This window comes from Lissotriton vulgaris, chromosome 1_1 (assembly GCF_964263255.1).
Source record: "Lissotriton vulgaris chromosome 1_1, aLisVul1.2, whole genome shotgun sequence".
In the NCBI taxonomy this organism is placed as follows: Eukaryota; Metazoa; Chordata; class Amphibia; order Caudata; family Salamandridae; genus Lissotriton; species Lissotriton vulgaris.
Window position 1 is genome coordinate 945,273,756 of NC_141685.1, and position 72,089 is coordinate 945,345,844.

The window sequence follows — 72,089 nt, forward strand, 5'->3', positions numbered from 1 at the left end:
TTGCTGATGCTGTGGGACAAGGGTGCGTGGTGTGAGTTGTAGTGCTGGCTAACTGTACATATGCCCCCATGGTGATGTTGGTGGCTACGTTTGGGGTGAATGGTAGTGGGTGAATGTTGAATCTGTGAGACATGTTTTTTGATGTGTGGTGCAGATGAACGGTATTTGTCCTAGGTGGTGTGGCTTTGTAGTTGTGCAAGACAGTAATATATCAGTGTGGTGTTAGTCATTTGTACCTACCAGCCTCCACTCCCCCAGCTACTCCTGTGAGACTCTCTGGATGCAGTATGGCAAGCACCTTCTCCTCCCGAATGTTTTTGGTGGAATTTGGGGGCCACCAACAGTTCTGTCAGCCATCTCCCGAATCTTGCTTCTCCTCTCTTTGACAACCTTCTTCAGATCATGCCACCGCTTCATGATCTCCTTTTTGGATCACGGGGTGGTCCCTACTGCATTGACCCTTTGGACTATCCTTTGTCACATCTGTGTCCTTGTAGCTAAATGGTGTCTCTTGGACCAGGTTACCAAACAGTTGTGGTTCCACTCTGACTTTCTCATTTACCATGACTGTCATTTCACTCTCTGTGAATTTTGGCATTTTATGTGTGGACATGGTGTGTGGTGTGCAAAGTGTTTGTGGTGCAGGGGTGTGAGTGGCGGGTGTGGTGGTGGTGTGTGTGGTGTGTTATGTGCTGGGGGTTGGGGGTGCTGGTGTGATGGTGATGGTGGTGGTGATATATGTGTGCTGTGTTATTTTGTCTCTCCTCTCAGATCTGGTGAATGCCCTTTTCTTCTGGAGTGTTGCTAAGGATTATGGTCAGGGAAGGGTCTGGTTTTATACTTAGCTATGTGGGTGTGTCCAAATGGGGTATTCCTGTCAGGTGTGTTGTGTGTGTTGTCCTGGGAATTGTACTTTTTAGCATGTGTTTGTGTCATTCGGATGTGATTTTGTGCATTTGGGGTGCATTGCTACTTTGATTTGTGCAATGTTTGGCCTTCTTGAGGGGTTTTTGCATTGTCTGCCATGTTTTCCACGGATCATCCGCTGCAGTGGCTATGCTGCAGCTCTTCTACTGGTTCTGCCATTCATTCCAGTTTGCGATCACGGCGGTCGGAAACAGCGGAACATACCGCTGGACCATCGGGGATATCCTAATTTCCCGTGCGGTGTCTTTGCTATGCTTGCAGCGGGTTGCTGTTTTTCCGCTGCGTTCCTGAACGCTGCGGTCAGATTTTGGACATCCCCGCCCACTACGGGTGTTTTTTCTTTCCGCTGCGTTCGGTCTTTTTGGGCGGATGATCCTAATTTGACCGCCGGTTTTTCCATGGTCCCGGCGGGCGGTTGTTTTCCACTTCCATGGCAGTCAGGGTGATTTTCCGACTGCCTTCCTAATGAGCCCCATAGTTTGTCCAATTTTATAAATGTCTTAAAAGTAATGCAAAATGAATCAATTAATAAATATAATTAACTAAAACATACTTAAAAATACCTAAATAACCTTAAAATTTATAAATAATTAATGTAAGTTAAAAAAAATAAACATACATTTTTATTTTTTAATACATATGTATATTAACTTAATATTAATAAAAAATATTCAATATTTTTAGCGTAGGATATTGGGAGGGTAAAATGTACTATTCCTACTCGAGGGAGTGCAACAGTAGGGAAAGCGTTGGATAGCGGGAGAGTGAAAATTACTATTTCCACTCCAGTGAGTGCAACAGTAGGGAAAGCGTTGGATAGCGGGAGGGTAAAAATTACTATTCCCACTCCAGTGAGTGCAACAGTAAGGAAAGCGTTGGATAGCGGGAGGGTAAAAAGTACTATTCCCACTCCAATGAGTGAAACATTAGGGAAAGCGTTGGATAGCATAAGGGTAAAAATGATTATTAATAACAAATTATTACCAATGAATAAAAAGTAATTACCAATTAATAATTAATTAACAATAAATTAATTATCATTACCATAAATTAAAATAAATGATTACTTAATAACAATTAAATTACTTCCCACCCTTTTCCCGTATAAACCCACAACCCACTACAGAACTAAAACGCAAAATTAAATTACAAAGAATTAATATTTCCAAAAAATTAATGTTTAATTTGCTATAAATAAATTACTTTCCACCCTATTTCCCTATAAACCCACAACCTATTATGGAATTAAATTACACAAAAATTAAATATTATAAAATTCATTACTTTAAATAAGTTCAAACATACATTACAAAAATAATACATACTTTTAACACATATGCTAACGCTTAAAACATAATTTTTTTTATATTTTTAACAACTATATTATGACTGACGATATTACTAACTTCGATATTATGAAAATGGATATTTCTTACCTGCATTTCAATATTCTGCACTACTATATTTTTGCAATTCAATATTCTGTCCATTCTATATAAAAAAAACTTTATATTTTGTCCAGTCGATATTTTTTTCCGATATTGTGACTGTTCACCAATATACACACATGCTATCAACAGAAGAAGGGTTCCAGTGAGGGGGATCCAGTCACTTTCTCTTTTGGTAGACGTTTATTTCAGGAAAGTGGCATTTTTTTACTGCTTTAGTAAAAATAAGTCACCAGCAATAAAAAATGTCACACTAGAGCAGAAGAAAAGCAAACGTTAAGTGTGTGATGTGAAGTTCAGTGTGACAAAGTAAAATACTCTGTTATCCAGACTCCAAATTTAGTGATGTTCACCAGCCAAAGGCCAACCGACATCCCCATTTGTTGACTGAAAGCACCGTCAATTACTTAAAAATGTGATGGGTAGCACTGTCAAAATGAGGGTACTGCCTGCCAAACTTTTTTAAACAATTGTTTTATTTTTTTTAACAGAAAAATCCCAAAGCAGGATTTGTTTTTGAATGAACAAGAACCAATGACTCTCACACCATGAAAGTTTTCTTCAGTGGTGTAGAGTTCATTTAAACGTTTTTACTGTCCCTTACTGACGTAAGGAAAAGTAAAAACTGGCAATTTAACTGCCCACAGGCCAAATCTCCAATGGCTCTTATTTTGTCGAGCCGTTGGAGGAGTATATCAGTGATGGATACATACTTGAGAACCGTTTGACTGTAAATCAAACAGGTAGACCCACAGTTTGGTGGAGAGAGTACTGCGTCTCAGCTGCAAAAAAGAACCCTCTCTGCCTGTGGAGTCATGGGGCCCTAGGCCCACATACTCATAAGAATTGCGACACAGACACCAGATGTACAGTGGGTTAGTGAGCCTAGAGCACGTGCGCTCGGCTCCTTTTATTAACTGTGTCACGTGATGTCATGACATCAGTGGTGGGTGGGTGTTAAGTGTAGGCTTACATTTCTTAACCCTTGACTGTGTCAGCTAGGACACTACATTCCTCCCAAACTTTAATGAAAATTAAGGAAAAGACAAAAGTCCGAACCTGTGGGGGAAAGTACATAAATATACAGTAATTACAAATTTACACTGAGTCTCTTCAGCTGCTTGCTTGATGGTGATGAAAATTGCTGCTGAAATTTTAGTTCATCTTGGCTTGACGTCTTGATTCTCGGTGGGCGTGCGCTTCTGGACTTACACCGCGGAATTGTGTTGGTCAGTCCACTGAGATCTTGCTTTTGAGGGTGAGGCCAAACAGGATAACCAGATGTTAGACTAGGACGATAATGTCTTCTGCTGGTCCGTCGGTTTCTTCACTGTCAGCAGCTTGGCTTCACATTGCAAGGATAGTGTTTGAAGGACATTCTTCTCACTAGGATGCCCCTCTCGCGGGTATTCTCCTGCCACGAGATATACCGGAGTCCCTTTGCGTCAGGTTTCCACTAGGCCGGGTATTATTCCACAGCGTTGCTCCAACTCCACAGTCTGCGTGTGAATGGAGGAGACGATGAGGGCACTACCTCACAAAGTCCGTAGCTCCACCTGAAGGGTAGTTGTTGACTCCTTCCTTTGCGCACAAGTTCCTCTTCTCCCCGGGACGTGCAGGTGAGATGGCGATGGATCCATCTCTCGTGACAGGACCCTCTGCCACCGGTGTCCCTGAGGCCTTTGCCCCTTGGATCTCCACGGGCTGGTGGGGATTGGTCAGTTCTCCTTGTTCAGGCCATCTGAGCTCCCTCCGCTTCCAGACTTCCGTTCAATCCCAAAGGTGGGTGTTGCCAATGGTCCGGCCTGTGCTCTCCTACCGTCCACGGGTCGTCGGAGTCTTGTGAATGGGTAGCTGTTTTGTTCTTGGTTCTCTAAGTGTTCTCCTAGACGTGTGGGTCACTGTACACAATGTTGTGGTGTGTCACCTCTTCTTCTTTCAAGTGTGTAGACTTATCACACCTCTCCTCACTTTTTCCAGATGTTGTTCTTGGTGTCGTGCCACATGACTTCTTCCTTCATTCTTTTCTCAATGGCGTTGTGCCACTTATTCTCTCTTCTCCTTTTCGCGACACGGTGTGGTCACCTTTCTTCCTTTGTCTTGCTGACCAGGCTTCTTCAAGCAGCGTGCACTCCGCCTGTTTCCGTCTGGTCTTGTCCTGTCATTAGGACACGGTCTTCTCTCCACTCTTCGGTGACTGGAACGGTCATTACAATCTTTTCTCTTGCCTCCTATTACTACTTTTCTTGTAAGTGTTGCGTCCGTCTCTCCGGGTCTTCTTTCTGACATTCTCCTGATCTCTCAGTTCACGGACGTCTTACGGTAGGACATCTTCATCCTGACATCTTGGCAGAATACTTTCGCTGCGCCTTCGTGGCGAGTCAGTATTCCGGCGACCTGTTGGCAGGTCGGTTAACTTCTTCTCCTTCACGGGCGGTCATCTTGGTGATCGGCTTTTGTTTGGGCGCCCCTTTGGCTTGTCGGATCAACCTTTTCTTCTTGGGCGACCTGCTTTGCTACCAGATGAGGTGGACAGCTTTCCCTTCGTGAGTCTTCTCGCTATCCGCGATCGTTGGGATCGCTATTCGTTCTGCTGCAGTGCTTTTGCGTTGGCGCAGTTTTGCCTGCGCTCGTCGTGTGCTCTGGTGTTTCCGGAGGGTTACTTCACCACTCCATGGACCTTCTCCGGTGGGTGCACTTCTCGTGCTCGCTTCCGGTGAGGCTCTTTAGCTTCTTGGGGCGTTGACCGTGCTTGGTTGCTTCGCCTCCTTTTGGCTGCGGGGTAACTTCGTGTTACTCTTCCGTTGCACGTCAGTGTGCATTGCAGTGGCAAGTTCTGGCTTAACTTGGTACCGTCGTGATACGTCTTCAGTGTAGCTTTGTTCCTTGCACTTTTAGTTTCTTTGGCGTTGTCGCTCTTCCACTTGCGTGTCGCACTTTTCTTCTTCACACTTGGGTACTTGCCTCGCACGTCTTCTGGTGCTTTGGGTGTGGCTTCCTGTCTGTTAGGCGCTGTCCTGTACTGTCCGCGTCCGGGGTACAGTCGCGCTCTTCCATCGGTTGCCTTTGGATCTTGCTGCTTACGGTAGGCAGTTCTGACTCTCCCTCGATGTCCAGCGTGAGGTTGTCTTCTTCTGCGTTTGAACACCTGTGGCCACCGGTGTCGCTTCTGCAGTGGTGATGGGTCTCTGTCGCTGTAGGCTTGTTCTCCCTGTAGGCTGTCCCTTGTGCTTACTTGTGCTTGTTTGGTTCTTGGGCCTTCTTTTGGTGCACTGCTCACCACAGTCCACTAGATGGCAGTGTAGGCTGTTGGTTTTCTTTCAGTAGCAGCCTCCTCTTGGTAACTTTCTTTCCTTCCTGAAATTTTCTTTTGCTGCACCAGCTTGCAGGACCTGCTTCTTGCACATGCCGGAGGGAGGGGTGCTGGAGCCACTGCTGATTCAGGTATGTCTCAACTAATTATACTTATTAGCTTGGTGGCAGTAGGGCAGAAAAACACCTCAAAGGAGCTGCAGATGGAGGAGGGATCTTATCCGTGGCTGGCAGCATGCATAGCTGCATTTGCAGTTCGTTTTATTTGACGGTGCTGGCCATTTGCAGATTTCCATTTCTCCTACCGGGGCCAAACCGGCAGCCATGCTGTGCTTTTCTTCTCCCTCCCTGCCTGCAGTAGCTTGACATAGTCCTCGCGCAGGCAGGGGGGCTGGCTTCGATTTTCCCGTCATGCTCGCGGTCTCCCGGTGTGTGTGCCTTCTGACCGGCCACGGACTGCAAGCGGTCTTTTCCCTGCCTGCAGCAGCTCTTCTCTTTACTTGCTGCGCAGGTTGGGGGAACGTCGGTGCTGGTGCCTCTTTTATCTGGCGGGCTGAGTCACGGGCAGCCACTCGTCCCCGCATGTACTTACTCTTTCCTTTACTGCTACCGCTTCACTCTCTCCTGCGGTGCTGGCGGGGACAGGGTGTCGGCGCTTTAATGCGGGTGGGCTCCGCTGTGCTGTGCAGATGCAAAGGGCTTTCGCTTTTTCCTCTCCCTGCCCGCGGCAGCTCCTTTGCACACGCTCCTCGGGTCAGGGGAGAGAGGACGTTTCCAGCAGGCCGTGGGTGGGCTCCGCTGGCGCTGCTCATTAAAGTTTATTTTGGCAAGGCGCCATGTCATGCGGGTGGGCTCCGCTTCGTGCGCTTACATGAGGGGGGTCGCTTCTGGCATCCGCGACCCCCTGGGCCATTCACATCACCCGGGCTCACCTCAGGCCTACGGGCCACTTCTTCACCTGCGGCCGTGGCGAGTGGGCTCCGCCCGGTCAGCACTCCGCTCCGGTGGGGATCCCTGCTGCTGCGGCCGGCTCGGGTGGGCTCCGGTCGGTCCGCTTGGGGCACAGTTGCGGCTGGTGCAGGTGGGCACTGCCCGGTCCGCTTTTCGGCGATGATTCAGCCCGGGGCACGGCACACGCCCCACAGGCCTCTCGGTGGCCAGCGCCACCCCGTCAGGGGGTGCCCTTCACACGGGCAGCATTCTCCTCCCTTTTAGCAGTGGCTGCGTCGCGTGGAGTTAGATCCCACCCTCGTCGCCATTGTGGAGTCGTGGGGCCCTAGGCCCACATACTCATAAGAATTGCGACACAGACACCAGATGTACAGTGGGTTAGTGAGCCTAGAGCACGTACGCTCGGCTCCTTTTATTAACTGTGTCACGTGATGTCGTGACATCAGTGGTGGGTGGGTGTTAAGTGTAGGCTTACATTTCTTAACCCTTGACTGTGTCAGCTAGGACACTACACTGCCAAACTTTAAATCAGACCCTACATTTTACACCAGCTGCACTTTTAACACCAGTGTTAATTACCACTGGGAGTATTTACCATCCTAGGTAGAATCATACCCCCCTCTGTATTAAAAAATGTCAACACCGCTTTCATTATCTGTAAATGAGAGATTTGCTCCTTATTTCTCTTGTTCCAGCAGGTGCTTTAAGCTTCCCCTAGGACAGCTGGCTCGATAAAATTTGATATCCTTGTAGTTGATGTGAGAAATCGTAATGGAAAAGCGAAATATAGGCATCTAATAGGCAGCACTGTCTTAAATGAAGGAATGCAGAAATAATGAAACTGATGCAAACAACTTATTATGCCATTTTCCGTGGTTTGTGTAACCTCAGGGTTAAGTACAAACTCTTTTGTGAATCTTGAAATTTCTGCAAATGTTTAACATGTTTAGGCAGATTCAAAATCTCCATATTCTAGGCCTACGTCCAATGATGCAGGTCTCATTAAAAAGCATGAATGCAAGAAATCACAATGTTGCACCCTTCTCTTGGTCTGTGAAATCATCACATACAAAGCGGATCTTCATTACAGCCCTTCCAACTGTCTCAACTGATTACGTATCCCACCCATGTAGGTGGACATACCCTGGACCCCTTCTTTACGAATCTCGCAGAGGCAAGGGTCTCTACCCCTTCCCCTCTGGCCTGGACGGACCATTTCTTGGTGACAATCCAGTGCCCACTGTATGAGCACCCTCTTAAATCCACGGTCCGAGTTGTCCCCAGACGACATTGGAATAAACTAAAACTCGAGGATTTCCATCGCCTTTTGTCTGAGGACCCGTTGGGCCCGTTAGACACTGTGGAAATGGGCTATGACCGTTTCTATGAATGGGTCACCAGGGCCCTTGATTCCCTTATTCCGGTGGCCTTGAGCAAATGCGGATCAAGGGACCCTAGTCCTTGGTATGATAAATCTTTGTGTGTGCTTAAAAGTATTACACCAGTAAAAAAGCCATGTATCTGGCCACCGTCAAATCCTACCATCGGGCTGTCTGCAGAGCTCGTGCGGCATTCTATGCTTTGGAATTCCGCAACAGCACTAATCCATCTAAAACCATTTTCAAGACTCTCAAAGACCTGGTGGCAAAAAAGGCCTCTGTGAATGAAACTTGTTCCACTTCACATTGCGAAACCTTGGCGTCTTTTTTTCTTGAAAAAGTCCAAGCCATCTACAGAGCCTTTCCCACGGCTATGCCTTATAGCGGAGGGCCTCTTAGCCCTCCAGTGCAGGATGTCTTACACTCTCTTCCCTGCCTAACATCTGAAAGCTTTAAGAAATTGGCTCAGCAAGTTAAGTCCGGGTCTCCGGCAGACCCTCTAAGGCCGGCTTTGTTTAGAGATTCGGCATCTCTCGACCTCTTGCCGATCTGTTCCTTGATTAATACCTCGCTTGCATCTGGTTTGGTTCCCGCCAAGTGGAAACAGGCAGTGGTCACTCCCATTTTGAAGAAGCCGTCTCTGGACAACAGCAAACCTGAGAACTATCGTCCGATATCGCTCCTTCCCTGGCCGGCAAAAGTAGGGGAGGCGCATGTGAACATTGCTCTTTCAGACCATCTCATGCGGGCCAACATCTTGGATGCAACGCAGAACGGATTCCGAGCTGGGCACAGCACGGAGACAGCCCTCCTCTTCATGGTGGAACACCTGCGCACCGTGCTAGATGCGGGTCAAACTGCGGCGCTTGTTTTATTAGATCTTAGCGCCGCCTTTGACACCGTCTCGCACAGGATCCTTCTGCAGCGCCTGGAGGAAGCTGGCGTCGTTGGCTCTGCTCTCCAGTGGTTCCGCTCCTTTCTTGCCGACTGATTTTTTTGCGTGGCTGTCCCGCCCCATCAGTCTAAATCTTACCCTCTGGATCGTGGGGTCCCTCAGGGATCTTTGCTGAGCCCCACGTTGTTCAACCTTTACGTGAGGCCGCTGGCTGAGGTCGACAAGCGGTGGGGAATGACTATGGTGTCATACGCTGACGACACTCAGCTGGCGGTCAAGCTCAGCGGGGATTCATGTTTGGATGCCCCAAGATTCCAGAATGGACTTCGGGCGGTTGCCAGCTGGATGAATTTTAACTGTCTCCAGTTGAACGCAAAAAAGAAGGAAATTATGATCTTCGGCAAGCAAGCGGAACTCTGGGGCGATATGTGGTGGCCTTCAGAGCTTGGTCCCACTCCGACTCCGGTCTCAGAGATAAAACACCTCGGGTGTGGTTAGACCCTGCCCTTAGCTTTGCCTGCCACACAAAGAGAACTGCTGCTTGCTGCTTCGGTATCCTGCGCGGCTTAAGACCTGTGTTAAAAGATGTTGACGCCCCGACCAGGCAGCTGGTGGTGCAGGCGACAGTGATTTCTCGGCTCGATTATGCCAGCTCCCTCTTGGTAGGGATAAACCAGGCGGAAATCACTCGTCTACAACGTGTGCAAAATGCGGCCACTAGAGCAGTCGTGGGCTTACCCAGGTTCTGCTCCGCTGCCAACACCTTGCGCTCTCTTCATTGGCTGCCGATTAAGCAGAGGATTCAATTTAAAGTGCTCTGTTTGTCTCACAAGATCCTCAAGGGCTCTCCTGCTCAGATTCTTTTGAATCTCTTGTCTCCCTATGTTGTACTAGTGAAGTAGTGTGGCTCACTGGTTAGAGGCGGCAGACCCGAGAGCAGAGGACGGCCCGGGACCAGGGTTCGATTCCCAGCGCGGCAGGTTTCTGGACCAGGGTCAGCGGACTGGATAATTCTCTCGCCTCGGTGCCCACTCTGATCAGCGATCACACTCGGCAACTCTGGGCATTAGCTTGCCTCATCTTCACTAACGGCCCCACCAGACCGCCGGGGATGCCTGGTCTCACCCTGGAGATACCCATTAAGGGACCTTCTCTCAGGGAAGCCAGGAAGGGTTTCGCAGCGGTCGAAGCGCCTTGGGACCCTACGGGTAAGTAGTGCGCCATATAAATGCCAATACATTTACATTTACAATACATGTTCCAGCCCGCGCTCTACGTTCTTCGGACCTTGAACTTGCAGTAGTCCCCCGGTTCAAATCCTACCATCGCGCTGTCTGCAGAGCTCGTGCGGCATTCTATGCTTTGAAATTCCGCAACAGCACTAATCCATCTAAAACCATTTTCAAGGCTCTCAAAGACCTGGTGGCAAAAAAGGCCTCTGTGAATGAAACTTGTTCCACTTCACATTGCGAAACCTTGGCGGCTTTTTTTCTTGAAAAAGTCCAAGCCATCTACTGAGCCTTTCCCACGGCTAAGCCTTATAGCGGAGGGCCTCTTAGCCCTCCAGTGCAGGATGTCTTACACTCTCTTCCCTGCCTAACATCTGAAAGCTTTAAGAAATTGGCTCAGCAAGTTAAGTCCGGGTCTCCGGCAGACCCTCTAAGGCCGGCTTTGTTTAGAGATTCGGCATCTCTCGACCTCTTGCCGATCTGTTCCTTGATTAATACCTCGCTTGCATCTGGTTTGGTTCCCGCAAAGTGGAAACAGGCAGTGGTCACGCCCATTTTGAAGAAGCCGTCTCTTGACAACAGCAAACCTGAGAACTATCGTCCGATATCGCTCCTTCCCTGGCCGGCAAAAGTAGCGGAGGCGCATGTGAACATTGCTCTTTCAGACCATCTCATGCGGGCCAACATCTTGGACGCCACGCAGAACGGATTCCGAGCTGGGCACAGCACGGAGACAGCCCTCCTCTTCATGGTGGAACACCTGCGCACCGTGCTAGATGCGGGTCAAACTGCGGCGCTTATTTTATTAGATCTTAGCGCCGCCTTTGACACCGTCTCGCACAGGATCCTTCTGCAGCGCCTGGAGGAAGCTGGCGTCGTTGGCTCTGCTCTCCAGTGGTTCCGCTCCTTTCTTGCCGACTGATCTTTTTGCGTGGCTGTCCCGCCCCATCAGTTTAAATCTTACCCTCTGGATCTTGGGGTCCCTCAGGGATCTTCGCTGAGCCCCACGTTGTTCAACCTTTACGTGAGGCCGCTGGCTGAGGTCATCAAGCGGTGGGGAATGACTATTGTGTCATACGCTGACGACACTCAGCTGGCGGTCAAGCTCAGCGGGGATTCATGTTTGGATGCCCCAAGATTCCAGAATGGACTTCGGGCGGTTGCCAGCTGGATGAATTTCAACTGTCTCCAGTTGAACGCAAAAAAGACGGAAATTATGATCTTCGGCAAGCAAGCGGAACTCTGGGGCGATATGTGGTGGCCTTCAGAGCTTGGTCCCACTCCGACTCCGGTCTCGGAGATAAAAAACCTCGGGGTGTGGTTAGCCCCTGCCCTTAGCTTTGTCTGCCACACAAAGAGAACTGTTGCTTGCTGCTTCGGTATCCTGCGCGGCTTAAGACCTGTGTTAAAAAATGTTGATGCCTCGACCAGGCAGCTGGTGGTGCAGGCGACGGTGATTTCTCGGCTCGATTATGCTAGCTCCCTCTTGGTAGGGATAAACCAGGCGGAAATCACTCGTCTACAACGTGTGCAAAATGCGGCCACTAGAGCAGTCGTGGGCTTATCCAGGTTCTGCTCCGCTGCCAACACCTTGTGCTCTCTTCATTGGCTGCCGATTAAGCAGAGGATTCAATTTAAAGTGCTCTGTTTGTCTCACAAGATCCTCAAGGGCTCTCCTGCTCAGATTCTTTTGAATCTCTTGTCTCCCTATGTTCCAGCCCGCGCTCTATGTTCTTCGGACCTTGAACTTGCAGTAGTCCCCCGGTTCAAGCGTAGCCGTGCTGGCGGCCGCTCATTTCGAGTACGTGCCTCGGCCTTGTGGAATTCCCTTCCTTTAGAGATACGTGCTCTGGATGATCTGTTCTTATTTTGTAGGGCCGCTAAGACCTTTCTATTTCCTTAAATTCGTCTTCCCGTTAGTTTGCCCTTTTTAAGCTGTTATGTTGTTACCTTGTCGGGCGCCAGGACGCTCCTTTGCTGGAGCAGCTGTGCGCGTAATAAATGCTCATAACATAACATAACATAACAATTTTTATTGATCTCTAGCGAAGTGCATATTTCCCATTGAAATGCAGGCATACAGAAAGGGTGTTTGGCTGTGTTACCACATAAAAAAATACCTATTCGATTTGCCAGTGCTTGTTTATGGTCTGGATCCATGAGTATTGTGTTATCACAGATACAATTTAGAGATCTGAGCAATTGCTTCATGAACAAACTATAGGGTAGATTTCAAACATTTTTCTCTGGGTTAGCACAAACTGTTTCATTGGGAATTTTCTTTCTAGCGCAACACTTGTTTTGCACTAGAAAGCACCCTAAAAGCTGTGCAAAGCACTGCTTTGCGTTACTTAGCTCCAAATGGATGTTACATGGATGGTACATAGGCATTCCGATGCAACCACCCATGCCTTTTGACTCAAAACCCTATCTACAAAGTAATGTAGACATGGTTTAGCCCCAAAAGTTAACACCACTTCAAAGGAGGCGCTAACAGGAGAAATGTTTTTATTTCTCCTTTCTTTTCCAATTTTTCATGCGCACTGCACTGTGCAGCACACATACAAAGTGGGAAAAGCTTTTAAACTTGAAGGCATGGTATTTTGTACAGGAAGGTTATCCTTCTTGTACAAAAACTTTGCAAAACTCACGCACACGCACTAGCGCTAATGTGTGTGCGTGTTGATCTGCAGCTGAAATCCGCAATAGGGAGAGAGCCATATTTCTATAGATGTGGTGCTCTCGTGCTCCCTCCCTGTGATGCAGAGCAGCCTCTTTGGATGCTGCTCTGCGCTGGGTTGCTAGCATGTTTGGGAAAGCTGGCCCTGTTGGGCTTATTTACAAGCCCCTTGCGCCGTCATTACATCACTTTTTTCCACATTAAAAGTGACGCACCGACGGTGCATGGGGCTTGTAATTAAGCCCCTATGGGGCAGATTTACATGCCCCTTACGCCACTTTTGCGTCATTTTTACCATGTGAAAAATGACGCAAAAGTGGCATAAAGGGCTTGTAAATCTGTACTTATGTTTCTAGTGGGCGTTTGGTTGAAGAGCAGAATTTGAAGAAAGGGGCTACCTAACCAATGCATGCTTCTGTGAAAGGGAAATCCATGCAACGCCCTTATGATCCTGAAAGTAGCTTTCTGTACACTCACTCAAATTCCATTAAGGGAACATTTCTAGGAATAAAACACAAATATCTCTCATAAACTATGAAGAATAATAACTCTCTGTCTGGCCACTAGATGGCAGCCCATACACACTTAATGAAACTACTTCATGTTTGCTTGAAGACATCTGCCTAAAACGGCTCCAAAACTCCATTAGGAAAATAATGGGCCCAGTTCATCAACTGCATTTTGAAGTATCAAAGTAGTACTATTGTATTTATATTTACTAATTACAAAATGCAACTCACAGACCTACGGAGGAGGGGGGGGGTACCTCCACCTCTCCTATATTTTATGTACAGAGATGTCTGCCATAGTGGGGGATATCTTAACACGCATAAGTATAGTTTTTTTGTCGTAATTGTGGCTGTGACCCGAAAGAGTGGAGTAAAAATGGGGCATAATTACTACCAAATGGGTGGGGCTTAGGGAAATTTAAGGAGTAGGTTAGGGAGAGTCATGCTGTTACAAAATAAATACCCTGAAAAGACTAAGACAAATACTAATCACAAAATACAGGGGCATATTATCAAGCCTGTGCGCTAAAATTATCGCCGCTTTATCGCCCGAAAACGGCCGATAAAGCGGCGATAATGGGCTTGATAATATGCTCTGTGGAATTCCAATCGAAGCCCATGTTAGATGTCTTCACATCTAACATGGGATTCGATTGGAATTCCATAGAGCATATTATCAAGCCCATTATCGCCGCTTTATCGTCCGTTTTCGGGCGATAAAGCGGCGATAATTTTAGCGCACAGGCTTGATAATATGCCCCAAAGTTCTAAATTTACTATAACCCTAATAGTGTCAATCTGCAGCCCAGCCTTGGAATAGGTCAAGCACCACACATGGCCAACCACTGGTACTGCAACATATTCACATAGAAAATAATGGAATCGTGGAATTAATTCTTCTATTTACTAAAAAGAAAATAGGGTTAAAATGACATTATAGTTAGGTAAATATGATCTAAAAATAAATCTGTGAAATGTACCAAGTATAGTTGTCTCAAGTAACTGTAACTCGTACTGTAAAGCAGTGTTGTCATAAAATATGTCAATTTAAATGCCATCAGGGATGCTATCAATGCAGTCATTGAACAAATCACAAGTGAAATTATATGTGAGGGTATAACCAGTGCATGGTGGTGTGTGGGTTATGATTAGTTTAGGATACAAGTTATAGTTACTTGAAATAACTATAATTGGTGAATTTGACAGTTTTTCTTACTTTAAAATGGAAATTTTGTAACTGGAATTTTGACCTAACAATAAGGTCACTTTAACCTTTGTTTTTTTCTGTGCGATTCTAGTTTTAAAAAAATATATATAAATGAATTTAAATATATAAAATGCAAGGATGTTGACTTTGTTAAGGGATGACTACATCAATCTACAAGACAAAGCTATTTGCTTTATCAAAAAGTTACCACTTAAATAATACAACTTTAACATATTAAGAATATTTATATCTATTAGATTCCATTAAAAAAATATATAAATATATATATCATCAACAAAGTACAGTATAATGCACATAAATAAACATTTAAAAACATATTTAATTTTAATTTATTTGTAATTTAAACTAATCCCATATAAGAGAAAACATATCATGAAAATGGAATAGAAACATCTGCTCATTTATACACCATGGATAGGAACATTGACCATCAAACATAAATAAATATCTTAATAACGAATTGGTTTTCACAATAACACTAAACAAGTTAGAGTTTATTTTACAGTTCTTGGCACACATATTACAGTCATCAGCCCAACAACTGGCAGTGACCGCACTCCCAAGCTATACACCACAATCTCCATCTTTATGAATGCTTAAAAGCATCATAAGCTTTTCCTGGGGACATGTTCTATAAACCCCAGGAAACATAGAGTTAACATTTTAAGTATTTATGGGGGGCTGTGCACACCCTGCATCCCACAACACTAAAAAAGCACACTAGCGGTGCCCCTGTCCAGACAGAGGTACTAGCATGTTGCAAAAGATATGCACATTCGCCCCTGACAGCATTATAGGGCGCTCCTTGGTAGGAATAGGGAATAATAAATGAGTGACTTGTGTCGCTCATTTATCATTCAATGTTTTATTTTGTATTATTATTGTGGGTGTTCCAGACCAATCCAGGTCACCCATTGCTTTTTGTTTTTAATGGAGGCTGAGGACGAAGGCCCCTGCGGTCCTGCTGGATCCCCTGCCAGGTACCTTTTCAGCATCTATTCTAGGTGCGGGGCAGGAGCTGGTAATTATTTTGAATTTTTTTAAATATATTTTTGTGAAGTGGGTGTACCGCCCCCCTCCCTGACCCCTTTCTGGCCCTGGGAATCTCACCCCCTGGGGGAATTATTTCTTTTTATGGGGATGGAGGTGTGCGGGTCAACCTTCCTGAGATATGAAAGGCCCCAGAGACCCCCTACTCTGGGGCTGACATTCATTCAAAGGGGCGGGGGCATGTGGCCACACTGTGCGATCCAATACTTGCCTTGAAGACCCCACCCCCAAGCCTTTGGTGAGTGTCCTGGTCCCACCGTAGGCCACTAACAAGTTATACAACCTTGGGGACTACCGGGGAAGACCCATAGCGCCCACAGCCTCATCGACACTCCTGCGTGCTCCCATTCTGGGCCCAACTTGAGCTGGCTATGCTCCCACAGGGCAGGAGCAGGTCTTTTTCTGTGCTTACACTGAGCGGCAGCAATCTATGTTTCGCAAGAATGTGGACAGTAAAGAAAAGTTGTGCGCCCACCCAGCGGTTGCAGTTCCCTCTGAGTGGGAGCAGACAAGTCTTCTCTAACCGTGATCTCATAGCCAGGAAAAAGTGTCATCAAAGTGGGCTCCCCGGGTTACAGCCATTGTGAATAACTTTGAGGTTGTGGTCTCCGGGTTCTTTTGAGGCTTGGGGAAGGGGGATTCACTCCCCTTTAAATTAAATTTAGGCCTTGGTGATGGGTTCTCCACAGCCTAATAAAGGCCAGGAAAGGGTGCATCACACAACCTCCTCCACCTGATAAAGGCAGTGGTGGGGTGGCAGGCACCCCCTTCCTTTTTAAGTAAATGCGGCCTTGGAAGTTTCGATCCCCATAGCCAGAAGAAGACCCACCCAAAAATATCAACTCACCAACCCCCAAAAGATATTTTTGTTTTACTTAGGAGTCCATGCATTTTTTTATTCTAAAAAATACTGCGAGTTTGCGGCTTTACAGCTCCACAGAAATAATGTCAAAATATATGTGTGGCTCGGGGGAGGTGGATTGGCTAATCCCTTTGGGACCCCACTACCAGTACTGGGGAGGTGGGGAAGTGTGTCCCTACCCTGCCCACTCATCATTTGTTAACCTTATTTGTAGGCCAGGGGATTTAGTCCTGAGTCCTAAAACTGCTACTGCCACATCTTTATTGATGTGGTGGCAGCTTGCAGCATGATATCTACATACATTTTTAACCTAATGTCACAAAAGCTATTGAACTGATTTACACCAAGTCACAAAAAGCACGCTTTCTGGACCAATATCTATTTTTCCGCCATATTTGGTGTAATTCCGTTCAGCCATTTTTGCAGTATCACTGTTCAAATTTCCTAAGGAATATTCCATGGGGAAAAATATTCATGGGGAAAATGTGTTTCAGGGCTATTCTTTTTCCCTGCTTGAGAAATCACCCTGAAGCTTTCCAGGAAGGAGCTGAGGAGATGAACATTTTTTGGAAGCTTTTGTTAAGATTAGTAAACTATAACTACCTTATTTCAACCAGAAGGAAGGAGCTAGAAATGTTTCAGGGTAAACCCAGGGAAATATCCTTTAATAAATGGCTACTTTAGACATAATTAAAACAGAGTTTGAGTCTTGGAGTTGAGTCGCAGTGTCTAAAAAAGACCCTAGCTAAGTCAACATGTTACACAGAAGTTACTCAACTCCTCATTTCCCTTGATCCTGATCCTGAAAAAGTGAAAGTCCAATGTGCATGCTGTATGTTGGAAATTGCCACTTGGATGGCTAATAATTGTTTCAACTCAACAGTCCAAACCTGAGATTGTGCTATTTGGCAAAGCTCAAGAGCTATGATAAGCAGACTGGTGGCCCTCCTATCTTGGCCCAGCCCCCTTCCCTAAGCAAGTGATAAAAAAAATGTGGAGTAGAAATCGATTGCATGCTCTCCATTAGAGATCAAGTTAACTCCACAATTTGATTTGTTTTCCCACAATGAGGCTCCTAAAGAAAGCATTTCCATGGCTCCCTTCCACCACCAAGAAAACCTTCATCCAGGCTCTTTAGACAGCTTCCTGGACTATGGGAATGCTTTACTGGTAGCCGCAAACAACACTTTGCTAGTCAAACTGCAAATTGTGCAGAATACAACTGCACAAAAATTGCATTGACTGCCTATCAGAAGGCCGGCAGTCTCCAGGCTCTGCTGTCTGATAGACAAGGCATAGTACCAATCACTACCTGTCCTTCTTCATTCAAAACCCAGGCATTACCAGCCTCCTAGACAGCTATGGTCTTCAAATATAGCTTTTCTGCAGACTCCTCAAATCTGTACTGTCAGATTCGGAGTCAGGTCCTTCTCATACTTGGCCCTTTCTCACTGGAACAAACTGCTGCTTCACATTTGTACCTTCCCTGATTTCCAGACCATTAAGAAGATTTAAAAGACATGGATGTTTTAAACCACCACCCTTCCCTTTACCGCAAGCGCGGAGATGCTTCTTCAGGAGTGAGGCCTGCTATATGCCAAGAACAATACATAAATAAACTAGGGAAGCAGTATGATGCCGGTTAGACCAGCTACAACTGCCTTGCCAGTGGCGGTCGGACAGCCATGGTCTTGTCAGAAGCTGTCACACAAACCACCGGATTACAATGCATGTGATTAGACAGAAATCCCACCACAGCGTCCTTCCAAATTGCAAATTACAACCAGGTGTGTTTTAGAAAGTACGAATGGAGTCAATCGGAGAGTGGAACAGCGGGAAAAACCACCCACCCTATTATGATGCACGTTTCGGATGAGGCAACATTGGCGGTCCAACCACCTCTTCACAGCTGGCAGACAGGGAGGCACATAATGCCGGACACTGCCTCCGCACAGCTTCACACATCCTGTAACAACATGGAGCCTGCCGTACAACTCCTGCAGAGGCTGCACCTGCTCGATGACAAGGAAAATCAACAACAACATGAATGCAACTGCCGGCAAGCGACACAGTTATCCCTCTACTAATCACTCTACATTGATCCCATAGCAAATCGATGGTCCGCCTTTAAAAAGCAGGGGTGTTACTTTGTACGCATGTTTGTGGGTGTTTGGGCAACATATGTCCTAGTCATCATGCTGGCACAACTTGCCAGTACACATATGAAGTGAAGCTGGATATGAGTGGGGCCTCAGGCCTTACAGTGGGCTGGGTCCTGCTGGTGCTCAGCACCAGTAGATTTAGAAAACATGTGGTAAGGCGGGTCCCTATTGGGCTCTCCATTCTAGCCATCACCCTCAGGACCAACAAATGACATCTGAACTCTGCAGCAGTATCCCCCTTCATTGCTGTCTTGTCATTCAAAAAGACTCTTCATAGTTCTTTCACAATCTCATCAAGTGAGAACATAAGCTGTTCCAAAATACAACACAACAAATCCATAGTTCTTGCATATTGATCGCATGCAACTCAAAACCCTATCACAAAGCCAATAGTTCTGGCTTGTCCTAGGTGTAGGGTTACTTGTAAAACAAATCTGGATGCAATGACAGAAGCAGCAAAATACTAATCTGTGGCACACAAGGATAAGCACAGATTTGTAGCTTACAGGTCAGAAGACATGGCCACAATCACACAATGCACACCCCTTTTAGAGACCACCCCAGTTAGTCTCAACCCACCTAAAGGCCTTGGGGTCTGAAGGGACCCTGGAAAGAGTGAATAGCATGATAAGTGTTGCAGGCTTTGAAGTGTTCTGGGGTATGTCTGCCATTAGTACTGGCATGCCGTTAAAGCTGATGCACATAATGTACCAAATGGACAATGCATATGTGCCCACACCCGCAGGGTGTGAATATCACTTTCCACTGCCGCAGATGGAACAACAAACCCACTCATAATAGTCCATACCCAGTGTTGGCTAGTCAGAACAAAAGCCTCACCATAATATGCAAGTAAGTCAAAGTAGATCCATCAATTAATAATTTAAAAATACAACCAATGTCAAAATCTACATTCCTTGTCATCCGTAGCTGCATAGTTGTAGTGTCATATAATCTGATGTTGTGCTAATCACATATGTACAGATCACATGTATGCAAGTGAGGCCCTCATGTACATCAGCACGCCCCTGTGAGAGCCCCTACCCCCAGTACATAGATTACACTCAAAGTACTCTTGTGGAGAACAAGAAGAACAGAATTATGCATTCATTACACTACTCTGTACACGTTCACCACAATATAGAGGACAGGGAGTGTGTGTATGTGTCACTGTGGGTAGCTCAAACATCCCTGCTGAACATCTACAGACACTGCACGTCACTTGAAAGAAAGAACTCATTGCCAACTCTGCACACAGTAAAAATCAATAAAGAGAGTGAGACACTACATACCTACATACCGTAATTCTCGCTCCGGTGCCTTCTCGACTCACGGGTTCACACTCTGCGACTCTGGGCAATAGTTTGCTTAATCTCCACAACGGCCCCTCGTGGCGGGATGCCTGGCTTTCACCTTGTGGATACCCTGCCGGGGCTATCTCACAGGGGAATACCAGGACGGGTTCCCTAAGCAAGCGCCGGGACACCCACTGCGGGTAGCTGTGCGCTATATAAGCTCAAATACATTTACATTTACATTTACATTTACATACCTCAAGGAAGTCACAACATCATGGACAAGGTTAGGGTCAATGTATCTCTGGTCCAAACATAACGTGTGTCCCTGTACGCAACCCCACATAAAGTATGTTCCCACCACATCTGATAGGTTCCTCCTATGTCCAGATAAGTGACTATGTAGAGGAACACACTCATAAATCCTACATGTGTGTAGGCCTGGGCGTGAAATTCCACTTCGCTTGTAGAGTTTGCAGAGTTTTTCCCACTCCCTGCATAGCACACAGAGTGCCGAAAAACTCTGCTCTTAGTAGCAGATTTTTTTCCTTCCTTCTGCTTGCCAACGTTAAGTTGGTGAGAATGAGCATGGAAAAATTTACTCTAGACCACCTCCCAGTATGATTTCTGAATGCTGACGGTTGGCCACTACCGCTCGCATATAGAAACATTCAGTTTGTGTTGAGGAAGCTTCTGCTCGAGTAAAATATCTACTCGAACAGCAGAAAGAAGCAGCGCCCTCTTGCACTGTCCATGGTGCTGCTTGCGCTGGTTTTCCAGCACAGGACAAACACAGAGTGCTGAAAACCATCATGAACGGCATAACCTCACACACTTCGCTGCTTGCATGACAGAACTCCTTGAAATTCACCAAGGTCAGTGTAAAATGACACAGTCAATGAATAGGCCATGAAAGATGCCATACACTAGGAAATAACCAAAGTAAAATGCAAACAAGGTAAGGTATCACAGTCTACTTATAATCCAAATTTAAACCCTCATGCTAAATAAATTATGTCAGAACCAAGACATTTATGTACAGAATCACCTATAAGGCAAACGCAAATACAAACATGTGAATACAGAAAGTGTTGTGTACTGGTCTGCAGTCTAAAGACACTTATATTTACATCATGCTGATTCATACGAAAAAGAGCTACATTGCCTAATTATATGTCAATGTAAGATCAGCTAGACCACTTGCCATACAATAGCATAAGCTCATGTATTAATACAGCCAAATAAAATATCCATGTCACCTGTTGAAAATCGGTAACATTTAGTAAGCAAATAGCCATGCTAATATATGTGCACTAATCTAAGGCTGTGCAACTGTTATATAGGCGAGTAAGGACATCATTGGTGATGAATGGACAAGTGTATGAGTGAGTGTCAATCATGTTGGCACTGTCACCACCTATATCAGGCTAAATGTATGCAAGATAATCTGATCATAAGTTTGATACTTCGCATACATATTGAATGCAAGTCTCATATAGCTTTTAAAATCATTTCAAAGTACTTATCATAGTAATCTCCTGGCTAAACACTAACGTTAGTGTGTTGAGGTGTTGTGCGTTGTACAACATGGACATTATGTGCAGTTGCAATGAGAAATATAAATTTAACATACATGTGTAAAGCAATGGTCAACAGTACCTACGACATAGCTTTTAAGGGTTGGAAGGATGTGTAGGAGTTTGCATGCAAACATAACATACATAGTTATACCTAAGTAAAAATGTATCAAACTATTGACAGTTGATATTTTGCACTTTTCAGGTGACCAAGTATAAGGGTTGCTGTCATGATTTATGATGGCATTCCAAAATCCATGGACAGAGAGCCAAACCAAAACAATACAACTCCACTCTGAGTAAAACTAGAAATGTGGTGGAGAGAATGTTTGGGGTCCTACATTCCAGTTTTCTCGGCCTAGACAAATCTACCAGAAGACTCTTTAACTTGCCTCCTATGGACTGCATGATCATATTAGTGTGTGCAATATTTCACAGCATCTGTCTGAGAACCAATGCGCCATGGGACAATGATACATAAATCCCATATGACCAAGCAGAGGAGGATACAAGTGATTCAGACATAGAGCACACAATGGCAGGTCGTGTGAGACAGGACCAAATAGTTGTACATTTTCTTTCTTAATAAAATGATGTTAATAATGACAGAAACTATGTCAACCTATCATACAATAAATATGTGCTTTGAACTCATCCACTGTGTGGTGTTTCCATCAATGTCAAGGTACATTTTGGAAATGTACCTCACAACTAGATGTAGGCCTCAACATGTATAATTTTCTATTTCTGAGCTGTTGATAATCATGAGAGCATCTCTCCAACTAAGAATGAATCAATGCTGCAAACACATGTGATGCAGTCTACTGCATGAAAGGGAGAGGGCGGGATAGCCCCATATGGGGCATTCCTGCCCTCCGTCTCTTAAGCAGTGCAGTGCAGCACAGCAAGCTGTTTTGCTATGTTCTGCTTCATCAGAGTGTTAAATGTGGCACTCAGTGTTTGATGGATTACAATTATAAATCCTTCCCTGAGTCAATCTTCAAATTGATCTTCACATATGGACTAGCATGCAGATTGGCAGCACTTTGCTGGAACAAATGTTGCAGCAGATTCCTTCACAGATCATGGGAGACATCTGTCATGGCCGAAGGCATATCCTTATCTATAGATGTCAAAATGTCATTTGCAAAGATTGCATTCATGCATGTGTGGGGATACACAAAACAGCACACATGTCACACCTTTTCAGGGCTGCTTGATGTGAGGTCTACATTTCCTCACACTTGATACAATACACATTGACCAGTCTTCACAGAGCACTGCAAGGAGGCTCAAAGGCAAGTACCAAATCACACTAAACTGCTTAAGGAGCAATGTGTGGCATTTATCAGATGAGTAAGACAAGGGAGATGTTTGTCAACCATCATATCACTTCAGGAATACTGAAATATGTATTGTATGAAGCATATATTGTTGTCTTGATCACTAATGCTGGTATGTTCCCATAGGGGAACATGGAAAATGTGTGTGTGTCATGATATAGACCATAAAAGATTGATGGACAGAATGCAGAACAAATCAAAACATTGACCCCCAGTCATCAGATCTGGGTTAAATCCATAATTCTTTTGCTCACCATGCCACCCCAGCTTAGACCTGGCCATATGCAACTCAGTCTTGAGCCTGTGCCTCATGAGAACAGTCCAGCCAGAACTGCCTAGCTAGGTCTTCCCTGGACCGGAAACAAGCATAGGATAGCATACAGGAGAGCTTGATTCCAGTGGCATAGCGAGCCCAGGACCCACGTCTGGGCATACCTGGCGCACGTAGGGCGAGAAAGCAAAAGACACACAAATGATGGACGTAATGCAGAACAAATCAAAACATTCATCCCCAGTCAAGAGATCTGGGTTAAATCCATCATTCTTCTGCTCACCATGCCACCCCAGGTAGACCTGGCCATATGCAAATCAGTTTTGACCCTGTGCCTAATGGGAACAGTCCAGCCCGAACTGCCAAGCCCAAAACCGGTCCTAGGATGCTTGTTTCCAGTCCAGGGAGAAACTGGTCTGGCAGTTCGGGCTGGACTGTTCCCAATGGGTGTATTGTCAAGACTGATTTGCATATGGCTGGGTCCAAACTGGAATGGCATGGTGAGCAAAAAAATTATGGATTTAGACCCAGATCTCTGTACTGGGGTGAATGTATGACATTGTTCTGCATTCTGTCCATCAATTGCTCTTTTTGCATGATATAGACCATGACATAAGCCTGTGTAATGTATTGCAGTCTTGTTGGACCAGGAGGGCCACCCAAAGACCTACCCTGATAGTTATGGTACACTACTGCCTTCACCAGATGCAAAACAACACAAGCATGGGGGTAGCAGGATACCGTGTAGTGATCAGTAGCAGTGAATATGACCATTTAATCCTGGGACACTGGAGTGAGGCATACTGGCCCACTCAACGTTCTAAAGTCTGCTGCTGTGTATTCAACTCACCTTTGTCCAACATCAGGTTGATCTGGAAGTGTGTGTGTGTGATAAAATCACAAGCTGAATACATGAGCCCCTGCTAGTCATATACTACACATAAGGTGAAATGTGGAATAGTGTGGACATGGTTTATGTGTGTGTGCTGGTTGAGTGTGTTCAAAATGACATACTCTAGTACACCACAAAGGGACTGTAGTATTGAACAGTGTGCACAGACCGAGTGTGCACTGTATCTTAGAATGCTGGTGGAAATCATCCCAAAAACAGAAGGAAGAGATAACAATAAGTATCTTTTGCAAAGAGAAAAATATTGGATCAACAGACTGGAAACCATAAAACCTTTTGGGATGAACGATAGAATGGAGTATAGCTGCTATCTGTAATTTAATTCTATGAGTTCATCGACCTAAGTCTCTGGAAGATCTCCACAACTCTTTACCATTATTGGATTAGCATATTTACGTTGTATTAGCATATTACGTTTTGTACCAAATAGGCTCATTATAATGACACACTGCTACTCATTAACTCCTCAGCGCCACTACACTATTTTTATTTGGGTTTAAACACAGGTTTTTCCTTTCTTCTTTCTCTCTTGACTAGGGCAGCTCATTCCTGTATGTGGGGTTTCTCACGAGCAGCATGGTTTGCACATTAATACAGGTCTACACTTCCCCAATTACAAAATGTCAACCGTGAAGCTTCTATCACAGTCCTCTGTCCATGTTTATCACGCACATCACTTCCTATTAACTTCGGTAACCGCTAAATGCTTTAACACCCTCGCTCTGAACTACGGCCACCGGAATGCACCCGACAGAGGAAATCCCAGTAAGTAACCGATCCCGGTTTTACCTTACGTCGCCAATTCGTTCAATAGACACAGTCTCTGACAATTACGCACCGTTCGTTTTGACGGTCACATTGATAACTTTATTGAGCATGAATGCATGCCATTTACTTAATGCTTATTCCTTATGTACTGCCACCAACGAGCTCCCTTGGAAACTCACAGGCACTTTCATCCGTATTCGGCATTGATTCACAGTAAGCTTAAAGTTCCATCGAACACACACTCAGTTAATTATATATATATATGTGCATAGTTTTCACGTACCGTTCAACACTCACCCAGCTAATTCAGGTAATCTTGTGCACTCTTCTAACGGTCTGCACGCAGTAGGACTCGACTCAACGTTTCACCACACAGTAAATTCACATTTAATAGGTCACAGTTATTAGCACTTTATAATGGTCTCCTCGTGCTTTCAAACACACTTATCTATTCACAGATACATGTCTCCTGATGAAGGGTATTACTACCCGAAATGCATTGGATTGATGCTTTTTAACATGTTGGTGAGTGAAGAATAACTCTGTTTGAGCAACATGCATACCAGTGTTTATATGACAAATAAAATGAAGATGTAAATACTAACAACTACATTGGAGTCAAAACTCTTATTGAAAAGGATTAACCCGCTTAGGGACACTGTAGTGCCAAGGGGACGTTCCCCGAGCTGGGGCACGCATTAACTTATTAAAAAGCTGGTGGTAGCATAATACATGTGGATTACATTACTTGACACTGAATGTGCTTTGACTGTACACTGAGTACAGAAGCGCCTGCACATCTAAATAACACGGAGGGCCTTGGGTTCCTTTGTCATGGCTGCCTGGGGAAAATATGAGGAGTAGAGGAATCCCAACAGACCAGGTTTGATATTCCAGCAAAGCTGCAAACTGGGTGGGACATACACTGGAGAATAGGAGAGACAACCTTCTCTGTGCTTTCCTAAGTGCTTAATGAATCAGTGATATATCACAAGGAAGAGGCCTCAACACATCTCAGGAAGAGAGAGACTGGGCTGAATAGGAAATCTAAAAGAGTGGGACAGGGGACCAAACATCAACCTTTTAATGCACATAAAACTGTGGCTGAAATCCAGGTGTGTACCCTGGTAACTCATATGAATCTTGATGTAGGAGCAATCAGCTTCAGAGTCCTGCCTTGCTGTACTGCCCTGCTGACTACTGTTCCACTGGCTGGGTGATAAGGACTGCATATAAACCCCTTGAACCCAGAGTGACTCCAAGGGCAATCTGGCTGGCCTTCTGCTATGAAGTCTCAGGGACATAAAAGACTTCCAACCACCCTGCTTCTGCACCTAGAATCTGCCCTCTGTCAGTCTGCCCTACCAAGTGGTGCCACCCCAGTCCTGGAGCCTTGGATCGAGGCCTAAGGTGTTTGCTCTAGTAGAAGCCACACATCTTCTGTCGAACTTGCGCAATGCCTTTGTTGCTCGGGTCAAAACTGGTGCATCGCCTCTGTTGCCCACGTCACAACCAGTGCATCACCTCTGTTATGCGGGTCTTAGCTTTGCTGCATAAGTGCACCTGAAACGGTGCATCAGAAAAATCGACGCAAATGTCGAGAACGTGATGGTTACACCCAGTAAATGATGCAATGGATGTAGCTGGCTGCATACTTCGAAGTGTAAATGTTACTTTCACTTTCTGTTGGTGTCTGTTGGTTGGTGCTGGTGGTTTGTGGAATGCTTGGAACGTTTGGATGAGTTTTGGGCTATTTATTGAGTAGACTGAGTCTGCTCTGTCCCTGTCAAACATATTTTGAGTCATTTAACTGCCTAAGTGTTATTCTTTGTCTTTATACTAGTATTTGTACAGTTGTATGTTTGTGCAATGTGGGGTAATAGTTAATTAGGTAAAGTTTGTGGTTTAAGGGGATATTTTATTTTTTTAGTGGGTAAGGTTGGGTAGGGACTGATGACATTGTGGCCATGTCAGGGAAGCAGGGAGGTAAGAACCTTGGTTCAAGAGTGGTTCACTGCCTCATCTGGCAGGTGACGCACTTCCTGCCACTAACGCTGCCTGCAGGAAGAAGGGTCAGCCAGGAGAACAGGTGCGTTGGTACCTAAGCAAGGTGGCCTATGAGAAGCACTCCATCTCCCAACTCAAATATCATTGGGCAGACGTCATATTCTGGGAAGCAGATGTTGTGGATCATTTGGAATTGGAGATATGAGGCCCCGTTGGTATGTACCATCTTCATGTGGTAATGTAAGTACTTATCATTACCAAAATCAATTTGCAATGTGAAAATGCATTGCAACACACAAGTTAAAGCAAAGTGACTCCAGGTGGCAGATGTATCAAATTATCAAACAAAGCAGCACACCTGGCATACATTCAGTGTTGTGTTACATGGAGCTATCACTCTTTAAGCTAAGTAATTCCAAGCAGCCCTTTGTCCAAATCAGGGTTACCATTTGGCAATAGCAGCACTGAATGAAGGTATGGGCTTGTAAAAGTCTTAGAATTCATCATTGTTAGCTGTTTTACCTTGCTTATGTGTAGGGGTGGGCGTAAACTCTGCTCTGCGAGCAGGGTTCACTGAGTTTTGCCCGCTCCGCACTCCAAGCAGAGCGCAGAGTTTGGCAAAAACTCCACCAACCGCTATGTAGTGAAGTTTTTCTCATTCGCAAAGGACTGACCGAAACTCTGGGGATAAGCAGCAGCGGCTGCCCCATGTCCTGCTGCTGCTGACGACTACACAACCGGCTCCCCGGCCCGCTCCCCTCCCATGGCAGACGCAGCCATTCTGCCTCACATGTGGAGCTCCAGCGGCATTGTGAAATGTGATCGTAAGTAGGAGATAAATCAGCAAAACTGAGCCGGTGGTATGGCTAAAGAGCTTGGTTGGGAGCATATGGTGCAGAAAGGCTGAGAAAAGGCAGAAGGAGCTTTGTGAGCGGCAGCTTAGCTTCTGCTGTGGTTCAGGCTTCATTTCCACCTGCGCCGCTCCTCTTCAGAGGATCAAGCAGCTCTCAAGCAAGCAGTGGATTATGTAGTGATCTGAGGGCCCTAGGCCCGCATCTCCAATAATGGACACACAGGACACAGTAGTGGGGTGGTACAACTGGCCATGAGCACGTGCGCTCAGCCCCTTTTATTAGCAGGGTCATCTGACTGATGACGCCTCTGGTGGATGGGTGTTCAGTGTGGGTTACACCATACTGCAACACTAGAATGCTGACTCTTCGTCACTACAGATTGCTCTGTTGGCCATCGGTGACTCTTGGATGGGGGAAAAAAGGAAAAAAGAGAAAAAAAGAGATCCTGTAGTTTTAAAAAAATCATGATTATAAAGGGGTGGCAAGACATCCTGCAGGTATGAGCTTTACACTTTTATTTTGTTTAAATAGGGGCCCTTGACAGTTATCAACCGGTGCGGGTGGTGACTCACTATATGCACTAAAAGATTACTATTTTTTTCCTTACTCACTAAGATTACTGTCTTGTGTCAGCTTCGCCCCAAAAATGCGTCCTGTTCCCCCTAAAAAATGCAAGAAAGCCTCTCGAAGTAGAGTCTGGCTGGCGAGAGAAACAGATGGAGCCATCGATAGCTGCTTCTGTTTTCCCTTTCAATCCCGACCTGCAGGAGGGCATGGGGGCAGTTTTGGCTCATCCCTTTATAACTTGAGCATGGTGGAGCCCATGCAGTAACAGCTTCTACTTCTTCTGCAATCTCTAGTGGCTCAGAGAACTCAGCTCCTTCTACAGCATTAGCTCTATCGACGACAAAACGGAAGTTTGCTAAACATCAAGAAAGCTGGGCTCCTCAAACAGTTAAAACTTTTCCCTAATTTCAAAACTTCAGGTTTATGCCTACCAGTGAGGAGGGCCATGCTGAGGTCAGAGTGGATTTAATGTCAGGCAATATGACAGCAGCTGGACTAAAGCTGCTAACATCTGAAGGGGCAACTCTGATGAGCAAGAGAAGCTGAGCTCTAGCGCTCCAACTGTTCTCGCAATCTCCTCTGGGTTCTCTTCAGAACAAAGCTCTAGCTCTCAAGTGATTGCTACTTTTGAACTCAAAGCTACCCCACAAGCATCCAGTTTAAAAAATTCTAGTGAGTCATAGGACCTCCTGCTAAAACCGTTAAAAAGGTTCTTGACACAATACTGGTGGAGATTTGCGGCCTAAATGTCCAGCAAGCTTTGGACACAGAGTTAATAAATCAAAGGCTTACTAAGATGGAGGAGACCCTGCAAGTACTTCCAAAACCGCTACAGGTAGCAGAGCAAAGAAATTCGGACATTGAAGACAAACGTTCTACATCTGAATTCTCAAAAGTTGCTGAATTGGAGATGAAATTAGAATCACTGGAGAACCACAGAAGCCATTCTAATCTTAGATCTACAGGAATTCCGGAAAGGAGTAAGTGCCACGGTCAAGATCATATCTTACCATTTCCTCCTGAGGATTTGACAATTATGCGGACACATAGAGTTCCCTTTCTTCAGCCACCTGGGGCTAAATATCCGAGGACCATTCTGGTCCATTTCTCAGGCTTTCGGTTCCAGGAACAAGTTCTCTCAAGAGCAATCCAGCAGCAAATGTTTACCGTCCTGTAAAACACCTCCTTGAAGATTTTCTCTGATCTTTCTGTGACTTCAGCTAGGTGCAGAAAGGAATTTCAACAATTAGCTTTTGAGTTTAGATCATTTGGCAAACAAGCCTCTTTAGTTCAATCCTCTAAACTCAAGGTTCTTTGGAATGGACAATTTAAGATCATTAGTGTTCTTTCTGAAGCCCAGGATTTTCTGAAATCAATCAGACACTAAAGATGTATTTAGAATCTGCATTAATCTCTCTTTCTCCTTTTTTTCCCTTCTCTCTCTCGTCTTTTTTTTTCTTCTTTTCTGGGGAGAGTGCAGGGGATCGAGGTGGTGGCTGGGGGGAGGCGATTCTTACATGCCAGGATGCAATTCCGAAGGCATCCTTCAGATAGGGATTCCATGTGGCGGGTTGTCAGGGGGGCTCCCGTAATGTGAATGGGTAGGATGGGTTGGGTGGGGCTTGGATTGGGGTAGCAGAAAAATAAGTGAGTGGATCAGAGTTATTTTTGAGTATTTTTGTCTGTATACTGTATTTGTCAATTTTCTAGACATTATATTGTATTTGATGTGATTTCTCCTGTAACAATGGTAAAAGCCAATAGTAGCTTAGGACTATTTTTATTGATCAGACATATTCTTGTTATAGAAAAAAGATTGAGGCCCCAATTTTATACCGTTCAAAATATACCATATTCATAACTTGACTCAAGTGGCATTGATAAACCCTTGCAGTAATCTGAACAGGCTGTAGAGGCATCTGAGGACAATTAAGTAAACAATTAAATATTGTTGTTCAATATCAGTAGAATATATGATGATACAAAGCATACCATTACAACGAATACCTTTACAATGAAATTTTTTCAATGCCACTACCATTACAATGCATGTTTTTACAATGAAAGTCATTACAACGCATAATAATTGAGTGCTATATAAATCACCTTTTCAACGCATGTATTCACAATGCATACTTTTACAATGCATCCCATTCATTTTTGTAACCTATCCACTTAGAGGGGATGCAAGGGAAGTAGTGGTTTTGGATGGGGGAGTATATTAATACGCTAGTATTCATTTTAATGAACAAGTATTAATATCAATACTCCAGAATTATTTCCTAAATGTTTTTTTACCAAACAATCCTGGATATCAGTTTTAATACTCTAGTATTCATTTTACTTGTTGTGTAAGATATATTCTGACAACTTGTGTCATAAAAGCTATAAAGGAGCACCAATTATAATACAAATGAAAATATAAAAATTGACAATTCATGCAATACCTATTACAGTAAACATATATACAAGCTGTTCCTTCCACAGTAGTATAGGCTCAATATACTGCTTAGTATGCTGAGATGTCGTATTAAAATGGCATATAATAATAACTTGGAGCACACGGTGCAATTGCATAAGATGCCTCTGGTGGGGGACGGTTTGAATTATAAGGCAGTGGAGGGGTGCCATGTCCATCCAGCATATACCATACAAGTTGGCAACACGCTCATTCTTACAACTTGAAAAAAAATTCCTTTGGTTTGCATCTACAACATTAAAAAAAAGTGAAATTCTAAAAGTCAGTATTAAAAACAGTTATTAGTATTATTATGGGATTTATAGAGCGCATGGCTGCCCTGAGGCTTCCCAGCGCTGTGTGGTCAGAAACTGAGTAGGGTAACCGTGATTAAGAGATATTGCTTGAACAGCCATGTCTTGATCTCTTTTCTAAACTGTAGCTCCCTGTCTATCAGTCTGGATTCCAATGGCAGGGAATTCCAGAATTTGGGAGCAAGATGGGAGAAACCTCTTCCTCCCCATCTTTCCCTTCTGACCTTTCTTTGTATTAGTGGTTCCTCTTTACTGGAACGCAGCCCCCTATATGGGATTTAAGGAGATATTAGTTCCCTGATTGTTTCTGGGCCTTTGTTACTGTGTGCTCTGTGGGTGATAATTAAGACTTTAAATTGAATTCTTGCTGCTATCGGAAGCCAATGGAGACCCACTAGGTGCTTTTTTACTGATTCCTGTGTGGGAACATTGCATAGCAGCCTAGCGACTGAATTTTGAATTACTTGCAGTCTGCGCACAACATATGTTGGAGCCCCCAAGAACAGTGAGTTTCCATAGTCTAATCAATATGTGACCAGGGAATGGACAACTATCTTCCTGAGCTTTATGGGAACTCTATCCAGGATTTTCCGAATGCTTCCCTGTAGTCCAAAGCAGGTTGCAGCAACCTTCTTGGCCTGTGCCACAATGCAGAGGTCTGTTTCTAACCAGAATCCTAGGCTTTTTATTATTTCTGTGGTAGTGGGTGGATTACCTAGGCAGGCAGGCCAATCTATGATGGGCCTAAGTATGGATTTGTTTCCGAGACATATGTCAGGTTTCTTCCCTTTCAGCTTTAAACAGTTTCTCGTCTTCCACTATTTGACTCTTATCAAGCAGGAGGACAGTCTCTCCCCATCTCTACTATTTTTTGGGTCCAGGGAGATAACCAGCTGTGTATCGTCTGCATATGAGGTCATGGATATGTCAAAATCCTGCCCAATCTTGGCCAGGGGCTCCATGTATACATTAAAAAGGGTTGGACTCAATGCTGAGTGGAACGCCGCACTTCAGCAGCATGGTTTTGGAGAGATTGGAATTTTCCTGTACTTGAAATGTTCTCTCATTGAAGAATGAAAAGAATGAAGAATGAAAATAACCATTTGAGTGTCATGCCCTGAATCCCAATATTTGAAAGCCTTCTGCTTAGTATTTGATGGTCCACTGTATCAAATGTGGCTCTCAAATCCAGCAAGAGCAGGATTGCTGACTTTCCCTGGTCTAGTGATCGTCTCAGATCTTCTACCACTACCAGCAAGGCAGATTCTGTGATGTGTTGTTCTCTGAAGCCCATCTGAGTTGGGTGAAGGCACTGGTTGCTCTCTAGAAAATGTGAAACATTTCTGTTGACATGTTTTTCTAGTGACTTGCCTACAAATGGTAGCTGGGAGATAGGACGAAAGCTCTCAAATTGCCCTCTAACTGCATTGGCTTTTTTCAGCAGAGGCTTTATCACTGCATGTTTCCAAGCCCCTGGGACTTTGTGTGCTTCTAGGGATTGTTTCATTACCCTCATTAGATTTGGTGAGATGATGGATGTTACTGTTCTGAGTATTTGTGGGGGTGCTGGGTCCAGGGGTGACCCGGACTTTATTTTTTCCATCAAGGGTTCTATGTCCTTCTGTTCGATGGGTTGGAATTTAGTGATGGCCTGTTGTGGGGGACCTATTTCCAGCGCATTATTGCAAGATTAAGAAGTACCTAAAACTATATGAAAGGGGAAAAGAGAACATTGCAGTATTACCACATTTAAAGTCTCCTAAATTGATCTGGCACCTTGCAACTTGGGCAATTGCTTGTGGTCGGGTCATGTGGATGCCACTTTGCTGCTACCTCAAAAACTTTCGGACCTACCCACATCAGCCAGGAGAGATAGAACTAAATCTGAAAATCCCTCTTGAAGAACCCCTAAAACTCAAGCAAAAGGAAGAAGTAGAGACAAAAAATCCTTAGAAAGGTGATGCATATCACCTCAAGCAAATCACAAAACCTATTTATCTTTTTTCCTGAAGTCAACAAAAAAGGATAATTAAATTTTAACTGCTGACAAAAAACAAAAAGAAAAGTAAACAAAGAACAAAACAACATATTCTATTCAAAGGTTACTCACATCCAATGATCATATAACCATAATTCTTTGCAGGTTTCAAACATTCTCTAATTACCAGCATACCAAATTAAACATTTTATTCATCAATAAAGATTAAAAAACCTATACAACTAACCATATTTTCTCAACTGGATAAATGCTGTAATTCAATAAAACTCAAAGAAACGTTTTTCTCCCCTCTTTTTGTAGAAATTGAAAAATGACATCAAGAAGAGAAGCAACCTATGTGAAATCAGCAAGAGGGAATAGACTCCTTAAACATGCTGGCTACTTTTATTGTAAGGAGAGACTAGCTGAGCCCAGGAATCATTGGAGGTGTGTGCAATATTACTCCTTCCATTACACAGGCAGAGCGGTTACTCTGGGGGACACTGTTCAAAGAATCACAAAGCATAACCACTCTGCCTCTGCAATGGAGATTGAGGTTAGAGAAATTATAAATCAAATGAAAAAGCTGGCATCCTCCTCCAATGAACCCTCTGGCGCAGTTTTGAGGGAAGTGTCACAACACATTCCTATGCATGTAGCAAGTTCTATGCCTAAAATCCCATATTTAAGATAGATTATACTATAACAAAAACAAGCAAGTAACCCACAATGTGTAACACCTCAAACATACTCTGATATTGACATTCCTCCTGAAATAACTGTGACTGTTACTAATGAAATCCTTCTACTGCAATATAACAGAAATCCTAAAAAAAGAACACTAATATTTAGCGTACCCTGTAACATTTTAAAATCGGAGTGTAGTTATATTTGGATGATGGATGGGGAGTTTAAATCCACACCCCATCCATTCACCCAAATATACACTATACTTGCCTACATTAACAACACTGTATTTCCCTTAGGGGTCCGATTACAATGTCATTAGGAAAGAATTTGGATGAAATTCAGTATTTCAGAATCTGATTCAGAGCCCTTCTTTCCGACTGAATTGTACAGATTTACCAATGAGCAATCACAATGCCCGTAAACCCTACAGGCAGTCTGATTCGGTTCCAAAAGGCATGAGGCCAGCCCAAGTCTTGCGGAGCCAAATTGGACAGATCTATGGACCCAGTTTCTGGACAAGCGATTACAATGACCGATTCAGACAGCCATTCCAATTCAATTTGCCCAAGACGAAATGGCTGTCGGAATTGATCTTGGGAGGCCAGCTGCTGGCCCCGCTTCACACAGAGGTATACAAATGTACCCCATGGGGTACCAAAGGACCCCTATTCCCAACCATGCACAATGTGGCAGGCCCCTTGGGGTGCCCCTCACAGGGGGCAAGGTTTTCCCCAACTACCCCTTTTTTCAATGGGAGCCTGTGTTCACATTCGGAACACAGGTTACCGTTGAAGTCAATGTGAGTCCGACCAAACGATGTAAGCATGGGCTGAAAATTCGTTCCGCTCGCAGATTTTGCAGATTTTCCGCGATTTCGCGATCCGCGAATCTCACGAAATCACGGTAAAATCCGCTAATCAGCAGGGACGAATTTTCAGCCAAGCACTTGCAGGGTTACAGCAGCAGGTGCAAAAGTTGAAGCTAATTTTTTGTTACCTTTTACAAAAGGGTTACAAAGAAATTAACTTCAACTTGGGCACCTGCTGCTGTAAGCCTGTAAGTGCTTCCTGGTGCCTCGTTGCCTACTTGCAACTTTTCTCTGACCCTGCTCTGACCCTTGAAGCAGGGTCAGAGAATATTTACAAGTAGGCAATGAGGCACCTGTCACGAAAATAAAACCTCAACAGGAAAACTGACAGATATAAAAACAAGCATTTGCAATGCAGTAGGTCTCGCATTAGGAAAGTTGAGCGATTGGTCTTGTAAATTACAATTTTTTTATTTATGTGTTGGTTTTGAAAATAGCTAAATTAATAGCTTTGTCATTTACAATGCCAATAGTTATAAATTTCGCAAATGTGACACCTATAGCATTTGTAATGCAACATGTTTAGTATTTACGTGACTTAGATGTATTGATATTACAAATTAAAATGGCTCTTAATTTTTTTAAATAATTAATACTTAAATAAAAGTGATTTTAATTTATAATGGCAATAGCTTAAACTTTTGTAAATAACTTTTGTGAAGATTATGTTCAGTGTATTTTATTGTGACGAAAATCCAAGAACAGAAGTGAAATATTAACATCTTTTTGTGACATTTGTATTAAAGCTTGAAACGTTGAGAAAACATATTTGAACCAGTTGTTGTTGAATGGTTGCGCAGATTGATGCTGGCGTGGTGCTGAGTGGTGCTGTGGTGGTGCTGAGTGGTGCTGTGGTGATGCTGAGTGGTGCTGTGGTGATGCTGAGTGGTGCTGTGGTGGTGCTGAGTGATACTGGGATGGTGCTGAGTGATGCTGGGGTGGTGCTGAGTGGTGCTGTGGTGGTGCTGAGTGATGCTGTGGTGGTGCTGAGTGATGCTGTGGTGGTGCTGAGTGGTGCTGTGGTGGTGCTGAGTGATAATGTGGTGGTGTTAAGTGATGCTGTGGTGGTGCTGAGTGATGCTGTGGTGGCGCTGGGTGGTGCTGAGTGGTGCTGTGGTGGTGCTAAGGGATGCTGTGGTGGTGCTGAGTGATGCTGTGGTGTTGATGAGTGGTGCTGTGGTGGTGCTGAGTGATAATATGGTGGTGCTGAGTGATGCTGTGGTGGCGCTGAGTGATGCTGTGGTGGCGCTGAGTGGTGCTGTGGTGGTGCTTAGTGATGCTGTGGTGGTGCTGAGTGGTGCTGTGGTGGTGCTGAGAGATGCTGTGGTGGTGCTGAGTGATGCTGTGGTGGTGCTGAGTGGTGCTGTGGTGGTGCTGAGTGATAATGTGGTGGTGCTGAGTGATGCTGTGGTGGTGCTGAGTGGTGCTGAGTGATAATGTGGTGGTGCTGAGTGATAATGTGGTGGTGCTGAGTGATGCTAGGGTAGCGCTGAGTGATGATGTAGTGATTCAGAGGGCAGAAAGGCACAAAAAGCAGTCTAACAAAGGGCAGAAGGGCAGAAAAACAAGGGGAAAACGAGCCTAACAGAGGGCAGAAGGGCACTAAAAACAAGTCTAACAGAGGACAGAAGGGCAGAAAAACAAGGGAAAAACGAGTCTAACAGAGAGTAGAAGGGCACAAAAACGAGTCTAACAGAAGGCAGAAGGGCACAAAAAACGAGTCTAACAGATGGCAAAAGGGCAGAAAAACAAGGGAAAATGAGTCTAACAGAGGGCAGAAGGGCACAAAAAACAAATCTAACAGATGGCAAAAGGGCAGAAAAACAAGGGAAAATGAGTCTAACAGAGGGCAGAAGGGCACAAAAAACGAGTCTAACAGGGGGCAGAAGGGCAGATAAACAAGGGGAAAACGAGTCTAACAGAAGGCAGAAGGGTAGAAAAACAAGGGAAAAACGAGTCTAACAGAGGGCAGAAGGGCACAAAAACCGAGTCGAACTGGGGGCAAAATGAATTCCGCCCTGCATGTTTGTCCACCAAGATGCCACCGTTTTGTGCAATACCTCTACTCAACTGGAGTACTTTCTCCTGTCCAATCAGTAAGTGCTCCCTCGTTGGCTAAATGTATTGGGGCAGATTTACTATAACTGGCGCTTCCCCAGGGATGCGCCAGTTATTGTGCACCGCAGCTCCGCCACCCATGGTCCGCCGCATTTACAATGCGGCGCACCATGTGGCAAAAACGGCACAGATGCATCATGCATCTGTGCCGTAAAAGCAGCGCATTGCTGGAGCTGCGTCGCAAGCGCGATGCAGCTCCAGCAATGCTCTAGGGGCCCTATGTCCCCAATGCTGCGTCAAGCCTTGCGCCTGCTTCACACAGGCGCAGGGTTTTGACGCAGCATTGGCCTAAAAGTGACTAATTGAAATCTTGTAGATTTTACTCAGCCACTTTTAGGAGGCGTTTGTGCGCAGGAACACCCTCCCCTGCCCCGGAATGCCTCCTGATGGCGCAGGGCTTTACAACGTGACGCATCTCTCAGCATTGCTGGACGCAGCTCCAGCAATGCTCTGGGGGGCCCTATCTCCCCAATGCTGCGTCAAGCATTGCGCCTGCTTCAAGCAGGCGAAGGGTTTTGACGCAGCATTGGCCTAAAAGTGATTGAGTGAAATCTTGTAGATTTCACTCAGCCACTTTAGGGAGGCGTTCCTGCGCAGGAACGCCCTCCCCTGCGCCGGAACGCCTCCTGATGGTGCTGGGCTTTACAACGTGACGCATCTCTCAGATGCATCACGTTCTTAATACCCAGCACCATGGCGCATCTTTTGTGCTGCCGCTGCGTCACAAAAGTGACGCAACTGCAGCGCAAAAGAGGCACAAGCGGCTTGTAAATCTGCCCCATAGTGCTTTTACTACACTGTAGCTGCGTAAAGGGCCAGAAGATGTGTCTCCAGTGACCATGTGTGCCTGTGCCTGTGATACAGGCACACATGGTCACTGGAGACACGTCTTTTGGCCCTTTACGCGGTTGCAGTGTAGCAAAAGCACTATACATTTACCCAATGAGGGAGCACTTACTGGATTAGCCAGTAGAAAGTACTCCAGGGCAAATCGCAAAAAAATCCACGATTTCGCGGGCAAATTTGCCAATTTGCGGATTTTTTTGCGATTTCGTGGGGAAATCAGCGAATTCGCGGAACGTGAATTCGCAAATTTCACCCATGCTTAAAACGATGTTGGGAAGCATCGTAGTTGGTCTTCCAGACTAGGAGGACCCAATTTATTTGGAAATGAGTCCAGAACCTTTTTGTTCGGGTCAGTTTCCTAATGCGATCGTTAGACGTCCCTTAGTGTACAGTTTACTCCCTGGTAAGCAATCCTCAACATACACTGTATTACTAACAGTGGTAAAATCGAGAACTCAAAACAAAAGTCCTAGAAAAGAGATAATTGACTTTGAATTATCGATGATTAGCACCATTACTAAAACTTACCCGGAAACCCAAATTTAAGGGTTTATTTTCACTTATCACAGGCATATTGGTGGAAATTGAAAAAACATCCTTAATTGAGGATTACTTATCTGACAGTAAACTACAATTTGAATTAAAAAAACAACTAACAGCTCTGTCTTTTGTTCCACCTGACTGTGTAGATGAATACTTTAATCAATTACTGAATCTGACTATTATACTGCAAATGAAAAAAAAAATTTCTCCCTACAAAATTACTTCAAAGACACTTGGATTGGTCATCTTAGCAGGTCGGGTCGCCTCCGAGGTTTTCTATCTAATGATGGAACTGTTACATGGCCTACTTAGAGGGTGGAGAAAAGACCAATATTGCCATACAGGGATGGTACAACTCCTTCAACAAATAAATCGGAAAGTCTCACCCAGACTTTTATAATTTCTTGTAAATTTTGAAGAAGGAGCAAAGTTTCCAAGAAATTAGAATAGCACAATCATTGACTTGTAGTCTAAACCCACGAATTTCTAAAAAAAAACTAAATAAATGTCTGAGAGATTATTGGGGCAGATCCAACAGTTTTCGTTGAGGGTGGCTTCAGACTACCTAGACAATATTGCACACATACTACACTTCTAACCCTGACTGACACCTACTTGATGTTACTTGCCTATTTTGTGTTTCTTTAAATTAATGACAAATTGGATTTTTTTCTAAAACATTTTTTTACCAACAATTGAAAAAATGAGATCCTACCTTAAGATATCATCCTTCTTCGACTTGTGTTCTTCTGTAAAAATCCAAAGTCCTGCAAGAGTCACCAACTCCCCCCAAAAATCCAAACTGCGTCGCCATAATCCACATTCCAATCAAAAGCCTGTGCATAGCAGTCAAAAAAACACCAATTGGCATAGTCATTTTTATTTGACATGAAAATAGTGCAAAGAAATCTGTGATTCCAAAAAAAACGCATCCCAAAAAAGTTTTAAAGTTTCACAAAAATCGCAACAAAAATTCAACATTGCAATCCTCTTTCCTTTAATTTCTTTTACACGGTATGTTAAAACAAAAAAAACCCTTGTGGTGCTTCAGAAATGTATACTGAAGCATAGTAAAAACATTTACAAAAGTACTCTAAATTATCCAAAAGTTGCATTCTGTCTAGTCCCAAAATGCATGTGCTTGAAGATCCATGAAAGCTTTTCTTTTTAAAGTTAAAGTTTACGAAGCATTCCAAAAAGTCTAAATATATATATTGTTTCTTTTACACTTTGGTTTAAAAGAAATGTCTACCTCTCTTCTTAGAGTTCTTTTTGTTTTTTTAAACCAACTGTGTAAAAAATAAACAATAACACCAACGTATGCGTATAACTGCTACCTGCATTGGAATAAAACTGTTGTTAAAGACATTAAAACACATTCCTAAATACTTACATCTATCTAAATACCTCCCTCAACTCTCCATACAATACATTTGGCCAGCTACAATCTCTAAAAAAACAATAAAGTTTGACTTACCTGAACACAGCTCTTGAGGTAATAGAAATTTTCAGGTAGCCAATGTGTCCCCCACTCGCACCCTATCCATGCACCCATGTTCCTTGTGTGTCGTGTAACTTCTGTTCTGTATATGCTAGAAAGACGCAAATACATTTGCGTCCATCCTTAATATGTCAGCTATCCAGTCATGCAAAGAAATCCCGTTAATTAGGCTCCTAGGCATATGGTGCCAACGTCTTTACATGGTGCACTTTTGAATTTCGCACACGTTTTTCTCCATGTTTCCTGGCCCAGTCGAGCTAGGCCCTTAACAAAGCCTCTTTGCCTCATCTCTCCTGTCTCCGAAAGCTGTATGCATCCCTGACCCCTGCCTTACTTCCTGCCAGCGAAGTGGTGCCCGGCTCGGCCTGGACTGCCTGCCAAATTCATGTTTTGCCTACAGTTATCTGCTCAGCCTCCTCGAAAACACATTCCAGTCTAGTGAAATAGGTAAACATATTCCCGGCTGCAGAGCAAAGGGCCCGGCCTTCCTGTCCTCCTTGCAAGTGATTTACTGAACCCGTTACCATGGTAGGCCCATGGCTCCGCACGTTGCACCAAGACACGTATGCACGCACTAGCATTCATTATTGAACGGCCTCTGCCCGAGAGACCTTTTACTTCAGACACTACATCCTCCAAACATGAGATACCAGATATGCTATAGGTACAGGTTGCCCTGACATTCCAGACACCAGTCTCCTCCACTAGTGCTAAAGTCAAAGCCCCCAGTTTTCCCCAGTTCCACGTCATGCTAGTTGCGCGCGCATGCAGGTCAAGGGTTTCTGCTGATCCTGCAACTTTCTCTATGCATCCACCCACATGTGACGATTCTTGTGATGTTTCTCTGACATGTACAGTGCACGCCCATGTGTATGCCTTTTTACACGCCTCCTGTTATGCACATGTGTCCTTATCTCTCTCTTTTCACCTGTTACGCCTACTGTATTGGTTTCAATTGTACCATTTTACTATATATAATGTGTAATGCTAATAAAACGTTGAATGTCCCTTCCTGATCCTTAGAGGTGATGGAACATGATGTCCAAATCCTCGAGGATTTTCCATTAAAGCCCTTATGACTCAGATCCCACGGACTTTGCCTCTCATTTGAATGAGCTGTCTTTTATTGATAATTATATGGAAAAATGATTCGGTAAAATTAATTTACCACATAATTTGGCGCCCGAACAGGGACCCCCCCCCCTCTTCCCCACTCGCCGGTGAAGTCACGCAGGCTTTGACCCCTTCTACAGCCGCGACGGAAACCGTGCACGTTTGCGGGTTTTCCTGCTATCTTCCCTCGGGCCCACGGGGGAGACGGAGACTGCGGTCCGACGTCCAGACGAGGCGGTGAGGAATGCGGAGGATCCCGACCAGAGCCCTAGTCGAGAGAGCAAGGTCCGAGGTGTCCGGAGGCCCACCTGTTCCGAAGCACATGCGTGGTAGCGTGATGCGTGGCAGTCAGATGTCGTAGTAGTCCAGTCCAGTCCAGTTTCCGAGGCCTTCAGTTTATTGCTTCCCGGTGAGTACCGTTGTTGGGAACGCATCTAGACGGGTTCATTAATTTGTGCCCGGTCAAGGCAGGTTTGGGTACGCAGACCTGGTCCTGACGTGTTCACTTAGGTGAATACGGTCCGACGTGTCTCTTTATGGGACCGGTATTGTCTGTACTGTTTTAGCAGTGCATCTAGTTATTCAGTATTATCTCGAGATTTTCAGAATATGTGTTTTCTGTGTAATAGGTAATTCAGTCTGTAATGTTTTAATGTGTTTTTAATGTCGTGGGGTGAATGATTGTTTACTGTTTATTACTGTGTTTATTGTGTTCATGTTGGAATCACTCCAATCATGCCGCTGTTTTCGAAATTACGTCAGATAGGTACTAGGAAAGGGATACTCGAAGAAGCAGTTCCTGTCCCGCCTAGGGACACTCCAGGATATTTTATGTACCACAAGCATGGCTTAGATGCCGTGCTGTATTTAGATTTATGGGTGGACTACACTAAGGATCTGGAAGAAAAGTCTAGATGGCCTGTCTCAGGGACATGGGATGCTGAATGCATCATGAGAGTAGAAGAAGCATTGTGGAAAAAGAAAGCCAGACAATCCCAGAAAGATGCCATAGCATTGTGGCGTAAAGAATCGCATAGAAGAACAGAAAAAGCAATCAGAAAAACAGAGAAAAGTAGAGAAGAATCCGAAAAAGCTAGAGAAAAAGAGTTACTAGAAGAAGGAGAACAGGTCAGATTAGAACAATTAGACCGCCAAAGAAATGCACTCATTACAGGCATGTATCCAGTTCTTGCCGAGGGCCTGCCCAAGGCGACCCCGGAAGTACCCCGTAACTTGCCACCACCATTGGTTCCGACTAAACTCCGTCACAAACAGACCGCAGCAGACATTTTCCTTTCTTCTTATTTAGATGGCGTAGCTCCAGCATATACCAATGTACCTGTACCACCCGTTAATAATGTACAGCAGCCTGTTCCATCTGTTCAAGCCACGACCCCTCCACGTCTCCAAGACTCACTTCCTGCGCCTGTTGTCACTTCCCCTACTGCTGCTGCTACTGCTACTGGTCCCCCTACTATTGGTCCTCTCAATCCTTTTGCGACAGCTGTAACCCAGAGTCCACCCCCATTACATATACCTCCTCTACCCGCCATGACGTCAGGCCATGCCCTCGCTTCTGCCTCAGGAGGTGCCGTAGGAGGCCACCTCCGCACCCCGCCACAAGTGAAACGAACGACAATCAGAGAATTAGCAATGCAACGTACACCGAAAGCGATCACATATGAAAACCTTAGACAGTACATTACAGATTGTAGATATGATCCAGTACCTGGCAAAGAAGGAGACATGATGTTAGCCTTGTTACGTCTACGACGTGTTACAGAATATTTGATGTTATTACCAGAAATGCCAAACCATCTAGACAAAATATATCATTTTATTAGAACGGGGGAGAGACCAGAATGTATTCGTGAGGCCATGGCATATCAGAAAGCTGAGACACAAGAGTTAATATTACGATTCTTAATTAATTGTTTGATAAGGGAACAAGACCGGCCAGGTGTTGTCAAAGAAGAGATGGATGTACTGACAAAATGGGGTCAGAATATTGCAGATTGTAAACATGATAAACAGAATTGTATAGATGCCATGTCCAGAAAGATCCGTAAAGAAATAGTAACAATACATAACAGACAGAAGGCTGATAGGGAAGCCGAGTCAGACAAGAATGAATCCTCAGAGGAGAAAGAAATAGAGAATCCAGTAGAGAATCAGGATAAAATAGCGTATGTAGGTAGAGTGAAACTCCCTAAACAGTATTCTTTTGATAGACCTTTTGACAGACCCATTCGTCTAGAAAACAAGAAACGTTTCCTTTCCCCCATACCAGAGCAATGTTCTCTTGAACATGTATTTCAAGATACTGATAAAATACTGAAAGAAAGAATAGGTTACCATGAACTTAATGCCATGCGTGATCAGGAACTAGCACGGTCAGCAGTCCAATGGGCTGGAAATGACAGTATATATAAAGATGATTCAGTAGCGCAAACATTTTTGAGCCTTACTCCAGAAGAACAGCGACTAGCTGGTATATACATGATCCAACATCTCATTACATTATATGAAAATCAGCAATCCGGTCAAGGTCCATTGTATAATATATTGCAAGACTTACTCCTGAGAAGATGGAGAGGCCTAGGTACCGATTTAATTAATACCATTCTAGAACAACGTCACAAATACAGAACTTTCCTGACTCCTCATTTTGTTTCTGTTCCACCCCCAGTAAGACAGCCATATCACCTAGACAGACATAATCCCTTACGAGAAGTTCATCCCGTTCAGACTACAGGGGGTACGCTTCAACGCGTATTCGTATACACTCCTTTGACCAAAATGGAATTATTGGAAATGAAGAAAATAGTACCTTGTCACGATAAAGACCCTGCAGGGTTCCACCGTGAATTAAAAGACATGTTACTCATGGGAGATTACACGTATTCCGACATTCTTAAAATGTTAAAAGTATTGTTGCCAGCAGGGATTTACGAAAAACTGAAAGAAAAAGAATGGGAGGTGGGAGATAAAAATATTATCTGGACTGAATTAGAAGACGAGGAAAAGGGACGTACCCCAGGTTTAGGTCTTGGGGACAAAACTAAAGCATTACCAGGATTATTAGTACAGGTTTTGCCTAGATTATTGACAGTTAAAAAGGAAGAGTGGGATGCAATCTCAGCCTGCAAACAGAAACAAGACGAAGACACTAGTGATTTTTATTCCAGATTCGAGAAATGTTTCATTATTAATAGTGGCCTGAAAACAAGTAGCGAATCATATCCACATCTTTTTGTGACCAAATTAGTCGAGAATTCCTTACCACAGGTTAAAAACAGAGTATTGAAAGTCGAAAGTACATGGCAAGCAAATACGCCTTCCCAAATGTTACAGATGTTACAGTACCACCAGAACAGAATTAGAGAGGAACACGATCATGAACAAAGACGTATGAAAGACATGAAAATGAAAGTATTAGTTGCCCAGTCCGTTCCAGCAGATGGTCAGAAGAGGGGTAACAAGCAGAACACACAGACTAGTCATTCTACAGCTCCTGTTAAAGGGAATTGCAATTACTGCAAACAGCCAGGTCACTTCATAAATGAATGTGCCGTTCTCAGACACAATATCGCTACAGGCAAAACGAAAGAAAGACCACGTCCGCCTAGACCAGAACACGTTCCACAGAATATTCCACAGAATACGCAACCTCCACAGAATGCACAGCAACAGACAGTAGCTGTACCCCAACCCCAACCCATTGCCGCAACACAACACGTCACACAGCAAATGTACCAGTATGCACAGTCCGATTACCCCGATTATCAGCAGTACACATGAAACAGCCTAGAGAGGGAGGTTGGCTTGCCCCTTATCGAGGTTCCTGTAAATCAAGATGGTCCCTATGTACATAGTCAGGTATTAGGGAAAGACACGAAAGCGTGTCCAGAAAACTTGCTTGGTATTAAAACGTTGAAAGCTCTAGGAGCTGTTATATGTTGTTCTCCGGAAGGAGTGAGATTATTTTTACGTGACTTTAAGGGTCATTATGTGTTGAGAGATTTTGATGCAAGATTGAAAAATGTTCCACAGCATTTATGGGCACAAGGTCCAACTGATGTAGACTGTATGCACATTACTCCTTATCGTGTCACACTCAAGCAAGGTGTTGTACTGCCCCGAATCCGACAATACAAATTGCCCCCCGAGGCTGTAGCAGCCTTACTGAAAATTATTGACGAACTCATTGCCCAAGGAGTAGTTGTAGAAACTGACTCCAATGTATGTAATTCTCCGATCATTCCGATTCTTAAACGAACTGACCCAAATGCACCTCCAGTCTATCGACTGGTGATCGATCTTCGAGAACTCAATAAATGCATAGTACCACAGTACCCAGTAGTCCCAGACATTTCGTCACTATTGATCGCCATTGATTCCGAAGCTGCGTTCTTTACTGTAATTGATCTTAAGAACGCCTTCTTTAGCGTCCCCATTCATCCCGATAGCCAATACCTTTTCGGATTCTGTTTAAATGGCCGAAGCTTCGAATTTGCACGTGCACCTCAAGGGTTCACGGAAGTCCTAGTATTTACAGCCAAGCACTGAAAAGACAACTAGACAGTATTCACATGCCTACTGACACTGCTCTACTGCCATATGTTGATGATCTCTTGATCACAGCACGGACCGAACGTGACTGCGAGTGCGCGTCACTGACAGTCTTGTATTTTCTGGCCGAAAAGGGGCACAAAGTGTCCCCTTCGAAGATCCAATTCTGTGCCCAGCAAGTGGTATACCTTGGACACTTGCTGTCCAAGAGGGGTAGACAGTTGACACCAGATCGTATCCAGTTAATTGCACATCTGCTACAACCCAAGACACAAAAGGAAGTACGGGCCTTTATTGGCCTCACTTCGTACTGCAGACAATGGATTCCCAAGTATGCTTTTCTAGCCAAGCCACTCATACAGTTGACAACACAGGAGGCAGCGACTTCGACTGTCCTCCCTTGGACTCAGGAACATACACAAGCTTTTAATGACTTGAAGAAAGCTTTATGTCAAGCACCAGTTTTAGCGACACCATGTTACAGTAAACCTTTTACACTTTTTGTTACAGAACGCGAAGGCACAGCATTATCTGTTCTCACACATGATCAAGCAGGACACCATAAGCCTTGTGCTTATTTTTCTAGTACATTGGATCCAGTAGCCCAGGCTCTGCCTGCGTGCTTGAAATCAGTTGCAGCAACAGCTCTAGCTATCAGACAAAGCGATTCAATAGTGTTAGGACATCCCTTGACAGTACAGGTTCCACATTCCGTGGAAGTTCTTCTGAACCGTACCCAGACTCAGCACTTGACCATAGCACGACTGACAGGTTATGAACTGACACTGTTCCAGCCACACATAGAAATCAGACGCTGCAACATACTTAATCCTGCCACATTGTTACCCTCGAGTACAACAGATCCAGCACCACATGACTGTGTAGAAGTCATTAATACAGTGACAAAGCCCCGACAAGACTTGACAGATATTGCATTGACCGATCCAGACCTGACACTTTACGTGGATGGTTCATGTAGGAGAACAAACACAGGAGAGTTAGTGGCCGCATATGCGGTGACCACTGAAACTGAAGTCATAGAAACACACCGTATTGACACACTATCTGCTCAAGCTGCAGAGCTCATTGCTCTGACCCAAGCCTGTATACTAGCCAAGAACAAGAAAGTTAACATATACACAGATTCACAGTATGCATTCGGAGTCGTTCACGACTTCGGTGTCCTTTGGGAAGAGAGAGGTTTTTTAACTTCTCACGGTACCAAGATTCAGCATGGTCCCCTCATTCAAGCCCTGTTAGAAGCAATACACTTGCCTACAGCCATATCCATTATGAAATGCAAAGCACATACTAAAGTCACCGACACTATTTCCCAGGGTAACGACCTGGCAGATCGAACAGCCAAACTCACAGCTCAGACAGACATTCCGACTGACATGACAAAGACTGATGTACCGTCACTGACACATTGCCTGACAGTTAAGGATCCCACTCTAGATGTACTTGACATACAGGCACATGCAACTCCAGATGAAATCAAGAAATGGACTGAACAAGGAGGGATCCAAACAGATCAGGGATGAATGACGAAGGGAAGAGCCACATGGTTCCTCCCCGACTCTATGGTTCAAATCATAATTAACACAGCACATAGTCCAGCACACTTAGGAGAGAAAGCCATGTTAGACAGTTTACAGAATCTCTGGTTCAACAAACATTTATGAGCAGCAGCGAAACAGAAAGTGCGTACTTGCATGATCTGTTGTCAGCTCAATCCAGGAAAAGGTGTCCCCATGGAACAGGGTGGATTTCATCCTCCTGACCATCCTTTTGAAGTCCTCCAGATGGATTATATCCAGATGGACAGATGCCGAGGATTCAAGTATGTCCTCGTAGTTGTATGTGCTCTTTCCCGATGGACAGAAGCATATCCAGTCCCCGATTACACTGCTGCAACCACTGCCAAACAGCTGGTACGTGAGTTCTTCCCACGATACGGTTTGCCCCGTGTCGTGTACTCTGATAATGGACAGCCATTCTCGTCCGAGCTTTTGAAACAGGTATCACTCCTGTTAGGTTACCAGTGGAAGTTCCACTGCGTCCGACATCCCGAAGCCGCAGGTCTCGTAGAGAGACATAATCAGACCCTGAAAACACGCCTAGCCAAAATATGTGCAGAGAAAGGTGTAGATTGGATAGTTGCCTTGCCAGTTGCACTCTTTTACATGCGAATGGTAGCCCATTCTAGGACAGGATTGTCTCCATATGAAGTTATTTTTGGTCGTCCCCCGAACATGTGGGGTACGCCTATGCCAAGACGCATAACCGATATTGAAAGTACTATGCTGACAGATTACTTGGCTTCCTTGATGTCTGCACTACAATCTTGTCGTTCACAGGTCGCAGCTGCCTTTCCGGACAACACCCAAGTAAAACCGCATGACGTCGTTCCGGGTGACCATGTCTTCGTGAGAAACTTCGATAGGAAAAGCCCGCTGGAACCCAGATGGAAGCAGCCTAAATTGGTATTGATGTCAACGAGGACTGCAGTCAAGCTGGAAGGAAGAAAAGGCTGGCTACACTCAAGCCACGTTAAAAAAGTTCACGGACTGTGTCCAGAAATCCCGATTAAGGACTGCCCACTTTCAGAGATTAAACTCCCCCTGCTAGAGAAAACTCCCCAAGAGGAGTACCGTACAAAGTTAAGGTCTAGTAAGTCAGACAGCGTTTAATTGTTTAAGTCCCCCTCGGGTGAAGCGGTTAGACAGGTTTCTGACATGTATAAGATAGACCCAAGTAGTCAGAGAGATAGGCGTAACGAGAAAAGAAAAAAGTACTGTAAAGTTTTGCACAGCAGATGCATCATCGCCTTAATTTCTATGTTTCTTCTGAGTCTTACGATTATATGCATAAGTCTAATGTTACACGTTTTCTTTCCTCTTGGTTCACATGTACATGCTTCCTCTAATGACATTATAGAGCACACTTTTAGTGACCTGCCTCCCCATGAATTGTCCTATCGTTTAGCCATGCGCAACAATACATTCATCCGTATGTTACACCATTCTCACCAAACCAGCAATGCCACCAATTGCTGGGTATGTGGCCGACTCCCTCCCTACCAGAAATACAAGGGAGCTCTGCCCCTCTTTCCTTATCCGTTCACACATAATGGTTCGTGTGGTGCATGGTTTACTTTAATGTCTTCCCTAGATAGTAAGTCCACGGTTTCCCACAGCAATTGGATATGGGGGAACCTGAATACAGTCATGAATAAAATCTGTTTCCCAGACAACGAAGGTCTTCCCCAAAGGACAGGGACCGATCTAGAAAATGAAGTGTATGGATTAGGTAATTTTACACTTAACCTCATGATCCTGAATGTGCAGTCTGAGACTAATTCGGACTTGCCGTTTATTACAGTTTTGCCAGTAAAAGATGAATTATGCGTCAGAAAGAATGGTTCCGTTCATCTAGGACACAGTGATTGTAATACTGTTGTCGAATTCAGTGATAAAGGAAAGTCTACTTTCAAAGCTTCCCGCCATTCTTATTTTATATGTGGTCAGACAGCCTATGTACGTCTGCCATTGGATTGGGATGGGACGTGCTATATTGCGTTCCTATTGCCACCTGTTTTCCTAGCCCCGCCTGATTATCACAGAAATCCTAACCTTGTACATGTGAGACATAAGAGAGAACTTCCTCCCGTTATCGATTATTCTGAATCACCATGGGATCAGTACAAAGATTACATTAAAGGATATTTTTGGTTTATAGGTCCTGTCCAAAATAGTAAGATAATTCGAAGATTGACTAGAACTTTAGAAGCAGTAGTGAACGAGACTACTTTTGCTTTAGGTAACTTGACCGAGGAAGAGTCTGCTATGAGACTTGTTGTTCTTCAAAATCGCCTTGTCCTTGACGTCATCCTGGCAGATAGGGGCGGGGCTTGTAGAGTCATCGGATCCAGTTGTTGCGTGTTTATTCCTAATAACGCGCCATCCGTGTATAAAGCCATAGCGAGGCTCCATACCATAGCTCATTAGATGCACCAGAATCCAGACACCTGGACTTGGTCCGGTTGGCTCTGGAGTGTAATATCCGCCTGGGGATGGAAATTGTTATCATTCCTAGGAATAATATTGGTCATATTATTCAGTTGTTGTCTCTGTCTGCAATGTGGGCCAGCGATTTGCGGCTTGTGCGCCACAGCTTGTATTCCCCGTCCAAGTACACGTTCCCGTTCCCGAATAAAGAAAGAAGAACAAATGATGCTTTACGAACAGATAGATGGTCTCATGAATATAGATATATCCTAAAGGGTGTGGTAGGGTCCAAGGAGGGAATGAGGTAATAGAAATTTTCAGGTAGCCAATGTGTCCCCCACTCGCACCCTACCCATGCACCCATGTTCCTTGTGTGTCGTGTAACTTCTGTTCTGTATATGCTAGAAAGACGCAAATACATTTGCGTCCATCCTTAATATGTCAGCTATCCAGTCATGCAAAGAAATCCCGTTAATTAGGCTCCTAGGCATATGGTGCCAACGTCTTTACATGGTGCACTTTTGAATTTCGCACACGTTTTTCTCCATGTTTCCTGGCCCAGTCGAGCTAGGCCCTTAACGAGGCCTCTTTGCCTCATCTCTCCTGTCTCCGAAAGCTGTATGCATCCCTGACCCCTGCCTTACTTCCTGCCAGCGAAGCGGTGCCCGGCTCGGCCTGGACTGCCTGCCAAATTCATGTTTTGCCTACAGTTATCTGCTCAGCCTCCTCGAAATCACATTCCAGTCTAGTGAAATAGGTAAACATATTCCCGGCTGCAGAGCAAAGGGCCCGGCCTTCCTGTCCTCCTTGCGAATGATTTACTGAACCCGTTACCATGGTAGGCCCATGGCTCCGCACGTTGCACAAAGACACGTATGCACGCACTAGCATTCAGTATTGAACGGCCTCTGCCCGAGAGACCTTTTACTTCAGACACTACATCCTCCAAACATGAGATACCAGATATGCTATAGGTACAGGTTGCCCTGACATTCCAGACACCAGTCTCCTCCACTAGTGCTAAAGTCAAAGCCCCCAGTTTTCCCCAGTTCCACGTCATGCTAGTTGCGCGGGCATGCAGGTCAAGGGTTTCTGCTGATCCTGCAACTTTCTCTATGCATCCACCCACATGTGACGATTCTTGTGACGATTCTCTGACATGTACAGTGCACGCCCATGTGTACGCCTTTTTACACGCCTCCTGTTACGCACATGTGTCCTTATCTCTCTCTTTTCACCTGTTAAGCCTACTGTATTGGTTTCAATTGTACCATTTTACTATATATAATGTGTAATGCTAATAAAACGTTGAATGTCCCTTCCTGAACCTTAGAGGTGATGGAACATGATGTCCAAATCCTCGAGGATTTTCCATTAAAGCCCTTATGACTCAGATCCCACGGACTTTGCCTCTCATTTGAATGAGCTGTCTTTTATTGATAATTATATGGAAAAATGATTCGGTAAAATTAATTTACCACACTCTTTCTTGCATCCAATCTTGCCCACGATGCTCCAGCGACTGTACAAAGAAATCTCCAACCGTGCACTTCACCAGCAATAAGAAAAATGATAAAAATAAATTTTGACTATTGAAACCAATAGGAAATCGTGGGAAAAATATAAAAAGAAGTTTAGAAAGTGTTTTTGTACATGATTGTCATACTTTATATTTTTTATAACTGATATACATTTACCTGCGTCTTAGCGTTATTTAAAAATTAATCTATTTTCCTTCTTTGTATTTTTTTAAAATAAACATTAACTATTTAAAAAACATTAATTTTCTCCTATTTATTTCTTTACTATTAAAAATCTCACAAATTGTCAATATGGTTGTTTTTATTTAATTTTATTTTAAGAAAATTGCTCTGTACTTACAAACTATATCATTTGTTTTTTTAAATTATTTTATGATTTTCATTTTAATTTTAAAATTACAACTATGCCTCACCCTTAATTTTTTCTCATTTATTTAAAAAAAAAAACTGTTGCCAAAATGACATATTTAAAATATACTTTAGCATACTTTTTAAAATAATTCTAAATAAATATAATTATAATTTAATACAAGTTTTTTTAAACAAATACCCTGGTATAACTACACTTTCTCAGCCAAAACCTACACTTTCTCACCTTCCACGACCTCCTACTGCTATCTGCAACCCGAGACGCCGGGAATACACCACTACTATCGTCAACACAGCTCCCAGTTAACACCGGCGAAGACTGTCTTTGTGCACCGCAACGGCGACCCATTTTTTGTTGGCCATAAATTTGTGGTGAACAAGCGCCATATACCCACTTTTGAATACTTCCTGGTGGAGGTGACAAGACGCGTGCCGCTAGACCTGGGCGCTGCGCAGCGTATCTATACCCCTCGCCATGGAAGCGGCGTCCGCAAACTGGAAGAACTGAAGCAGGGCCAGCGTGTGGTAGTGGCAGGCAAGGAGTGCTTCAAGAAGATAGATTATTTGCAAATTTCTCCAAGAAAATTTCAAACAAAGAAGGAAGAAGTTATTAAACCAGTTGTCCACAGTGGTATTGTTGTTTCTTCCAAGTGGGCCAACTATTTTGGCCCACTTGGGGACGTCCTCTCAGAGACACACTTGCCTACCAGGATTGTTCCTTGCTGCTGGCCATCGCAGTGCTGCTGAGCTTTCCCGGACCCGAAGACTTGCTGCCAGAACCAACGGAGGACCTCTCCTTGCTCCCTAGCACGGACCGCGCACTACCCAGGGATTACATATCCCACAAGGCAGTGCGGTCTCGCCCGAGGAGCTGTGCCAGCCCCACCCGCCCTTTAAATCTCAGAGCGGGGTCCCACTGCGCGGGACGCCCTCTCAGAGACACACTTGCCTACCAGGATTGTTCCTTGCTGCTGGCCATCGTGGTGCTGCTGCGCTTTCCCGGACCCGGACCCGGAGACTTGCTGCCAGAACCAACGGAGGACCTCTCCTTGCTCTCTAGCGCGGACCGTGCACTGCCCAGGGACTACATATCCCACAAGGCAGTGCAGTCCCGCGCAAGGAGCTGTGCCAGCCGCCACCCGCCCTTTAAATAACAGAGCGGGCTCCCACGGCGCGGGACACGCCCGGGCCAAGGGTGGGCCAATCCTTGCCTGTCATAGCCGGGAAGAGGCTGGGCCCTGTCTCTTGGTTCATCGGTATTTGGGATATTGGGACTCTGGGACCACAATCAAGTAAGGACATTAATATTGCCGAAAGACTTTCTGTGTTTAAGTGGATTTTGTTCGTAGATATAGCGGCCTAAGTGTACATGAGGAAGGACTGCCATACTATTAATGGGGAAAAGAAAATTAAACAGATCCAATGGAGCACTAACTTTAGATAAGAAAAAAATAACTAACATGTCATTAATGAAGGTGCAGTAGGGGCCATAGAGAAGCAAATATCTAGTGTTGAAGATGCATTGACTAAAGAGAAAGAAGGTTTGATTACAGGGTCGTTGAGTAAAAACATTAATCAAGGGACAAAGTCCCCTGGTACACAAAATAGCAGTAACATTTTAAATGAGTTAACCTGCATTTTTAGAGGAGGGGACGAAATTATTTCCGAAGATCAAGATGCTCTCACAATGCCCCCACCAAAGAGAAATTGTATAAAGGAAAAGAAAGCCCCCCAATTAGTCTACCTCCTGTGATGCGCATTACTGAGGCACAAACTAATGAGCCCCCAGTCGCAACTATGACAAAAACTAAGCCTAATACAGGGACAAATAGGGGGAAAACAGGCTACTCAGGTAAAAAGTAATATTAAATCGCAAACCTGTAGCCGCATATCTGATTCTAAGTCCCATTTTGGCGATTTGGTATCTGTTATCCAAACACTTAGTGGCCCACTAGAGGAAAGATTAGCGCACCTAGAAGCTGGACAAGCCACTATCCTGAGTAAACTAAATAAACTAACTCAATTCATACCTAAGTCATCAAATGGGGGTGATGAATGGTCATGTAGACAGCCCTCCTCTATTTCAAGACTGGGAGCCCATACTCTGAGTAACTTGGAAATAACCGCTAAAGAACGTGTTACACATGGGCATAACAATAATAATCAGGATGTGTAAAAGGGGGCAGGAGGTATAGAAAAGGAAAATATTGGGTGGATACCACACACTGGCACGCATTCACAGGAAAAGCTACATAAAACATCTAGCCAAATATTGCGTCAAGAACCCATTCCTCTTAACCTTCCTCCAGCAACCGCCCTGTACACTTTAGTACTGGCAAATGTACCACTGATAAACGACTCTGCCAATGACTGCTGGGCAACCCAGCTGAACAAGTCCATTCATCACCTGGGGCTAAAGACAGGTTTAGATAAGTATATGTTTGAGGCTTTTAAAATGGTGAGACGTGTTTCTTGGGTGGAATGGGAGAGAAAGATTTGCTTAGGTGATTGCGTGGTTTTGACCATGAGTTCCCCCGCCCTGGTCTATGAAATCCTAAAACGAGTGGGGCAAGCTGATTTAAGAACTGATGGAATAAAAGTTCTTCCACTGGGCTTTTTCTATCACCCACGACTGTTAAGGAGGGAAAATTTTACTTTGAGCCATGGCTTTAATGATGATAACCTGACCTATAAAGTTCCGATACACAATAAATTCGAACCATTGAGACAGTTAGATGAGGTGGACTGACTTCATGATGGTATCTATAAAACGTGTATCTCAGCACAGAAAGAGAATATATCGTTAGTGCATTATTTAAATAAGATCCAACCAGAGGCCCAGAACGAGTCTAACTTGTTACAGGATGTAGTCTCCCCGCACGTTAGAGATGTGTTTTTTAATGAAGCTTAATAAAGATCAATGTGCAAGTCTGATAATTCCATGCAGTGTACAAGCCAGACCTGAAGCAGGGATCCGAGTGGTTTCGAAGGATGGAGAGCAAGTGGATGCTGTTGTTAAGGTGGGAGCGTCAAAGCCCCCCAATGTTGATGATGATTGTATTCCAACAGCTAGTTCACCCATAACTCATGGGCTTGTAAGGATAGCCTCTTGGAATGTTTGTGGCCTTGAGTGCAAAGTCTCTAATAATGTTTGGGGAGATTTTAATCTGAATTTTGACATATTGTGCCTCCAAGAAACTTGGCTCATAAATGAAAAACATTTGGACGGTTACAAAACATTCCACATTCCTGCGGAGCGGTCCATACACTGAAGACATCAAGGGGGAATCGGTGTATATGTATCAAACATGCTGAGGGTGCAGGGTGTTAAAATGTTAAAGAGTTCCCCTTATTATCAAATTGTATCCATCTACTTACACTCATCCATAGAGTTGCTGGTGGTAAACTTCTATAACAATATTGACAATGCTAATTTCACGGATGTGATGAAAGTTTTCTTAGAAGATTTTAATGATCAAGCTACTGTAAAAGGAAGAGATGTAATTTTGTTATGGGGAGGGGACTTTAACATAAGTGTATGTAAATCGAATGCGTGCGGCTTCAGGGAAAGTGAATGGGAAGAAAATGGTGACCTGAATCACTTTGTTCACACAGAAAGAGAGGAAAAAATTAATGATATCATGGCCACGTTCGATCTTGGATTTGCAAACATGATGTCCTCTCTAAAGGTAAACTTTAGTCTGACTTTTATAGGTCGAGGATTCAAATCAGTGATCGATTTCATCATTATTATACCTATTCGATATTCTAACTGGGTGGAAAATTTTAAGATTCTCCCAAATGGCCTTAGTGACCATTTGCTCCTTAGTCTGCATCTAAAATTATCTGATTGTATCGATTCCTCTACTATATAGTGTTTGGCATGGTCGCAAGAAATTGTGTTGGCTCGACAAAATGGTTTTGCACTCAAGTGGGGTAAAAAGACCCAATAAAAATGAATGCCGATATTATAGCAAAGGCATTAACACCTATCATGGAATGTCTAGATGAAGAGTCCAGTTATGTTGAGACTCTAGATGCCTTTGGGCAGGTCTCCATTGCTATCCAAAATTCCCTCTCTAGGCCAAATAAAAAGAAACAAAACAAGAGTAATGGGTGGTTTGACACCCAGTGCACAAAAACATATTCCCTCCTCAAGGCTGCACTTAGCACACAAATATAGGATTACGAACTAATTAGAGCTTGTAGAAAGGCCTACAATTTAGCCCGGAACCAACGGAAAAAAGAAATAAAAGAACAGGCTTGGCAAAATTTGTGTGAGGCTGCCCAATTTAGAGATTTCCAATTGTTTTGGCAGGCAGTGAATGCTCCTTATTTTTCTAAAAACGATACCTCGAGAATAGAAATCGCCATAGATGATAGTACCTGGATCGATTTCTTCTCAAAGGTATATAAGAAAGAGGAAGTCCTATCTGCAATTAATAACAGTAAAGGAAACAAAGCCCCGGGTCCCAATGGTATTCCAAATGACATTTTTAAAATTACTACCAAACTTTGGGCCCACTCCTGACATGTGTCCTAACGGCCTGTTGTGCCAAAGGATTTATAAAAACCTGGTTTCGAATTGGTAATAATACCTATCTATAAAAAAGGGGACAGAGAGAATCCAGCTAACTATAGGCCTATATCACTCCTGGATTCACTCATGAAGATTGCAGGAAGGGAGGTCTTAAATAAACTACAAACTTGGGCTGATGATAATAATATTTTGAGCCCGGTACAGTATGGTTTCAGGGAGGGGATGGGCACAATGGAGCAGGTTCTAAATTTTGTGATGCTACAAGGGAAATATACCCAGGCAAAGACAGGGTGTTTATAGGCCATATTTTTCGAGCTCACTGCTGCTTTCGACTGTGTAGATCATAATAAGCTTTGGGGAGTATTGAAAGACATAAGGGTGGAACCTGCAATTGTGCAATTCCTTCAAAAACTATATGCAGGAGCAACTGCAAAAGTGAGACACGGCATGAAGGGAGAGTGCACCAAGCCTTTCCACATAGAGAAGGGAGTCAGACAGGGCTGCGTCCTGGCCCCATTCCTCTTTTCCATATATACGGACGCTTTGGAGGATGAATTGGAGGCCGGTGTAGTAGACTCTCCAAGATTTAGAAATAAGCAGGCTGTCTCCCTTCTCTATGCGGACGAAGCGGTGTTAATGGCCAGAACTAAGATAGGTGCCCAGAGGCACTTTCCAAATATATTGAGTTCACAGATAAAAGGGGCCTAAAAATAAATGCCAAAAAGTCGTTCGTGATGAAGTATGGGAAAGGTCGGGCTAAATGTAAAACTATCCAGGTGGGTGGTGTTTCGATTGAATATACCAAAACTTTCTCCCATCTGGGGGTGCTTCTTGACGGCTCGGGCTCATGGGGTCCTGCGGTTGAGAGCAGGACCCTATTGTTTAAACGCTCAATTGTGGCACTAATTAATTTTGCCCAAAAATTAGGAAAAAGACCACAGGAGATCCTTTTAAAAATATACACAGCTAAATGTAAAAGCATAGCACATTATGGGGTGGGCATCTGGGGCTTTTAAAATGTAGCGTCCATTGGAATTGCAGAAAATTGCTTTTTAAGATATCTTCTAGCGCTTCCTCAGGGCACGTCAGTTTTTAATTGTCATGCGGAATTGGGTATGGAGTTTATCTCAGACCTTATAAAATTACAACCAATCTTACTCTGGCAGAGAGTATGGTCTGAGGAAGCGTTGGGCTTTAATCGGGAAATCATTAAGGACGTTATGTCTTTTGACAACTCAAAACATATTCCATGGTTAGAGTATGTTAGAAAAACGCTAATTGATCTGCAAAGACCTGAACTCTATGATAACCCTGAACTAACCCGCATGATACCAAGAAAGGAACTACATTTTTTATGTATGAACCATTTTGAACTGCTTAGATTATCGGGCGAAAAAACTAAAATATCAGTAATTCAACATCAAATGACCTTGGCCTGTTATGCGATCCAACCTTATTTACTTCAATGCATAAAGGGTTTTGATCGATTTATTTTGATCATATTTAGATTTGAAATATTCCATCGTCTGGTAACATTTCCAGCTAAAAATGACTGGTCAAGAAATTTGGGTTCTTGCCCGTGTGATAATTTATCATCGCAATCCACATTTCACGTGGTTTATTTTTGTAAATATTATGACAATGAACATAGAAGGTGGATTAGACAGTATCTAAAGCAGGGTTCTTGCCGACAGTGCCGGCCAGCGTACTTATTTTTACAACAAATGGAAAATGTATATTGCATTATGATTATGACTGGCTATTTAAAAAGTATCCTGAGGAAACAGAATTTTATAACTTGCTAACTCTATTAAGGAAAGGTTTTAGCTTGCTAACTGTAATAATTACATTTTTATTTTAATGTTTTAATGTCTTCTTGTCATATCTTTATGAAATGGTCCATATATAATTGTTGCTTTTATGATTTTATGTTGCTGCTAAAATCGAATAAAGCTTTTTTTTCCAGATTTCTGATACCTTAACTGTTTTTAAAAATAAAACACGTTTTTATTAAAAAAAATAATTTAGAAAATGAATACTTGGGTATTATAAAAAATATCCAAGTGTTAATTTACTACCCCATCCTAAGCCTATATTTCCCTAACATCCTATGCCAGAAATAATGTGTAAATTACTCTATATATATTTTTTCCTAATAATGTAAAAATACCCAAGATCTAATAGTCTACCACACTCCTAACACTCTTAACCTCTTTAAAAAAATAAAAGCCTTCATTTGAAATTATTTTAAATCATATAATTAACATTAAATAGATTTGTATACATTAACTTTTTTAAAAAATGATAACTAAAGTGTTAAAAAAATACTTTGCTATTATAGAAAATACTCAAGTATTAATACACTACCCCACCCAAAGCCCCTATTTCCCTAACATCCTGTGCAAGAAAAAAAGTGTAAAATACTTTATATACTTATTTATAATAATCTATTAAGTAACAAAAAATAATACTACCATCTTCTAAAGGTAAAAAGTAGAAAATAAATGTATAAACAAATAAAAACATAATACCTTCGAAGACACTTACCTTACACATTGCAAATGTTGTAAAAGTCACTGCATTGTAATGGCATGCGTTGTGAGAGCATGTGTTGTAAAGGTCATTGCCACTCACACTGTAATTTTCCAGACTCAAATTTGGGTTCATATAATGAAATTAGTATTTTTTTTTATTTTACAGAGTTTTATTTATCGCGAAATTGACCCGAATTGGGAATCAGAACGCTTTACATAGCACCAGTTGCATTTCATTTTTGTTAGGCACGGGGGGATTAGGGGCCAGTTGTAGGTAATCCAGATTTACCGATTCTAAAATACCGAATTTTACCGTTTCGGTATTTTAGAATCGGTAAATGGGATGTAGGTATTCATTCGGTAAGTATTACCGAATCAGTAAGATTCAGTAAATACCAAATCAGTATTTACCGATTCGGTAATTCCCATTCATTCCTATGGGCCTGGAGGCCCATAGGAATGAATGGGAATTACCGAATCGGTAAATACCGATTCGGTAAAAGGGGGAAAACATTGAAGGGTGGCAGGGTGTCACTTTGACACCCTGTTGCACCCCTCAATAGTGTAAGGGTGCACATGTGGCACACATACATGCCCTAAAGGCATGTATGTCTGCCACATGGCACTGTAATTATTTGCAAAACATTGCTTCTGTTGGGGTTTTCGATATTTACCATCAACTTGTAGTTGGTGGTAAATAACGAATCCTAAAATGGGCAAAGCACTCATTTGAGTGCTCCCTACATTAAGGATTGGGTAATTTACCAAATCGGTATTTAAGAGTTCGGTAATATACCGATTCCTTAAATTACAGATTCAGTAATTTACCGCATCCTAACATTAGGCCCCTACATCTGAAAAGCCTAATACCAGCCGGTAACGGCTGAAATTCGGTAATTTTGGCCTTTACCGACCGGTATAGGGCGACCTACATCTGGCCCTAGGTGATTTGCCCAAAATCACGAGTAGGTAACCGAAGGCTGGCCACCTAGGCTAACAAAATTCCCAAGGACCAAGCACACCTCTTTAGCACTATACAGTCAGTTTAGTGAGGCAAGCAGGACTTACTCAGGAAGATGGTGTGGGATGGAAGATTTAGCATTAAGTGGCAGATTTTGAGTTTACCAGACAGGGTACAATGGCCTGGCAGAGCAGGGGCCATCAGAGGTACAAAAATACCCTGCCCACTCTTAGGGTGGACGGTGTCCCCCTCTTTAGGGTGGATGGTGTGATGCCCTTTTTTTGTGTCCATCACCACTAGGTAAATCCTGGTGATGTGGCACAGAAAAAAACAATAACCAAAAACAGGCATCCATCAAACATTTGGTACCTTAGCATGAAAGACCATAATGGCAGTTCTTATCAAGAACAGAGATCACCATTAGGATAGTGATGCTCTCTAAGTTTGAGAGACACAACTTTGATGGACTTTGATCCATCTGTCAAACTCATAATAATTCTATTGCCCTCCCTGAGCTTACTCTCGAATGGGAAAATGGTACTTTATTCTGGTCACAACAGAAAATTATGCAAATAAACATGCTATGATACTGACACCATACTATCCATGGAGCAAGGACTCGTATAAAAGAGACTTGCTTGGATGCAATCCTTTCATATAAACCCGTAACGTAGTATTAACAATGTATTGTGATACTATAATGCACTACATTACATATATGTTTAGCTAGACAAAGCTTGCATATGTGTTTTACCAACTAGTAACCCAGGGGGAACTTAAAATGGCTGCTAACGCGGGAAACTGTACTGTGCATGCGTCAACTGCATCTACGCAGAGTGACGTCTTTACGCTTGAAGGAAAAATTCTGCTTCTGCGAAAATGCCTCTAAAATGGCCGCTTGGAAACTCACATGCTAAGCATCTGTTTTGATGAAAGTAGAGCGAGCTATATAGTAAATTCTAATGCAGGGAGAGTCTTTATTAGTAAATTGGATTAGAGTAGAAATAGGTGGTATACAGTGAAATCATTTTATTTTGAAATTAATACGTTTTCTTTTGACCTCTCTATTAGTTTGTATTTAGGCCTCTGAACGATGCTAAAGTCTACACTGCACATTACTCCTTACGCAGGTGCAATTTTGACAAGCCAGACGCAATGATGTCAAATCTCGAAACCTGTTCAAGGCCGTCCAAGGCCGTTCTTGGTACATGTCCTGCTGTACATCCTGAAAACTAAATGGACAACTGTAAAATGTATACATGGTTGTTGATAAAAATTGTCAATACGGGTGGGAAATAAAGCTTGGGAAAACAAATTAATGGACGGGAACATAAAACAATGAACTAAAGAAAATTATTAAAACTTAGGGGCCGATTAGGATGGTGGTCGGAAAACCACCCAACCGCCATAGAAGCAGAAAACAACCGTCCCCCGGGACCGTGGAAAAACTGGCAGTCCAATTAGGATCATCCGCCAAAAAACACAGACCACGGCGGAACTGGATTGAGAAAAAATGCCGCGGGCAGTGATGGCCAAAATCTATCTGCGGCTGTGGGATACGCTGCGGAAAAACACAAACCCGCCGCAAGCATAGCTGAGACACTGCACGGGAAATTATAATATCCCCGATGGTCAAGCGGTACGTTCCGCTGTTTCTGACCGACGAGGTCGCACACTGGAATGAATGGGAGAGCCGGCAGAAGAGCTGCAGCATAGCCACCGCTGCGGACAATCCGTAAAAAATATGGCGGATGAAGCAAAAAACCCACAACAAGCCCAAACAGTGCACACAGCAAACTAGCCATGCCCCCCAAACACATCCCAATGATACAAACACATGGCATAGAGAAAAATACGATTCCCAGGACAACACACACAACACACCTGGCAGCAATACCCCATATGGACACACCCACATAGCTTAATATAAAACCAGCCCCTTCCCTGACCACAATCCTTTGCAACTTTCTAAAACTGAAGGCTACCAACCCTCACAACAAAGGATAGGCAAAGCTACACACCAGCAATATTCACACCACACAGCACCCCACTCCACTGCCACATCTGCACTATCATCCCCCCAACACAACACACACCATATACATCACCACCACACCCACCACTCACACCCCTGCACCCACAAACACTATGAACACCACACACCATAGCAACACATAAAATGCCCAAATTCACAGAGAGTGAGTTGACAGTCATGGTAAATGAGATAGTAAGAGTGGAACAACAACTGTTTGGTAGTCTTTTCCAACAGACACCATTAGCCACAAGGACACAAATGTGGGCAAGGATAGTCCAAAGGGTCAATGCAGTGGGGACGACCCTGCGATCCACAAAGATCATGATCATGGCATGATCTGAAGAGGGTTGTCAAACAGAACCATGAGCAGGCTAACAGGACTGGCGGGACCCTTCCATACCACCAAAAACCTTCACACCATGGGAGGAGAAGGTGGTTGCCATACTGCATCATGAGAGTCTCACAGGAGTAGCCGGGGGTGGAGGCTGGTAAGTACAAACAAATGACTACCACCACACTGATTTGTACTGTCTTGCTCAACTACAAAGCTACACCACATAGGACAAACAACATTCATCTGCACCACACACTCACAAAAACATGTCTCAAAGACCCAACATTCACCCACTCCCATTCACCCCAACGTAGCCACCAACATTAACATGGGGGTATGTGTACAGGCAGCCAGCACTACAACTCCCACCAGGCACCCTTGTCCCACAACTTAGCTAGATGGTGCCCACCCAGAATCAGTTGTAAGCCATTGCAGTACACCTAACAAACTCACAGCTAGGTAGCCATCTTGCCATGGAGTGTTGTTTGTGGGTGGGTGGCCTGTACTACCACTTCCACCATGCACCCTGGCCCACACCTGAGCAGGAAGGAGCACCACCCCCACCCTGAAGCAGCTGGAAGCCATTGTATTGATCACTCTCACCTAAGGTAGCCATATTCCCTGTGAGGGCTGTTTGGGGGTGCGAGGCCTGCACCACTACTATCACCATGCCCCCTGGCCCATAGCCCAGCAGGATGGAGCACTCCCCCACCACACCCAGAAGCAGTTGTAAGCCATTGCAGTACACCTAACAACCTAACAGGTAGGTAGCCATCTTTCCTGGTAGGGATGTTTGATAGTGGGAGGCCTGTACCACTACTACCACCAAACCCCCTTGGCCCACAGCCTAGCAGGATGGAGCACTACCCCAACCCCACCCAGAAGCATGTGTCAGCCTATTACACAACCCATATCAAACTTACAGGTAGGTAGCCATCTTCCCTGGGAGGGCTGTTTGTCAGTGGGAGGCCTGTACATCCACTACCATCCTTGAACCCCTGTCCCACAGCCCAGCAGGATGCAGCGCACAATAACACCCAGATGCATGTGGCACATAATGGACCACCTCCAACAAACTAACAGGTAGGTAGACACATCATGCTGTCTTATGACACCACTGAGAAGGATGGAAGCCTTCAACAGGCACACACAGATGTGTCACATTTCAGAGCCAAATGTGAGCACGTAACAGGTAAGTAGCCAGTACGTGCACCCACACAATTGTCACAAAAGAAATTGGGCCATATGACAACACCAGACCTCTCACTGCCCAAATATGCACCCCTAGCCCATTGCCAAGCACAGCTATTAAAGTGTCACACACCAATGCAGATGTAGAATAAAGTCTGGCCACAAACATGCACATCACCTCTAGATATGTGTATTGCCATGGGGCCAGAGCTACAAGGTCTAATTAAAAGATAAGAAAGCATGTGTGGCGCTACAAATCAAGATATGCACATTACATGACAAAGATATGCAAGAGATGACAATGACCAGTCTATGGCCACAAGTAAACGAGTGCCTGGTCAGATGAATCAATCAAGAGTCCCAAGTCAGAAACATGTCGTGCCAGTCCCTAGATGGCAACTGGTCCCTGTAGTCATAAATTAGGCATGGGTTGCATGGTATGCATTGACACCTTACACCATGGACAAATAATGCATGTACCACTGCATCATGTCAGAAATATGTGATGATTAGTCAATTGTGTAGTATACAAACAGTGAATGACACAGAGCTTACACAGAGCTTGCTTGGTGCACTACAATGACCATTTCCCATCTGATCCACAGGTGACCAAAAACTCACTGCAAAGTACAACACCAGCAGCCTGCAGAGCCAGTTTACCCCCCTTCCCCGGACGTGGACTCTCGGTTGTTGACTCTGAGGATCCTCTGGACGATGAGCTTGAAGCCGGCCCATCTGGTGTGTCCCAGGACCCCATCGTCCCACCCACCACATCAGCTGCAATAACAACTTCACTGCAGACCCCTGTTGTTACGGCTTGTGCATCCACCACCACCAGTGCTGCCTGCAACACCCTCCCTGTCCCGGAGGATGAAGCCCACACCATCGACTGAGGACGGCAGGGAGTGGATGCGGGTGCACACAGTGGCGAGGCAACAGGTCCGTGGCAGCAGGGCAGGTGGGAGGGGCAGGGTCACCCGCAGACACCAGAAGGCTGGGGCCAAATCCCTGTACCACCTCACCAGAGTCCTTGGCGCTTATGAACAGGCCCAGGGACAAGCGGGCAAGTCGGACGAACTGTTACGGGAGCTCATCCTGCTGATGAGGTCCATCGACATCCGCATGAGACAAATGGTGGACCTCATGGCCCAGCAAGTGGTGTTACTGAGGGACAGGCCTGCGCCACAACCAACACCTCCACTTCCTTCTGGTGGGCTGCAGGATGATAGTTCACCATCCTGCCCTGTGGCCACGGAGAGGGGTGAGTCCTCAGACGCCACTGGCACTGCAGCAGGGCCCACACCTGCCAAGCGACCAAGGGATCGTCCGAAGAAGAGCCTGGGAGTATCTGGAGGCAAAGCACCTGCAAATCCCCGGTCACAGAGCCAGCCCTGATGGTAACCCTCTTCACCAATGCATTGACCATTTGGACTGTCCTTCCCCACACTGCCTTGGGAATGGCATATGTTTGTTGGACTGGGTCACCACATCAATGAGGTGACTACTCTACTATCTCATTTTGCATGAATGTCAACTCACTGCTCCACCACCACCTCAATGAAAATGCACACCCCTCACATGTCAACATTGAAAAATAAAAAACCTTACACACTTTGTCTTGTCAGCGCTGTCTTTGTTGCAGGATGTACAGTCTTCGACATGTCCATAATGTATCAGGAGTATGTACTGTATGTAGGCAAGGATATGTTATAGGCACCTAGGGGAACACAACAGAAAAACAGTCACTGGTGTGGATGTGGCATCGCAGACATCACACAACACCTACTATCTACATGAGCCAACATGCACACGTCACACTGGGCAACAAATGTCAACAGGCCTGTCCTGTGGATGTCCCCAAATGACCTGTCCCGGAAACATTGACAACCACTACTGAGTCTACAACTGGCTGCTGCTACAAGTCTCACATACCCCTTCACAACAGCAGCAATATCATCAGAAAATGGGTATGTTGTACATTGCAACCCACCTTCAAGTGAAGTAGCAGGTGATGAGCTGTTGACGCAGGTCAACACCTTCCTCCTCTCCACTTTTCTCATCACTGGACATGGGTTGGTTTGCAGGCGGGGGCATTGGGTCCTCATCATCATCCATGGAGCTGGGGAATCTCCTTGCGCATGGCTAGGTTGTGAGGCATGCAGCATGCCACTACAATCTGACACACCTTCCCGGGGGAGTATGATAGTGCACCGCTGGTCTTGTCCAGCCATATTTACAACAAGGGGTGGTGAGGGACAGAGTCTCTGAATTAAGCAGAAAGCTCTCACCCAGTCAAGAGATCAGGGCTAGATCCAACACCGTTTTTTAGCTCACTGCACCATCCCAGTTTCAGAACCTGGCTGTATGCAAATTAGTCTGTTCCTGTCCCAGTGCATGATGGGAACAGGGCAAACCAAACTACAAAAGCCAATTCTTACACTGGGAAGGAAACAAGCTCCCGGGGACCGGTTTCTGGCATTACAGCCGTCTTCGGCCCGGTTTGCTTGAATCCTGATGGTGCAATGAGCAAGGGTCTCACATCTGAGAATACCCTTCCACGCTTAGGGTGGACAAAAATATTTACAACAAGGGGTGGTGAGGGTCTTGTCCAGCCAGCGGAAACGTGACTTCAGCAGACCAAAAGTACGCTCTACCATATGACAAGTCCTACCATGGGCATCGATGTAGTGAACGTCAGCCGGGGTCCTGGGATTCCGCAGTGGGCTCAGCAACCAGGGACGGTTGGGATATGCAGAGTCACCTAGGCATGACAAACACAAAAAGACATTGCAATGTCGCTGATGCTGAGGGCAGCAGGTCACACACCCAGCATGCTATATGACTATGCATACTCACCCACAATCCATGCATGCTCAGGAAGCAGATTAGCCATCAGCTGGGGCACAATGCTGTTACATAGGATGTAGAAGTCATGGGCTGAGCCTGGGAATCTTGCACACACGTGGGAGATGATCATATCTACCTGGCATACCCATTGCACATTTATGGAGTAGTAATGTTTGCGATTCCTGTAAATGTGCTCACTTGCCTGTGGTGGTACCAGACCGACATGGGTGCAATACTTGGCACCAACAATTTGGGGGATGTGCCCAAGGGTATAGTAGTCTCCCTTGACAGCTGCCAATTCAGCACCCCTGGGGAAATGGATATATATGTCCTTGAATATCATAATGGCGGACAGTACATTACGCAGCACCATGCTGAACATCGGTTGTGACATCCAACCAGCGCTGGCCACTGTCTCCTGGAATGATCCATTTGCAAACAAATGCAGGGCTGCCATCACCTTATCAGTTGGGGTGAAAGCTGTTGTATATGTCTGGCGAGGCTGCAGGTGGGGCTCCAACATATCACAAAGGGTTTTTAGGGTGGCTCTATGCAGACGGAATTTAGGGATGAAGCCACATCCTCCATTTCCTCCAGCACTGTCAAGTGAAGCAGCAGATTTGGCCTCCTCCTAGTTGAGATGAAAGTGGATACATGTCAATGCAATACATCAGGGGATGGGCACAGCATTTCATGTTCTGGATGACACAATGCCAACAATGACTGCCACAAAAATCGAGTAACAGTCCAGCATACATGAAGGGACAACTTCATCTACACAAAGGGCACACTTGTCAAACTTATACAAACAAGTACCTCAAACACCACCTTGGATAATGGGATTGGACATAGAGATATGGCCACATTAAACATGGGCACGCTTGGGAGTATGGCATCCAGCATATGTGTAACAATTAAACCCCACTGTCTCATACTTAGCTGCTGTACCTGTCACACCTTAATGCATCATTTCAACCTGGCACACAACCACAACACAATGGCAACAGTTGGCGCAGAAATGACAAATGTGTCTATGAGCAGACATGAGATGCCATGCAAGAAACAACATCATACATTGAGATGGGCATTGCTGTCATTATCACTGCACCTCAATGCATTGACATGTGTATACATTGTAGAGTCCACTACAACACTGTCCTGCCTCATCGACCAACAAAATCATAAGTGACATATGAGGGAGTACTGGACATCCCATGGCCACACACTATTATCGTATGGCACATACCGCACTGACCACTGCCTATGCTGGACCCACGTTCCGAAAAGCGCACTATACATATCTGATTGTTTAGCAGTGACACCTTCGGTGCCCCTCCCCGCCCACACCGCCACAAATCCAACTCTTATTATGTACTCTGACTGAGGACCACCTCACGAACCATGTTCTAAGGCCGCATTCGGTACGCCCTCATGGTGGGGACCCCCCCTTATCATATTGGTACACACACGAACCGCAAAGTGTAACCTCCTACCCGCCCATTAGACCAATACTGACACAACGACACCACTCATCTTTCCTTAAACACAGGGTACATCAACCCACGCTCCCCCTCCCTTTAACACATACTCCCCAAGTTATCGTTCTGATGTTTTATTGACACATTGGTCCCATTTTCTTTTTGACCAGGCTCCTTGAAGTTTGTTTCTGAGCATATTACATCATGGGGCTTCTGAGCATAACAGTCATGGCCGAGGTGATCCCAACTGGACATCACCGCCAACATCAATTTCTCCTGCTAGGAACAATACGCTACATAAACACTCGCTCATCGACCCATTTACGGTGTCGCACAGCCATATCTTCTAACACTAATGCCCCGTGCCCACTTAACAGGCGGACCTCGTCGACACATTTACCCATAGCACTCATTAGTGAGAAAGGGCCACTATCCATCTGGCGACATTGATGAGTATCACCATAGCTCTGTAACCAAGGACTTACGAAAAAAAACAAGAAAAACCTACAGACCTATATATTTATAACACTGACTGGTTTGCTTAATGAGAAGTGCTGCAATGGAACAACTTGCGCCGCCGAACCTCAGGGCTGTCAGCCTTAAGTCTGCGTTCATCTGATAAAGTTTATATGATTATTGACTAACGCGGCAGGCCCAGAGGGGTTGTACGCTGTGTAACATGCACCTTGAATAATAAAGGTCTTAAAAAAAATGAGGGAGTACTGGACAATGTACGACACACATACACAAACATGGCATGTGTAGTCACCAGTGGAGTCAATGGAACATTGGCATTGTGTGCACAATGATGTGTCATTGACCATGTGGCCACTGTGCACTGTTGATGTGTGCCAGATGGCCATTACCAATGTATGGAACCCAAATCGCGGAAGCTACCAACTGTCCCCAGAGGTGTGTCACCAGCACCCCGCATTCACGCAAGTGCTGTACTGATTGGTATGGAGACATGCCCAAATGGCGGTTGGCATGCTCCGCCACCCAAATCGCGGTGCCTCATGTGATTGTATGGCACCCAAATCACGGAAGCTACCACCTGTCCCCAGCGGTGTGTCACCAGCAGCCTGCTTTCACACAAGTGCGGTAGTAAATGGTATGGAGACATGCCCAAATGGCAGTTGACATCCTCCACCACCCAAATGGCGGTGCCTCCTGTGATTGCATGGCACCCAAATCGTGGTAGGTACCACCTGTCCTCAGCGGTGTGTCAGCAGCACCCCCATTCACACAAGTGCGTTAGTGATTAGTATGGAGACATTCCCAAATGGCGGTTGGCATGCTCCGCCATCCAAATTGAAGTAGCTACCGCCTGTCCCCAGCGGTGTGTCACTAGCACCTCCTTTCACACAAGTGCGGTAGTAAATGGTATGGAGACATGCCCAAATGGCAGTTGACATCCTCCACCACCCAAATGGCGGTGCCTCCTGTGATTGCATGGCACCCAAATCGTGGTAGGTACCACCTGTCCTCAGCGGTGAGTCAGCAGCACCCCCATTCACACAAGTGCGGCAGTGATTGGTATAGAGACATGCCCGAATGGTCGTTGGCATGCTCTGCCATCCAAATCATGGTAGCTACCACCTGTCCCCAGTGGTGTGTCACCAGCACCCCCCATTCACACAGTGCAGTAGTGATTGGTATGGAGACATGCCCAAATGGCGGTTGGCATGCTCCGTCACCCAAATCGCAGTAGCTACCGCCTGTCCCCAGTGGTGTGTCACCGCCATGAAACATGCCCTTGAGCCAATGGGAAAGATGATTGCGGTAGCATGGTGCAATTCTGAAAATTGCGGTAGGCATGCTCCGCCACCATGGAGACGTTCATTGGATGCTTTTCAAAGATGCACCATCGCGGCAACGTACACCGGGCCCCTGCAGTGTGTCACCACCATGGAGCATGCCCTTGAGCCAATGGGAACGATGATTGCGGTGGCATGATGCAATTATGAAAATCGCGGTAGGTGTGGTCCGCCACCGCGGAGGCGGTCCTAGGATGCTTTTGGAAGATGCACCTTCGCTGTAGAGCACACCGGGCCCTTGCGGTGTGTCACCACCATGGAGCATGCCCTTGTGCCAATGAGAATGATGATTGCAGTGGCATGATGCAATTTTGAAAATCGGTGTAGGCGTGCTCTGACACCACGGAGGCAGTCATTGGATGCTTTTAAAAGAGGCAGACCTGGACCACCAATTGCTGCAGCTTGGCACCTTTGAAAAGACCACAGGGGCTATATATGTGTGGGGGGGAGCCTCACATTTCTAATCCTCCCAGAGCCTGCTGCCAGAGACCCCTAATCTGCCGCTGCTGCCTCCAGGGACTGCTGCGAGAGACCCCTGACCTGCTGCTCTGCCTCCAGGGACTGCTGCCTGAGACCCCTCAACTGCTGCTGCCTCCAGGGACTGTTGTCAGAGGCCCCCAAACTGCTTCTCTGTCTCCAGGGACTGCTTCCTGAGACCTCTCATCTGTTGCTGCCTCCAGGGACTGCTGCCAGAGACCCCTGACCTGCTGCTCTGCCTCCAGGGACTACTGCCAGAGACCCCTGACCTACTGCTGCCTCCAGGCACTGCTGCCTGAGACCTCTGACCTGCTGCTCTGCCTCCAGGGACTACTGCCAGAGACCCCTGACCTACTGCTGCCTCCAGGCACTGCTGCCTGAGACCTCTGACCTGCTGCTCTGCCTCCAGGGACTGTTGCCAGAGACCCCTCATCTGCTGCTGCCTCCTGGGACTGCTGCCTGAGACCCCTCATCTGCTGCTGCATCCAGGGATTGCTGCCTGAGACCCTCACCAACCAATTCCACCGCAGTTTTTCCACGTCCACAGTGATGGCAAGGACAGAGAAGATCTGTGCCAGTCCATTCACAAGCGAGGAGCTAGAGGTCCTGGAAAATTTGGTGCTCACACAGTGCCCAAGGGTGTATGGTGCCCCAAATGTTGTGGTAAATCCTCAAAAGTGGAGGTGTAGGACGGGGGGCACACATGTAGTTGGAATGATGCAGTATGTACCTGAGGGTGTGGGGTTGTGTCATGCACTGACAAACATGTTGTCTCCAGGGGAAATGTGTGTGTCCCATTGTCACAGAGGTCCCTGCCTGAAGTTGTAGGTATGAGTGAACTGTGTTGTGTTGTCAGCCATACAGTGAAGCAGTAGGTTGGTCATACCGGACTCAGGAGAGCGATTGCTTGGCTGAATGGCTGTGTGTGCCCCTGTTGTCCATCTCAGTGTGAACCCAGATGCCCAGCACAGTGCCCGCCCACAAAGACAAGGACACTTCCCTTCACTTCTTATGTATTTCCTAAGTATTTTCTCATTGCACTCCAGCTATGCGCCATCTCAGCCCTGTAGATTGCACACCACCGGCCTTGTGTTGAGTAATTTCTGTTTGTGAGTCCATGTCCGTCCCTTATTGCTACATCCATGACAGAGTTATCTATTCACAAGGCAGGGACATTGAGTGCTGCGCAGTCTTGGACACGGAGAGTAAACCCCGAGACACAGGTTGATATGTGATGTATGTGTTGCTCTACCCAAAAATGGACTGGAGATGTGTGCAGGCCACATACGGGTTTCGGTGCTGGCATCCTGCATGTGTGTGAGATGTGCAGGGACTGTGTTCCCCCTCACAACTGCGTGCAATCACATCATCCTATCCCATGCAGATGTACCTTGTGAGATGTACCCTAGTCTCCGATGGACATATTGTTGAATTATGTAATGACTTTGTATCTTGCTGCTATACTGATGGATGTTGGTACATTACACTGTGTCACTGATCATTTCCCCCTCTTGTCTTCCATGCCTGCAACTCAAGGTACACTGGCCTAAGGCTTTGTGGAGGGCCATTGCAGCCAAGGTTCTGGCTCTGGGGGTCTCTAACTGATGGCGCACCCACTGCCACAAGAGGTGGGACGACATCAGCCGGCTGGCAAAGAACGTGGCAGAGATTGCCTTGGAGCTGCTTCCTCGCACTGGGCGTTTGGCACGGCGTAGCATGGCACCACTAATGGCCTGCATCTTGGCGGTGACTCAGCCGGAGCTGGATGACCGTTAGATGGAGCATCAGCAGCAAGGCAGGGGTGAGTATTTGGGGAGGGTGACTTTGGCTGGGAGTTGCTGCATGTGTACAGAGCCTGTACCGGCTTTGGCCTATGTGATGTTGGTGGTGAGATGCAGTGGCATGTAAGTGGCTGCTGGGCTGGGTGCCAGTGTCATGCATTTGCCCTACCTGTACTTACTAAGGTAATTCTCCATGCTGTGCATTTCCATTGCAGTCTGAGTTATGCTCTACAGGTTTCTTCACCATTGGGGTAGTCTGGGAAGTCACATTGGGAGTATACAGCAGTGTTCCTAATCTGAGTGTGACTTCATCAATGCGTCCATTGTAAGCATGGGCGGATTTTGCGAATCTGGCGTTCGCAAATTTGCGTATTTGCGAACTCGCAATCCGCAAAATCGGCAAATTCTCGCGAATTTGTGGATTTTTTTTTGTGTTCGCAAGGGTTTTTGCCAGTTTGCGAGGGTTTTGTACCAGTTCGCAATTGCGAACTTACTTGTCGGCTCGCAACGGTCGCAACTATGTTGTTTCTACGTCTGGTTAATCATCACAGGTTCACAGCACCCTCTGTTTCACCACTGCCACCCTGTTTCACCCATTCCACCCTCTGGTACATCAATGCCACGCTCTGATTCATCACTGTAGATTATGGGGGGGAAAAGCAAGCACACCTGCCCTGCTTCAACTGACATGAATTAATTTGGGGTTGATTTATTAATGTGTCACTGTTTTAAAATTCCAGTCTGGCACCTGCTTCCTTATCTGTAATTTGCTTTCTGTTGCAGTGCATTTTTTTTTCCAGGACCTTTGTGGCCTACTTGTAGCTATTCTATGAGCCTGCTGTGAGGGTCAGAGCATGGTTGCAACTGGCAACTGAACTCTGGAGGGGCCCCATTCAGGAAGCACTACAGGGAATGGTTACTAATGATGAGTTTGAACTTTTGCACCTGC